General features: G+C 39.0%; 2 protein-coding genes and 1 long non-coding RNA gene across 6 annotated transcripts in view; 2 read left to right on the forward strand and 1 right to left on the reverse strand.

The window, feature by feature from the left end:
• Positions 1-10,531: 10,531 nt before the first annotated feature.
• Positions 10,532-48,499, reverse strand: Cul4b (cullin 4B). Of its 3 annotated transcripts, NM_001106951.1 has the most exons (23): positions 48,396-48,499; positions 45,841-45,915; positions 38,846-39,019; positions 37,575-38,123; positions 35,724-35,839; positions 29,250-29,353; positions 28,518-28,587; positions 27,819-27,892; positions 26,906-27,068; positions 26,652-26,741; positions 26,271-26,353; positions 25,494-25,561; positions 24,965-25,083; positions 24,134-24,326; positions 23,012-23,116; positions 22,303-22,413; positions 21,471-21,556; positions 20,189-20,296; positions 19,088-19,201; positions 18,173-18,278; positions 16,828-17,000; positions 14,502-14,654; positions 10,532-11,414 (listed from the first exon to the last, which is right to left on the reverse strand). In NM_001106951.1, the coding sequence occupies exons 2-23, from the start codon at positions 45,899-45,901 to the stop codon at positions 11,319-11,321; spliced, it is 2,916 nt and encodes a 971-aa protein (NP_001100421.1). In that variant the 5' UTR covers positions 45,902-45,915; positions 48,396-48,499; the 3' UTR covers positions 10,532-11,318. The 3 variants fall into 3 exon arrangements, with proteins under 3 accessions (NP_001100421.1, XP_006257551.1, XP_038955552.1); XM_006257489.5 differs by lacking the exons at positions 45,841-45,915; positions 48,396-48,499 and adding an exon at positions 42,837-43,045 and having other exon boundaries at positions 10,934-11,414; positions 38,788-39,019; XM_039099624.2 differs by lacking the exons at positions 38,846-39,019; positions 45,841-45,915; positions 48,396-48,499 and adding an exon at positions 38,284-38,574 and having other exon boundaries at positions 10,934-11,414.
• On the forward strand, positions 38,639-52,104 carry LOC134484034 (uncharacterized). Its single transcript, XR_010061347.1, has 2 exons — positions 38,639-38,818; positions 48,382-52,104. It is a non-coding gene; the product is annotated as an uncharacterized LOC134484034 (long non-coding RNA).
• A 19,697-nt stretch (positions 52,105-71,801) lies between these two features.
• Positions 71,802-72,089, forward strand: part of Mcts1 (MCTS1, re-initiation and release factor) — a 12,500-nt gene continuing 12,212 nt past the window's right edge. For both annotated transcript variants that reach the window (XM_006257488.5, XM_039099623.2), the window contains exon 1: positions 71,802-72,089. This exon is cut by the window's right edge and continues 725 nt beyond it. The gene's annotated coding sequence lies outside the window, so the exon portion shown is untranslated.

A 72,089-nucleotide genomic window follows, 5' to 3' on the forward strand; every position in this document is an offset into this window, starting at 1 on the left:
TATTAACAGGCACATAATATATAAAGTTTCTGACCAATAGGCTTGGTGGCATGCACCTGTAATTCCAGCACTTCTAAGGTTACAAAGTAAACTGTAAGGTAAGTGTGACCACAGGAGGCTAGCCTTGGCAACAGGTCAAGATAGTTTTAAAAAGTTTAATTTGTGGAAATAACTTTGAAGAGGAAGAATGTCTACCCACACAGCCATTGTTGGACTAGCTGAACCACAGACTGTAAGCCATTCTAATAAACCTCCTCTATATATTTTATATAGAATAAATTACAACAAATTCCCTTTATATAATCTATACGTAAAAAGAATGTTATGTTATGTTCCTCTAGGGAACCCTAATAGCCCCCTTGGATGCCATCTCTGAAAGTGATAACTACTTGACCCTCCACCTCCGAAGACTGTGGTAAGGATCCTTATCAGGAGCTCACTGAGCATCTTGTGAAAACCCACAGCAGTCTCAAGTTGGAGAACGCTGATTACGGCTGTGGCTACCACATGGGGTTTTTTAATAAGAAAAATAAAGTGAGTTAAGTCTTATTTTAAAGATAACTAGGAGATAGATACACGGGAATATGTGAATCAATGAGTATTCTAGAAATTAATCAAATAGTATTCTTGGAACAAATCAAGTGAACACAAAGGGAGGAGAAAATGCCCTGTCTTTCCCTGAGTCTGCAGCAGGCACACATACTCTTGCGAATCAACTGTTTATCATAGGGATCATGCGAGCTATGAAGAGTAAGCCCTGAATTCCCAGACAGAAAGGGGAAGGGGAAGATCACAAGTTGCAGTCCAGCTTGGTTTACATAGTGAGTTCATTTCAGGTTACAAGGAGTACACAGCAAGTCTATAGTTTTGGGTGATGACAATGGCATTTCTAGGACATCCCATTTACTCTACAGGTTGTCAGAGTCCTAGAAATACTGGCAGGTGTCAAAATTAACATCAAACACAGTCCACGTATATCTCTGCCTACTATGCTTCTTTAAAAAGGCAAAAGCAGGGGTTGGGGATTTAGCTCAGTGGTAGAGCGCTTGCCTAGCAAGCGCAAGGCCCTGGGTTCGGTCCCCAACTCCGAAAAAAAGAAAAAGAAAAAAAAAAAGGCTAAAGCAGCTAGGTTTAGTGGCACATATCATTAATCCCAGCACTTGGGATGGGTAGGCAAATGGATCTCTTGTGTGTTTGAGGCTAGCCTGGTCTACAGAGTTCCAGGACAGCCAGGGCTACAGCGAGACACCCCCCCCCCCGACCTTTTTTAAAGGCTGCAAAAACATTTTGCTTTATTCCCGAGTTTAGGGTAGCAGAAGAAAAAAAATAAGTTAATTCCTTGGTTTGGGAGGGAACATTAGATTGGTTGTTCCCTCCCAGAAACTATTTCTTTTCTCATTGTGTGCTGAGTTTATTTGGTTTTCGGGCAGGGCACACAGGCTTGTGTAAACATAGCTAACTGAAAGGCCAGTCAGAAATCTGCATCCTAGCCACTTTCAGCTAGCTATTGACAACAGTAAGTCTCAAAGCTTCTTTCCTTTGGCTATCTTTCGAAGTACCTTGAGAAGTTTTTGCACCCTCTGTGAAGATTCTTCTTGCATTCTGAAATACTGGTTGGTTTATAGTGAGTCAGTTGACAGGCATCTCTAGTTTTTAAAAGTTCACTATTAGTAGAAGTACTTTTGTTGGTGGTGTTGCTTTGAGACAGGGTCTCACTTTGCAGCTCAGGTTGGCTTTCACTCCTGAATCTTTGCCTCAATCACATCATTACAGGTGTGACCTACAATGCTTGGCAATTTTGTTCTTTGAGTGCCCCTCTCATAAAATATAGCAAATGAAACCTTCCTCCAGAGTAGGGATCAAGCTCAGGAGCTCATACTTACTACATAAGTACCAGGAAGCTCTGTGCAGCCCCAGCCTCCAAACATGGTTTGAACTACTATAGACCATATGTTCTGCCAACACCCTTTTTAAAAGTCTTGTGGGCACCCTTTTTTAAAGTTATGTCAGACATCAAATGACACCTTCAGGAAACTTGAACTCTCCCCAAATTCAAATTCCCAGGAGAGCTTTTCCTTTACCCTGCTTCTCTTTTTGTAACTTTGGGTCTTCAAATCATCGGAATATCCCTTCTCCATCCCCCTGGTTTCCTAGTCCCAAAACATTTTCCTCCCAGCTGTAACTCCCCAGTCACTTTAACTTTTGACTCTTTTGCTCACAAAAAACTTTGGCACCACTGGAAAGTAATTAACTGAAACTATAAAAAAAGCAAATTAGAACTAGACAACATGCTATCCACAACATGCTATCCACCTGACAGAATTTGAAGATATTCAGACAGCTGTTAGAGCTCCTTGGTCACCCCCCAAAACTCTAGTCTTCATCCTTCAATAAGACTTATGACTGGGGGCTGGAGAGATGGTTCAGTGACTATGAGCACTGACTGCTCTTCCAGAGGTCCTGAGTTCAATTCCCAGCAACCACATAGTGGCTCACAAATAGCTGTAATGAGATCTGATGCCTCTTCTGGTGTGTCTGGAGACAGGTACAGTGTACTCACATACATTAAATAAATCTTTAAAAAATTATGACTGGCAACACATACGACCTCAGATTCCAAACTCCTTGCAGGGAAGAAATAATACTTACCAGAAGGGCTTTAAAAAAAAAACTGAGAAAGTAATTTGTCTTTCTCACAAATGTAGATAAAAGGCATTAAGTATATGAGCTTCTGTATGCCAGAAACAATTTGAAATTCAGCTATTCTTTTCCCAAACTAGTGTGGCTTCTATTATATAGCACCTGACACCTGGCTAAAAGTTTTAGATGAAACCTGCCAGATCTCCACATCTGCATGGGTTGTATGTATATATCTTCTGCCTCTGGTTGGTATTTCCAAAATTAGTTTGTAAATGAATTCTACTTATTTTAAAGCAAAACAGATTAATTATTTTCTCTGAAAATATAGGAAGTAACCCAAAAGTTTTCCAAGTTCACATGGCTTTCTTTTGTAATCCTTATTAAAGGATAGTTAGTTTAACCCAAAAGCTCTAACACTGGCAGTTGGGCAGGCATGCCTTGGTAAATGGCTGTGTTGAGTTTCCCGTGTAAACTGGATTCAAGTTCAAATCTCTTGCCAGTTGTGACTGTGCATCAATCTGTTACCTAGCACACCTGCGCATATGTGCACACACTCACACATCACACTATCAATGGGAATGCCGTAAGAGTTGTCAGCATGAAAAGTGATGCAGATCTTTTCATTCTACCTGGGTTTATATGAGTATGAGTATAAGTCCTCTGAGAACAGAAACACTCATCCAGAAGATAGTCCTGCAGACAATGTTCCCTAATTACAACACTAGGACCATGGAGAGGCATAAGAAAACCATTGAGAACTAACATTATCTTGGATCACCTTCAATTCACAATGCATTGCACACATGCCCACATGCATGTGGAAGCCAGGTCAACCTTGGCTGTCTTTCTTCAGGTGCCACACACATTAATGAGACAGTTTCTCACTAGACTGGAGTTCATCAAATAGGTTAGGGTAGTTGGCCACCAAGTCCCTGGTACCTACCACTTTACCTTCCCAGTGCTGAGAGCACACCATCATACCCAGCTTTCTGAAAGAGTATTAGGGGTCGTGTTTGCAAGGTAAATGCTTTCCCGAGCCATCTCCCCAGCTCTTTTGCCCCTTTAATAGCCATTTACTATCAACCTCCACATCTGACTTAACCACCTGGTAACTAGGCAAGACTCTTGGAAAGTGTCATTAAGCATAGTGACCTCTCATTTCTACCAAGCCTAAAGTTTAAAAACCCGTGACGTCTGAAACCTATTAAAAAGCGACCTCCCCTACCGTATCTATGTAGTTCACCTACAGGATGCTCCACCTGTGCAACTGATTAAGCGGACTGACTTAATATTTTTTTGCTCAGTGACTATAAGGGGTCACATAACCACTCTCTTCCACAGTGGAAAAAGTTCCTTGAGTAACTTGAATTCATATTCCTGGGCCATGGTCATTTGTACTTTGCTAAGAATAAACAATATTCTCATATCCTTTACACGCTGCCTCTAGATGTTTTAAGATTTAAACTATACATTCACCTTAAAAACAGGATGTATAATGTAAAAATTCAGTACTGATTTCTTCATTACTCAGAATCTATTAAATGTCTAAATATGTACACACAGATACACAAACGGCACTACTAATGATGTTAACTAACAAAAGACAGAAAGTGGAAATGTGGCAGAAGTCCTCTTATCAGTAATTTTTTTACACACAAAAAAAGGAATTTAATTCCCTAACTTGAAAAAGTAGAGACTGGGAAACGGATTTTAAAAATATGATCGGGGCTGGAAAGATGGCTAAGTGGTTAAGAGCACCGACTGCTCTTCCTGAGGTCCTGAGTTCAATTCCCAGCAACCACATGATGGCCCACAACCATCTGTAAAGAGATCCGATGCCCTCTTCTGCTGTGTCTGAAGACAGCTACAGTGTACTTATATAAAATAAATGAATAAATCTTAAAAAAAATATGATCTAAGTATAGCCTGTCTATAGACACAAACATAATGAAAAGAGAGGATTGGTGCAGACATATATAAACTATAAAACGATGAGAGCTAGGATATTTGTAGCAACTTCAGATAAAAATATGTGAGCAAAATTCTATACATTATGTGATACAAGGAACAACAGTATTCTGTGGATTCAATCCATCAAAAGGATGGAACTCATGAAGCAAGAAGCACTAGAACTGAAGGCGGAGATGGTGTACAACTGCAGATGAAGCTTTCAAAGGACTTCAATGTACTAGGGATTGAAGATCAATAGGGAGACAGGAAATGTAAATGATTCGAATCTACTTGCCCTCCCAGAGGCAACAGAACTCTCCACCCGAATCAGCATGTATGCTCTCCCCAAGTCTCCTCAGAACATTCTCTAGGCTAGATCACTGGTTAGGCCATACAAGTTTTAAGTTTACAAAGAATGAAATAAAAACAACAACAACAAAACAATACAATACAAAAGAATGAAACCAAATATAATTTCCTTCCATTACAACAAAGTGAACTTAGGAATCAAGGCAAACAGGAGGGCTAAGAAGACAAAGGGGTTAGCCTGCCAAGACTGACAACAGAAGATAGATCCTCAGGATTCACTTGGTGGAGAGAACTGATTCCTGCAAGTCACCCTGTGACCTCCACACACACATGCCACCTATAGTACAAAAAAGAAGATTTCACATCAATAAGATAGCTTTATATAAAAACCAAAACAATCGGGGTGAGATGGGGAGATGATCCAGTCAGTAACCTGCTTAGTGGCCAGGCATGAGCAGCAGTGTTTGAATCCCCCAAACCAATGTAAAAAGCTCAATGTGGTAGAGAATGCATATAAATCCCAGGGCCATACAGTCAGAGTCAGGAGGAGCTCTGAAGCTTGCTGGCTGGCCAATATTGCTAAATTGATGAGCGCCAAGTACAGCAAGATGGAGATCAATAAAAGAAAATACCCAACACCAACTTCTTTTTTCCATGTGTGAGCATGCATGTGCACATGCACACACACACACACAAAAAAAAAAACACACATCACATACACATGTACATACACATAAACAACACATATAAACACACACTCACAAAATTGAATTAGAGCAAATTAAACTGATGACAAAGATATAAGAAAATAAATGAAAAATCAATACAATAGAAAATGCAAAGGCTCTTGGTATCAAAACAGATAACCTGAATTCCAGAATCTACATGCTGGAGAAAATTGACTTCCATAAGCTATCTACATGCAAAATGTTGCATGCACATCCATGTGCACACACATATCCAATGAATAAATTTAAAGGTTACTTGTAACTTTTTTTTTCTTTTCTATTTTTCGGAGTTGGGGACCGAACGCAGGGCCTTGCGCTTGCCTCTACCCACTGAGCTAAATCCCCAACCCCATAACTTTTTAATATAAAGATCCACAAGAAGTTGAAGCAAAGAAAAGTAACTCATTTATGTAACCTCACCACTCAGGAGGCAGGCTGAGGCTGGGCAGCCTCAAGTTTAAGATTAGGCTAGGCTACAGAGTGAGTTTCCTGTTAACTCTGTAGAGTCTGTGTAAAAAAAAAACAAACAAACAAAAAGAAAAAAAATGAATTGAATCACTAAGCAAAAGCCTTCACCAAAAGAAACATCCAGAATCAGACAACTTCACAATGAACTCTATTGCTATTTAAAGAGTAAGCCATATTATGAAGCTAGTATTACCTGGTAATAAAAATATAGAAAGCACACTAGAGGCTGGTTTGGCGGCTCAGCAGACAAAGGTGCAAAGCTGGTAGAGTTCAATCCCTCGGACCAACATGGTAGAAGAAAACTGACTCCTGCAAGTTGAGCTGTCATCTAAGTTCCACACATGCACCTTGGCATGGACCCACACACACATCCCAAATGTCATGAAATGCTTTAAAAAAGAATACTACAAATATTTCTTATGAACACTTATGTAGAAATCTCTAACACTAATAAGCAAATTTACAACATCAACAATTACATGCCTTATGTGACATTTTACTAAGATTAGAATTGTTCAAATTTATGTAAAGGAATCCAATGTAGTACACACTACAAAGTAGTGGGACAACTTAATATACCTAGACAAAAGAATAAAGAACACTTGTCTCATACCGCACAGAAAATTTAGCTCAAAGGACAACAAAACTAGATTAAATCCTTAAAGTAAATCTAAAACCCAAAGGAATGAGGATTTGCCAAGAATTTCTTCAAAAAACCAAAAGTATAAGCAACAAAAGAAAAAAAAGTTGATTAATTCTACCTGCTTAAATACTTCTGCACTGCTGAGACGGCTTAGCAGGTTAAAGTCACTTGCGAAGCCTGACTACTTGAATCCAATCCCTGGGATCTACAAGGTGAAAGGAGAGAACAAGGTGTCCTCTGACTTCCACATGTGTACAATGGCACATGTACATGCACAAATAAATATGACAAAAGATGAAATACTTTTGTGCAAAGGATACACAGGAAAGACAACTTTTAACTGGATAAATTATTAGCAGACTATTCCGTTGGTAAGACTGCATCTTATTTTCATCTGCATATTTAGAACTCTTATAATTCAGACAAGGAATCCTATGTGAAAATGGCCAGTGTGGAGACATCAAGGAAAAAAGCTACAAATGGCAAACAAGCAGATGATATACAAAATAATTAAGGAAACAAAATCCCAAACTGTCATGAACCTACTTCATACCCATTAGAATAGCCATAACAAAACATTACAAAACACCATACACTGACAAGGATGCAGAAAAACTGGAACTCTTAGATGCTACTGGCAGCAATGGAGTTTGAAGATTCCTTTGTAAGTTTAGCACAAAATCACCATGTAAGTCAGCAGTTTCATTCTGTGTATACTCAAAAGATTTTGAAACAGAAAAAGTGAAAACCATTATGTTTAAGGACTCCTTTGGGTAAACACACACTTATAACCAGTTATAAAAGAAAATGAGGACCTGACATGTACATGAATAAACCTTGAAAAAGATCATGCTAAAGAAAGAAATCCAACAGAAGTTATGGTTCCAGTGATATGAAATATCTAGGATAGGCAAATCCAGGCCAGTGGTTTCCAGGGGCTGGGCAGAGCAGGAACAGGAAATAACTGTTCAATAATAGGTGCTGGAAATGTTCTGAAACTACAAAATGATAACCACACAGCACTACGAACATACTAAAGGTCTCAATTGGACATTTTTACACGGTTAGAATGGTAAATTTTATGTGTATTTTACAATAGAAAATTAAAAATGGAAAGAGATATTATCATAGGAATTAGAGGGTGAAAAGATGATTTTGTAGCTTGTAAAACTAAGTTCTAATATGTCTAACAGTATTCATTCTTATATTCTATAGCACATAAGAATGTTTTATAAAATAATTTAGGCCTTTTACTGTGCTAGACAATACTTGTAAATATTAACTATAAAAGTGTGTATTATGTCCGTTCAAGAGAATACTTTATTCCAATAGCAGGAAGAAAATAATTGAACAAATATATGATTTGAACCAGAGATCACTATGTCAATGGTAAAACAGGTGTTTTGGGTTTTATTGATGTTTCTCAATAGGGTCTCATTACACAGTTCCTGGCTGGCCTGGAACTGACAGATCCAGGACTAGATTAGTGACATGAGCCACCAAATCTTGCTTGATCTACAGCAAGATTTTTATAAGCAACTGACAAAAAGAAAAAAAATTCCTTATTGAAGCATTATAAAAGGACACTCTAAAAAGTACAGTTATATAAAGTCCCAGTATCCTTCGGTCTTTCTTCTTAATAAATTATCTGTTTTGGTAATTTTATGTGAATGAAAAAATGAAATATGTAACTCTTTGTCATGTGTAACATAAACAGAGTGGTCATTAAAACAGACAAAAATCATATAATTAAATATGTGTAAGACAAGACATGGTGGTACGCAGCTGTAATGTAGAAAAATGATAAGAAATGGCTGCTCAGAAAGAACTGGGAAGTTAATTCTAAATACTGTAAATAGCCAAACAGTTTAAGTCCACAGCACTTCGAGCCCAAGGCACGAAGATCAAATTTACAGACACCTTAGGCTACACTGCAAGACTCTGTACCGAAGAGAAAAAAGACTTATGGATATTAGAAAATCAACTTGTCAATCCTTAGACATTGATGGCTATGTAGAAGAAACGGATTTCCTCTCCTATACAAACACACACATACACACATACACACATGCACACACGAAAGTAAAGATGTCAAGTATATGGCAGAGTCATCGTTCAGCAGACTCAGGAACTGAATTAGGAAAACATTGAGTAACATGGTTAACAGGATTCTGTTCAGAACAGAACTAACAGATATCAAGCACCACAGCGCAACAAGCATATAAGATCTTCTTTTCCTTCCAGCTTCAATCTAAACTATTTCTATAGTGACATGACATTGCTGACTTTGAAAGTTTGAATGAAAAACATTTGCACTTGTCCTTGATTTTTCTAAAGTAGAAATAATTATCTATTTTGAGAACACTGAAAAATTTACTATCGTTTTACCATAACCTCCACAGCATCTCAAAACTACCAGCAAAATAACAAAGTATAAAAATAATCACATATGAACTGTCAAATGTGAATTAAGGAAGTCATTAGGAAGATTTTATGTATTCTACTTTTATATTTTTTTCACGATATTTGGAGTTTAAATATCTTCCCCCGGAAACATTTTTTAAAATAAAAGTTTTATTGGAGAAAAATAGAACCACCACACATACACAGGAAAAAGAGCACAAAAATTCAACCGATACAGAACAACTGAAATCCATAATAACCCAATGTAGTTTGCCATTACTTTTCAGTTTCATAAAGTTTCCCTTAGTAGTCTGGCTAGTTTTTTCAGCTGAAACACCATCAAGTTTTCAAAGAGTTAAGAACTTCAGGACAGGGACCCACTTTCAAGATAACGAAGGTGGTATCAAGAGCATCCTAGTAGGAACGAATAATCTACCTAAAAATTATTTAAAGAGTAACTAGTGAGTGGTGTAATCGTCTCCATATCCCAGAGACCAACAGGGATGAATTAGAACACTGATGTTGATGGTCCAGTAAACATAACAGCCACATTCCTTGTCAGAAAAGCTCCTGTAAGGAAATCAGGGAGGAGCTGGAAAAAATATACGAAATAGCTGCTCAGAAAGAACTGGGAAGTTAATTCTAAATACTATACATAGTCAAACGGTGTGCAAGTTAATGCATTAGAAATAGGCAACTTAAAAAAATACAGATAGCTGGCCACAGGTCTTTGAGAATTCAAGAAAACAATAGTAGACATAAGAGCCCCCAAGTCTTCTAAGCTGAAGGTACCCCTTATTGCTCTGTAATATATGGATCAAATCAAGGATATATGCTAGTGGAGAAAGCCTTGAAGAAGTTCTAATTTAAAAGAAAACACACCAAAACAGTCTGCTTCTCTGCCATAATCAGTTTCCTTCATGGAAAGAGAAACCAGAAAGCAAAGCAAAACCCTCCGGTGATGAACAAAAGTCTTTTACTCACATTTTGAATTTGAAAAACAATACTTTTGTTATTTTCTGTGTGTGACCAATTTGAAGACACTTCGCTGAAAAGCAGGTGTCCAATGGCTATGAGAACTCTTAATTCAAGCAATTAAAAAAAAAGGAATATAGAACTTGAAGTTTTCAAATAGGGAGTGTGCAAGGAAGACAAGGGAGAATCATATGTTGAGTTTCTCCAAGTCAGGAGCATGATAGTAAAAAAACATTTAGTAGAAAAAACTGGAATGCAAATCCTAGGAAACCTCTGACAATCGACAACCCACCCAAATTAAAGACAAAATGATGCAAACATCTAAAGACTGACGCACGATGAAAAGCAGCTGCAAATTTTACTCCTGCAGTTCACAACTTATCTGTTGATTTTGGTCTCCTGTGGTCTTCATACTGTATTCAGTTCTAATAAAAAGAACTGAGTTTTCCCCCCTTACTATGTTCTTATAGTACAAGATCAGCAATTTTTCTATTTGATCTATTTTAGTAAGTTCCTGTTAATGAGCACAGTGAATTTGGAGCTGTCTTCTGTACACATCCCAGAGTCATAATGGGAAACCTTTAGGCTGTGAATATATAAGGTATGATGGAAGGAACTGTTACCCTACGTGAAAAACTTGTTTCCAAATAAGGTTTTTTTTCCCTCTTCAGTGTAACAGAATGCCAACAATGAAAACTTACTTTTCTTTTCAAGGGAAACCACAAAATGGGTGAACAACCAAGTCCAGGGTGGTTTTTCTATTTGATAAATACATCCAGAATTCTGTACAGTAAATAAAATTTGCATGCAGTTTAAGTATCTTTAAATGACTTTTAGGCAAATAAACCTTTTGCTTTATTGATGATGTATAAGAATCACCCTCCCCCTTTTAATGGCCATAGGGATCTCTTCCCCAGTTCCAAAAAGGAATCATGAAGACCCAGGTACTTTCTTAAAGAGTTTTCTGCACATCATACTAAATAACATGCATAGAGTTCAACGACATTCTTCTTAAAGGTTAAGTATTACTCTTTAAAATGGGTATGTTAACCACTGAGAAATGTCCACGCAACTATTCCCATTACACACTGCTTCATTTGGTCATCGGAAGTATAAAAGAAGTCAAATAACATGAGATTCAACAAGTTAGTTTATCCATTGGCTACGGCATGACAACAAATGTTCCAAGGCCAACCAACATTCTATGCAATATAGTTGTACTGATTTGGGTTTTCTTTATCTCTTTCCATGTAGTCCCGGTCAATTAGGGATTCTATTCTCTTCTTAAGATCAGCAGGCTGTAAGAGAAAGCATATTTTCAATACAAAACTCATAAGCATCAACCTAAGTCCATCTACCAACATCCCATTAAAAAAGAGAACAAAGGCCAAAAGTGACTGTACAGAGGCAGGGAGATCCCTAAGTTTGAGGCCAGTCTGGTCTATATAATGAGTTCCGGGACAGCAAGACTGCATGACAAGCCCTGTCTCTAAATTAAATAAACTTAAATTAAATGTAGCAAAAGCATTGTAGCATACTTCTAAAATCCCAGCAAGTAGGAGTCAGAGCCAAGAGGATTCAGAGTAAGACCTGCTTGGGGTACACAATAAAACTCTGTCGGGCTGGAGAGATGGCTCAGTGGTTAAGAGCACTGACTGCTCTTCCAGAGGTCCTGAGTTCAATTCCTGACAACCACATGGTGGCTCACAACCATCTGTAATGAGGTCTGATGTATCTGAAGACAGCTACAATGTTCTTATATACATAAAATAAGTAAATAAAATTAAAAAAGACTTTGTCACAAACTGGAAATTAAGTAAATAAACAATACATGAAATAAATATATGAGAAATTACTACATGAACTATATAAAATACTAGACCTACTAGCATAATCCTTGCTACTTGGGTAGCTTGAGGAATGGCAATAAGTGAGAGTTCAGGAAGTTGCCAAAAACCAAGGGGTTGGGGCAATTAAGGCTTTTACCAGGTGGTATAGTACTTGCCTAGTATATGAAAGGCGCCTAGGTTCTATTCCCCAATACCACACATTCACACAACTACAGGATATTTGAGAAAGTTATCACATTAACTCCCAGTATGTTTCTGGTTTACTATGAATTTTAACTATTTATGTAAGTGATTTGGATCTCTGTTAAATTTTCATTATGACAATTTAGAACTGGGCATGGTAGAGCATGCCTATATTCAGACTCAGCTACAAAGGGAATGAAGGCCAGCCTAAGATGTATTAGACCTTGTCACAAACAACAACAGTCTCAGTGCTGGAGAGAAGGTTCAGGGCTTCTTAGTGTATACTACTCTTGAAGAGGGTGAGTTCGGCTCCAGGTCTGACGCCAGGTGGTTGACAATTCAATGTACCTAAAGCTCCAGGTGAAACTGAATATAATAACTGTCCATATATGGAACGCCCCACAGAGACACAGCATTAGAAATATAATCTTTTATATAGTCTTGCATTAATAATTACACTTATGTCTTGAATTAAATGACCCTGACAAAAACAAGTATCTCCACGTCATTTATGATACCTGAGATAACAAGGAAAAGAAAATGAACATTCAATACAGATGCATTTTTTTGTTAAGATGAGAAGCTCAAGTAATATTGCTGCCTCAGGGGTTGGGGATTTAGCTCAGTGGTAGAGCGCTTGGGCCCTGGGTTCAGCCCCTAGCTCCAGAAAAAAAAAACAATATTGCTGCCTCAGCTGGTAGCTAGGAGTACATGCCCCTACACAGCTAATGCAGCTATTTGGAGTGTGTTTGGAGAGAGTATGTGTGAGTGTGAGAGACAAAGACAGAGAGAGACAGACAGAGAGACAGAGAGAAGGGGGGAGGGGGGCAGGCAGGCAGAGAGTGTGAATGAGTGTGTGTCTGTATCAAAGGTGTGTTTGAGAAAGGGTCTTTCTTTGTAGTCCTGGCTGTCCTGGAATTCACTATGCAGACCAGGTTGACCTACAATTCACAAGGGCTCTGCCTTCCTCTGCTTCCCAACCAGCTACTGCATTCTTTTTTTTTTTTTTTTTTACTAACTTGAGTATTTCTTATTTACATTTCGAGTGTTATTCCCTTTCCCGGTTTCCGGGCAAACATCCCCCTCCCCCTCCCCTTCTTTATGGGTGTTCCCCTCCCCATCCTCCCCCTATTGCCACCCTCCCCCCAACAATCACGTTCACTGGGGGTTCAGTCTTCAGCTACTGCATTCTTAAAGGATGTTTTTAACCTTTGGTTTGTTTGATAAAAATGAAGGACTGATTTTAAAGCCGGTCTTGGAACACAGACCCTATCCCAAAACAAAACTAAACCAAAACAAACCAGAAAAAAGGAAGTAAAATTCCATCTAATAACCCCAGGTTAAGTATCATAACTGGTTTCAGTTATGATCAAAGTTATAGTTATTTCCTATGTTCTAGCATTAGTAAGTAATCTTACTGTAGGTGAAATTATTAAGTGAGTAGGTGTGCATGTGTGGTCATGAGGAGGCAGCTACCTCAATATATATTAAACCTCAGTACATACTAAACTCAATATCAAGTGTTTTATACTTTTTATCTCAGTAAGTTTCAAAATAATACTAGGAGGGATGAATGTGGGGGTCTGTGAAGGGGAAACTGGAAAGGGGGATATCATTTAAAATGTAAATGAGTAAAATTATTAATAATAAAAAGTGATACTAGGAGGTTACATATATTTATCAATTCCAAACAAGCTCAGCAAAATTAAGTGACTTATCAAAATCCAAAGTTGCCAGGAATCCAAGAGTCTAGGCAACCTCTACCAAATGTTTATTACAGACTTTAAAAATATCTTAAAGTTTGAACAACAGTCTAGTACAACACCACATTGTCTAAGCACCTTTGCTAGTGGACATTTGTACTGGATCATGCCCATACAGTGACCAATTCAAGTTTACCAGAACCACTGCTAGACATTTTCAACAGACACAGAAAATGCTTGACCACTAGACTAGGATAAAGCCAGAAGCCTCTGTAACAGATTTAACAAATATTTATATAGGTAACCAAGCATAAGGTATAACTCAGTCTAATAACCAAATCTGTCAAATGCCAAGACATCTCCAGAAAAGTAAGATTCAAAAGATATATAGTAACTAACTTCAAAAATTTCAGTCACATTTACTCACTAAACGTTGAAGTACAGAGAGTGGCTTTTGTAAACTGGGTATTTGCTAAACAAAGTTCTTTTGTAAAACACATGTACAAATATAGGAAATGAATGTGTGTTATTCCAAATGACTTTAAGTCTTTGAATATAGAAAAATTATATTTGAAAATTAGTGTCTAAAAATTAAACATATTCCCTTTCACCTATAACACGTTCAGTATGGAGACAAAGAAAAACCTACTTTTACTGGAAATTTTAGCTGATTGTAGACTTCTGAAACAAGAAGGTTGTGGCTAAGTGTTTTTCTCATCTTCATAATTCGGACGATCGCAGCATCAATTTGGTACTGTCTATCTTGAAATACTCTTTCTGTAGTGCTTGCTTGTTCTTCAACCTAAAACAAGTTTTCAAATACAGTCAACTTAATTAGGAACACAAATTGTATATTAGGGACATAATGTTATTGTTCTAAAGAACCTGACTTATTTAAATGAGAGAAAAAAACTTGACATAGTTTTCTTTCTGTTGCCACTACTGCCCTGTACCAATAAATTAATGCAATACAGGAAAAGAGAAAAATACCACCCTTGAGCATTAGGAGGTAGGTTCAGTTGCTTTCCCTGCAAACATAAGGACCTATTTCTTACATTTAGATCTTTGTGAACTCATGTAAAAAGATTCCTAGTGCCTGATGGACAGCCTGCCAGCGTAGCTAATTTGTGAGTTCTAGGCAAGTAAGAAACAATGTCAAGAAACAAGGTAGATAGCTCCAAAGGAATAACTCTGGAGGTTGTCTACTGACCTTCCCTAAAATTTAAAATGTTTATACCAACTGATGCAAAAACTTACTTCCATAAGTTCATGTGCATTGGTCTTTTACTTGCATGCATGCATGTATGCATATATACAGATACATATATATATACAGATATGTGTGTGTGTGTGTGTGTGTGTGTGAGCATAATAGATCTTCTAGAACTGAAGTTACAGATAGTTGTGAACTGTCATGTGGGGACCAGGAACCTGGGTTCTCTGGAACAGGAGGCACTGCTCTTAATTTTGCTGAGCCATCTCTCCGTCCCCCATGAAGTCATTTTAAGGAAAAGATCATAGAGATGAAGATTTAGGTATTTCAAGATTATATAACTATTTGGCACTCTGTTGATTTTTTCATGTGTGTTGGGGTATTCCTGTTATATGGGTGTAGTTGGGGACATCAGAGGAAAACCTTGGGCATTAGAGCTCAGGTGCCTTTCATTTCTGTTTGAGACAGGGCTCTTTATCAGCTTGAAACTTTGCCCTATACCCTAAGCTACCTGGTCCATGAGCCTCCAAGGATGTACTTTACTTTGACTTCCATTTCCTATCACTGAGATATGAGACACTTATTTTAAAAAAAAAAGAGTAAAGAGACACAACCATTCTAGATATCCATCATCAGATGAATGATTAACACTATAGAAATTTATATAGCCATAAAGAATAAAATGATGTAATCTGTAGGATAATGAATGATAATGGAGATCCTGTTCAGCAAAATAAACCAGACTTAAGGAAAATACATTTTGTTTGACATGTGGAATCCAGATCTAAATACACACACACACACACACACACACACACACACACACACACACACACACACGACATTAAAGTAGACATGAGTATTGAAGGAAAAAGGAAAACTCTGGGTTTGATTATATATGCAGTGTGTATGCACTAAAAGATTATATATGCAGTGTGTGAACATGCATGCTCATGCAAAAGACGGACATGTTAAAGCAAAGCGAGACAACTATTTGGGAGAAAGGAGACCAGCAAGTGATGGTGGTCCAGGACAGTGAGGAACTGAATATGAACAAGGAACACTACACATAGGGAAATTAAAGTAATAAGGAGGGGGCTGGAGAGGTGGCTCAGCTGTTAAGAGCACTGACTGCTCTTCCAGAGGTCCTGAGTGCAATTCCCAGCAACCACATGGTGGCTCACAGTCATCTGTAAGGAGATCTGATGCCCTCTTCTGGTGCGTCTGAAGACAGCTATTATGCACTTACATAGAATAAATAAATCTTTCTTTAAAAAAAAAGTAACAAGGAAGAGAAACAAAACAAAATCACATTGATGGGATAAAGAAATAACTCAATGGAAGAACACAAATGGTCATGCATTCCTCATCCCTAGCAATGCAAACCCAAGCAAGCAAAACAAACAAACATATTATCAAATACTGAAATGTATTAGGCCAGATATAGGCACAGAAAATGTTACATGAAATGGTATTGAGAAAATAAACTGTAAATTTTGAAGCTGGAAAGATGGCTTAGCAGCTAAAGAGAACATGAGTTCGATTCCCAACATCCATGTGGCTGTTCACAAACATTTCTAATTTCAGCTCCAATGGATCCAATGTCCCCTTCTTACATGTGGGCCCCAGCCCTGATGCGGTACACAAATGTACATGCAGATAAAACACTCAAGCATATAATATAAATTCTTTAATCTGTAAATTTCTACTATAAACACATTTAATCCAATATACTAGGAGTAGGAGAAAGCAAAAGGTTTACCGTTTCTTTCATCTGGATTTGATTGATCTTTATCCTGAATAGTTTGTGTTTGAAATCATCATTACAAATAAACTTGTCACCATCTTCAATATCTTTGCCCTTTGGATTTTTAGCCAGAACTCTAGCTTTGCCACAGGCTAGTGACTGCAGTGTTCTTCTTAATTCTCCATCCTCTGAAGAAGAAATAATGATTAGTTATTTATTTGTACCTTATTAGCATGAGCACCACATTCAATGTCATTCTATCTCTGACATTCTCTAATAAACTGCTTTGGTTTCCCCACTGTCACCAACTCCTGCTCTTTGTGCTATCCAGTAAAATTTTGTTCTACTTGTCTTGTAAAAGCATCTATTTATCATCCATGCAGACAATTACCAAAACCTCTGATGCAACGTTTCCCTTCTCTCAAGTCAGTTACTAAAAGGACACTCAACTTGGCTGTTTTACTATCACTTGAGTGTGTTGATATTCTCCATTCACCCTCTGCTCCACTGCTAGTGATGGTAATACTAACCTAATCCTATGAAAAGTCTAGACTCACCTTTTAAGTCTTCATTCTCCTTCATTGTACTATAGCTCTAGTAATTCCATTGCTGTTGGAAACATCCTACTACAAGCCTCTTTTAGAACTTTGTCAGAATTATCTTCATAGCTTCTAGACTAGAATTTTCTCATATTCCAGGTGGCTAGTTCTATCAATGCCAAGTAAGTTGTCCAAATAGGTTATTTCTTTTATGTCAGTCAATCGATCTTACCTATTGAATTTTACAGCTCACCAGTGAAAGCTACAACCAAACATTTCATGCTTGCTACCCACACTAGCCCCTCCCATTTTCAAGTCTTTCCTCATACTATTTCCTTTATTTCATATGCCTTCTCTCCAATCAAAATTTTAAGGCCCAAATCAAGTCCTACTTCCTTCCACAATCATTATTCGCTTCACTTCACTCTCAACCACACTTCTTGTTAACACTACATACTGGTACTTACTAATTTGGAAATATTAAGAGCACAGAGGAGGGGGCTGGAGAGACATCTCACCACTGAAGAGTAGTGTCTTGTCTTTCACAGGACCAGAGGTCATTCCTAGAACCTAACAAGATGACTCACAAACAACTAACTCAAGTTCCAGGGGATACAATGCCCCCTTCTTTACCCCACATATTCCTGCACATTGTATGGTATACATATATACACAGGCAACAAACAAAAGAAATAAATGAATCTTTTTAAAAAATGTACAGAGGGGAAGATTATTTCCTTATATGTTTAGAGCTCTAATCACAGTGACTACACAGAATAGAGAACTACAATTTCTTGATACTGGACAGACACAATACAAACCTATTCCAGTGGCTTGCTTTATCTCCTCTAAACTGAACTCCTCTCCTTCATTAAACATTAGTAGCACCAGGGTTTGAAAAAGAGAGACCTGAAGTTCTTTTTTGCCCTGTTGGAGAAAAAGCAGAGGTTTTTTTTTTTTTTTTGCCTGTTTTTTTAAACATGAAAAATTAATCAAAAAGTAGTATCTTATAGGAAAACCATTAATTAGTGAGTTAAGCACAGACGAGTAACATTCTCCAAAGTGCTGCTTTACATGGCAATACGATGTGTACTGCAAGATTTAGGTGTGAGTCTACAGAAAACGGGGTGTAGGGTTAGTTAGCCTATTAGTATGTCTTCTATAGTCCTTATTAAAACAGGACAAAGTAATGAAAATAAGTCAGCCCTATGTGTCATTATAGACATTCACCATAAGCAGCAAGAAATTACTACCCTAAATGCATTTTTCAAGACAGGGTTTAGAAACCCAAGCTAGACTTCCTTTGTAGACAAATATGTACTTGAACTCCAATCTTCCTGCCTCTATCTCCCAAGTGGTAGGATTACAGTCCCATGTTACTATGCTCCACTTTCAAATATACTTTGACTTGATTCAGATCATTCATGAACAGATGCAGATTTTTCCCAATGGATATTGTTTACCTATATCACTCACTCGGTTCTCTAGCTTCTAGCCACATGATTTCTGATAAGACAGTATGAACTCTGAATCCACAGGGAAAAGAGAAAGGGGGGGTCAATTTTAGATGAGGGCTAAGTCAACTGCTGAAAAGGTAACCATCTTAAATACAAAGTTGCAATATGCTAAGCAGAGTCAAGGATACACTTATAAAACAGCAGCTTGACCCTGCAAACCAAGGGATAAGCCATATTAAAGATGAAGACAGAACTCAAGATTTAAAAATATCCACTTACCTCTTTAAATTCAGCTTTTAGCACACAGTGTCCCAAGGTTGATTGCCATTGAAGTTTCCTGCCACTGTGCTTGCCTAAGTAAAATGTCTTGAAAATTTCCTGAAGCTTCACCATCTAAAGCAAATGAATTGTTACTTTATGTTGCATATGCAATGCCACCCTTAGCACGGTTTTTTAAAAACTATTTGTTGAATGTATGAAGTGGTGTGTGCATGCCATTCTGGGCTAATAAAGGTCAGAGGACAATTTTTGGGAGTCAGTTACCTCTTTCCACTATGTGGGTTCAGGAAGTTAACTAGGAGGTTAAGCTTGGTGGCAGGTCCTTCACCCCTAGGCCACCTCAATGACCTCCCTTCTCAATACTTTAACATCATCTGGAATAGCTTTTGATAGTTTTCAGGACTATATTCAGTAGTTACCAATCCCTTTAATGTACGGTGAAAATCTAACTAGCCAATGCAACATCGCTTGGTGATCTTCACACTCATTGATCTTTTCTGCCCTGTTATTTAATCATCCCTTCACTCTGGTGATTTGGGTTTCTACACTATACTGACTCCTTTCTCTTACTGCTGCTTCTGCCCACATTTCTTTACAGGTTCCTCTTTTTACCATCTGCTAAATGTGAGCCTTTTCTAAAGTTGAAGCTTTGCCCTTTCTCTTCCTCTTCACCATATTCTTCCCTTATTGAGGGAAATCTACTTTCTGGGCACCCATGATTCTTTCCATAGACGCTTAGTACTTTTCTTTATTCAATATTCTAGGTTTTGGTCCTGAGTAGGACAGTTCCCAAGGCATGAAGGGATACTCATGTATCCATTACATCCACCAATCCTGCCTTCAGGTGGAATATATGGGCAAGATTTTTTAACAGCTGGCAAGACTAAGGGGTCATAAGCAATGAAACAGAATAATTGGGGAAAACAGCACTAAATTTAGAAATGTAGTTAAAAAATGAAGTAAAGAATAAAATATTAGCGCTCATACTTTGTTGCTATATTTGTTGACATAAACCTTTAAAAGTCACAGATTTTCAAATGAAAAGCAGAAAAAAATGTAATTTCTATGCATATAGCTTAGTTTTAAAATGGTTTATCTTACCTCTGGTGGCAAATGGACTTCCATAGGCACATATGTTGGCCAATAACCCATTGTCAGGATATTAACAGTTAATTCAATATTGCCAGGTACATTCTGGTTCTGCATATACTGTAAGATCAACACATACACCAAGATTATGAAAGTTTATATACCATACATAATACAAATTTCCTTTATATAAAAATATATGTAGATACTGACCATCCTGAAAATAAAAACAATTATTTAAACTTGAAATGAATACTACACAAAATGCAGTAGAAAAATACACAGGTGGCCATTTTGATAGTGGCATTCAAAAACCCCACGAAAATATCCTAGGTATTAAAAACTCAACTTCTCACACACAATTGGGCTGTTATAGCATCTCGTCTCCATTCTTTTCCCCCAATGCTACCTTTAATCCCCACCTTCAGAGACCCTACATGGATCGGAACATCTTGTAGCAACTCCCATTCCTCACCCCACTAGCCAGCCCAAGTCTCTGGTTTTTCAAAATGCTTCACTCCCTGTTTGAAGGTGGTGACCTGAAGTAGGAAAGGAAAAGGGGAAAGGGCAAGGCAAATAAATCCTATTCTGTGCCTACTGTAAGATCTATGATCCTACTAAGTCTGAACGTCGAGTCTTTTGGTTCTATTTACCACCTTCAATATAGTAGTCAAGAAGTCATTACTGAACCCTTGAGTAAAATCTAATTTGCCATCACTATTGCCTAGTTGGTATTGCTGCTGCTGTTTGAGACAGGATCTCACTATATTGCCCAAATATTATTTCAGCATCCTAAGCAGTTGAGGCCGCAGTTACACAAACTACATCTGGTTGTTTATGTTTTTACAATATTTTAAAACCTTCTATTTATGTCTTCAAAACTATAGATCCAATTCTCATCCCAAATGTCAACAGAGACAGCATATACCACCCTCATCCTTGATCGCCTCACCTCTATCCCCATGACAGGCTCTGAAATAAAAATCCTCCAACTGATTAGAAAATCCCTGCTCTTACCGTGTAAGTATAAGTCTTCTAATACTAACTTTAATCTAATACATTTTACTTATGCTTCTGTCTTATTCTGGATGTTAATTATGACTTAATCCTGAAGTAGGCCAAATATACTTAAAATTCATTGATGACCTTTTCCCTATACTGAACTGTTAATTTAAGTTGCCATGAAGTGTTTGTAAAAAAAATATGGGTTTCTATTTATCTTCTTCAATACAAACTGCCGCAAGGACATAAGTATCCTTAAGTTTAGGGAGTTAAGAGTTTAACCCACTTTTACCTGTTTGAACTGGATCATGATATCTTTAGAAAGCTCCATGTCTTTAAACATGCCTTCAAGCTTGCTGGTAAAAGCGGCTCCACATTCTGTTAAAGAGGTTTACAGATTTATATTCCAAGGTAGTACAACAAACAAAAATTAAAATCAGAAAATAAAATACAAAACTCAACTTGGGCATAAAATATGATCTGTATCCACTTGTAAGAATGAAAAGTCTTACCTCTCAGCGTGCCCTAGCAATTCAGAGGTAAACTCTTTAATCCAGGTATAGGATAGTTGGCAAATTTTATACAAATAAACAAAAGAATAATTCTTTATCTTTAAAACAATACAATAATTGTGGCTATCAGCAAGAGGCTAGGACTCTCATACCTCACTTTGTGTGTGTGTGTGTGTGTGTGTGTGTGTGTGTGTGTGTGTGTGTTGGGGTAAGTGTGTACAGGTATGGACAATATGCATGTCCAAGTCAGAGGTCATTGGCTGTACTCCTCTACCACAGTATACCTTATTCCTTTGAAATAGGGTCTATCTTTGAACCCAGAGCTAGTCTGGTGTCCAGGAATCCCCAAAGATCCTCCTGTTCTCTACTCCTACCCTACCCCTAGCTAGTGGACTTATACATATGATTTTTTACAAGGGTGTTATGGATTCAAACTCATGTCCTCATGTTTGTGCACAAAGACCTCTTACCCTCTGAATCATCCTCCCCATCCTGTCAATTTATATTTTCATCATGTGTATATAAAAGAAAGGAACATAATTAAGCCATTATTTACCTCAAATATTAAAAAAAGAAAAAGCTGATATTAAAAAAGAAGACTGAGAAACATACCGTGTTTCAGTTTGGACAGCATTGATTTTTCAGCATCCACTGATGCACTCTTGCCAACTAATAGGCGTTTGGCTAAGTCTTTCTTATAGAAGGCCTCAAAAACATCTTTGCCTGTATTAAATAGAAAAGATAACATTCATGATATGCCAAGTAAAGCTGTAAGAAAATGGCTTTAAAAAGCTTATTGTAACATGCCAAGTTATTTAATTTTATACATTTTATCCAAGTTTATTAAACTCAGGAACACTGGAGGTCCATGTCTGTGCCAGGTATTTCAAAAGTTTTTTATTATAAAAAATTAAGACTGTATTAACTATTTTTCTGGAAAAAAAACAACTTTAGTACATTGGTACTGTTAGCACCAAAACTCAGAGATTAAAACAAGCAGTAAAATCCCAGGTTCTTAATAGTGCAAAGGTCAAAACACAGGCAATTTAGTTACATTCCTCAACTCTTCTTAAGGATCCAAAATATGCAATAAGTAAAATATAACCTATAGGTCTCAAAGTCTCCCCGGGTTATATAAGAGTTTTTTAGTTCCTATAGGAGTGCCTTGCTATGTTGCCCTAGCTGGTCTGATTCTATGTGGCCTACACAGCAATAGTGCTTCAGCCTCCTGAATTGTGGATTGCAGGATTGTGGATCACTATGCCTGGCTCAGAGTGCTTTGTTTTAAAAGAAAAACATGAAAGCAGTAATCAACACTTACCATAGATAAATCTAAATATAATCATTATTTTATCCAACATTTTCTCAAGCTCTTCATCTGTAGCTTCTTTGTTGCCTGCACGAAGTTTTGAATCCACATACTTAGCTAAAATAGAGAAAAATTGTAGTTTAGCAACCATGGGTGTCTGAAAGGTACTGACCACTACACAAACCCAAACAGGACTATAAAATACTAACTCTCTTTCAGTATTTCTGCTATATGTACATGCATTTTATGGCCTACAACAAAAGGAAGATCAAGTTAACTTGTCAATGTCACAGGGCTAATAAATACCACAACCTAAATACATTAAATCGGACTCCAGACTGAATATACTTTCTAGTATAATACGGAAGGGCTACATATAGAGCACTGTGGTAGAGTCCCTGGGTTCAAGCCCTCACTTTCACAGTTTAAAAAAAAAGGAAAGAAAAGCAAAATTTAAAATGAGGTAGAGACAGCTCGTGGTGGAGGCTCCAAGTTGCCCTTTGTGGAGTCAAAGTCACCAGAAAACACGGGTACTCTCTAAAGTTTCTATTTTACACAGAGGGTCAGTATTCTTAAACATTACTTTTGTTATTTGAATAAACCAGAAACAGAGCAGAAGGCACAATTTATAAAATGTTTAAATTTAAATAAAATTAGAAAACAAACCAAACTCCATCCTTTCAGAGGACCTCGTTTTCTAGGGCACATATACTCCTAACAATGAGTGCATGTGTAGGAACCTTGCTTGAGAACACTGCAACACACTTGTATACTCAGTAAGCCTGTATCATTAGATTTATTTTCATCCTAGACTTTATTCATTTGCATTGGAATTTCATGCTACCCTTTTCCTGTAGCTATAACTGGAGACCTTTAGACAATATTACTCTGTCCCATGTCTCAATCACTATAGGCTTGCAAAGCACAGAATCATGCTTACTCAGTAAAAGTAAACAGGGTTCTACGTTCTACCTCACATAGAGTTTATATCCTGTTTGACATGAAGACTGAGATGCTGTTCAGCTTGACAGGCTAAGCGACATCAAACAAACCAGGAATGGGTACAATATGATTATCAATATGAGTTTATCAATAAAAGAACATTACACAACCACAAAAGAATATGAAACATACCTATCAGTTCAGCTGGCTTATTTGGTCTTTTATTAATGAAGGTTTCAAATGCTTCTTTCATGGCATTGATAAATTTTTCATTTTTCAGAAAGCAGGTATCAATTATATGGTCAACTTTATCTTTAAAGTCCAATAATTCTTGAACCATAGTTTTATCTTTTTCAGGATTAATAACAATGGTACTTCCAAAAGCCTGAAAATGGAGATGGTGTAATTTTATGGTAATTGATTTTTTTCTACAGTGAAAATATTCACCAAGTCATATTTAAAGTTGGCACATGTACTTAACAGTCACAAAAGGTACAGTTGTCTCTGAAGGAAATGGAAAATCTAAACAAATAATATTTACTTACAAACAAAAATAACAAGTTATTGTTGGGTATACAATATCCTATTAGGGCAGTTTTTCATTGTTAAAGAAGTCAGATCTGTACTTTAAAAAAAATAGCAATGTGGTCAGGGAGGGAGGTAGAGGGAGGGCGAAGAGGAAGAAGGATTTGTGGTTCAAACTTATAAGAACAGATCCTACACTTTACCTTAACCAAATGTCTTCAGAACTCAAACAATCCTTTAATTTCCCATATTTCCTGATTTGTCACACAGCTGCTATTCTCAGGCCACTGTTTTAATTTTTTTTTCTTTTTTTTCGGAGCTGGGGACCGAACCCAGGGCCTTACAAGCGTTCTACCACTGAGCTAAATCCCCAACCCCCACTGTTTCAATTTTTTTATTTAAAAAAAATTCCCATCTAACAAGAAATGATTTCTGATATTCTTGGTACGTAGATTACAGAACACTCAAGGGAAAAGTCAACAAGCAAACTATTAATACCTTGATATACTCAATCCAGTGCTGTAGGAGAACCTGAACTCCTCCCCGAACTCTACTGAAGAGCTGATACAGGAGAGACAGATCTTGAATTCGGTTTTCATCAAGGAGGCTATTTAAACCTGGTTAGAAATATTTTGGTATTAAAATATGAGAATCAAAAAGTAAGTAAAATTGCCGTGCATGTCAATAAAATGTTAATTTGAAATTACTATTGGTCTGAACTATTACTAGAATTTATGTGAGTAAAATTCAGAGTATCCTGTAACATCATTAATGTTTAGAAGTTCTTGGCTCTACATGCTAAGAATAAAACAACAACAACGTTGAGTGTATTTCCTGCATGTATGTATTGTGTGCATGCTTGGTGCACAGAGGAAGGAAGAAGAGAATTACATCCCCTGAAACTGCAATTCCTAATGGTTGTGAGTTGCCATGTGGGTGCTGGGAATTAAATAAGTCCTCTGCAAAAGCAACAAGTACCCTTAACTTCTCCAGCCCCACTAACCTCCTATTTAAAATTACAAGTTACCTTTCTGAAGAATTGCTGTTAAGTGTTCACCTAGAAGTTGTTTTTCAACAGAAGCAATCAGTGACTTCCTAAAAGGGGGAAAACAGACTTACTGAGACTTGACCTTGAAAATTTTAAGCTTCTAGAAAAAACAAAGCAAAAATGTCATTTTACATTAAGTTTGCCTTTTCTATGCCCTGTGTCAAAATATTTTATGTTATGCTTAAAGGAAGAAAAATAATGTATTTCAGAATTTGCTCAAAGTAATATCTCCATGGTCTTGCTGAGCCTAGCATTTTTTTCCAACTTTCTTTGCTTTTTACTAAGAAGGTAAAACAACAGTAGTCTATGCTGCTTAACTGAACCACTTGGTTGCTGAGATTTAGAAATACAGAAGCAGTTTCTCTCTGAACACCCACTCCCAGAATTTTAATCAGTCTAAGGATTTTAAAAGCCGGGCATGGTGATGCATGCCTATAATCCCAGAACTTGGGAGGCTGGCATGGAGGACGACGAGTGCCAAGGCAAGTTGGGTTTTAGTGAAACTCTGACTCAAAAACACCAAGTTTTAAAGATCCCATCAACCTCTAATACCATTTTAAAATTACACACTAAACACACACCAAACCAATAATCAAATCCTTGATTAAATCTAATTAGCCAGGAAAGATAACAACTTGAATTTCACATTATGAAAACAACTGTTAAAGACTAAATCATACCTGAAAATTGCTACAAGTTTAAGATGCCTAAAGTACTTATCAACCGTTTTAAGACTATCAGGCTGAGCATACTTACTGGGTGGTCTGATCTAAGTAAGTAATAAGTCTGTCTGCTTCTTCTTCTAGGCGTTTATTAACATGATGAAGATACTCAGGAACCTACAAAAATAGTTTTTTATATTATTGTTTTCCTCCCCTTAAATCATTCAGAAAATGTCATGTCCAAAAGATCCAAGGAAGAGCCCCATCAAATGTGACAGGGTAGAATCATATGTAAAATTAGAGGTAGAGTTTATGATCCAGAATTCTGGCCTTTAAGGAGAGAGAAGAAAAAGGAGCACCTAAGTGAGAAAAGAGCATTCCAATGTTGGGAATATAAATATAAAGGGAAGTTTTGTGTTCTACAACGTAATGTCAATTGTAAGAGCCGTTGGGTTCATCGATCATTTTAAAATACCTCTCTTTCTTGCATTAACTTCTGACCTTCGGCCGCATAAAGCCGATTAGTTTCTTGCAAAAATCGTTGTTCAAAAGAGTCTTGGTAAATCTAGGAAGAGGGAAGAAAAACCAAAAGTATTTGCTTATTCACTAACAATTTACTGAATGACTTCCATCAGAACTCTATTTGAATAACACTCTGGATTCCAGACATCAAACTGCGAACAGTAATCTGATTTGTAGGTAGCACAGTGAGTGTTAAGTGCAACTTACTTGCAAGTCAGACAGCATATTTAAAAGGCTTCGAAGTAAACTTCTATCAATTGCTTCACCATTCCGCTCTCTCTCAATCAAGAGAAGGATGCCATCGATTGTTTTTGTCTGGACTTTTTGATCACTTATAATATGAGCCCTAAATAACTCTAATCCCATGTCCCTAAAATTAAAAACAAAAAAATCATCAGAACTGGTAATACCATATGAACAGGCTGAGTTATGCTTATCATAATGCTTACTGGGGTCTCAGAATTTAAAGCAGTAATTATAAAGAGGATAAAATCCACATTTAATTTTGAATAACATTTTTAGATTAAAGCATATAGGAAACCCATTTTGTCTTAAATGAGAACTGAAGCTGAATTCCTGGCTTCCTCCATAACTAGGTTTTAGTGTCCTATTTCCTCTGATGATAATCTTAGTGAAGTCAGAAATAAAATTAGTTCAAAGACAAAAATACTTTCCACTATACTGGTATTGACTAGCTTATTTGGTCATTCATAAATGGCTTCAAAATCGTAAAATCAGTACATTTCAATCATTACTGTAGGTATATGCTAAGCATCTGCTGAAGGATCAAGACATTATGCTATCTTATTTTCATAAACAACACTTTTTAGTATAAAGTCACAAGAAAAATAAAAGAGCAAAACATTAATGATCAGCAGCAATAATATTCAGGCACAGAAATTCTAGATTAAACTTTAATCTTCACACCTAACATTAAGAAATACTATGAGAGAAAGTTAGCTGTCTGCTGTATTAGCATAGACAAAACAAAAACCCTCAAAATGCTAGAATCCAAACGTGAATTTTTAGGAGAATATTCTGAGTACAGCTTGTTCTCTTAGAATAATTAAGACTATGATATATAACAAAATTTTTCATAATAATCTTCTGGCATCCTTACCAAATAGAGGGCAGCATTGAATTCTGAAGAACATAAGTTCTATCCAGAAACAAAAAAATGCTCCTGATCATTATCTGTCAAATAAAAAGAAAAAAAAAATCAAGCAATTTTTGTAAATTTGAAACTACAATATTAGCTCTTAATGAGAATTTGGAAAATTTTATATTAAATAGGCTAATAGGATCCAACTTGCAAACAAATATATCTAGCTGAGAATATGTCCCATATATTTATTTTTAAACTAATCTATTAATCCTTCTTGTGGTTTCTAGAGAACACAGAATTAAGATGGTCCTCTGAGATCTTTGCTACTTAAATAACTAAAAAGAAAAACTGGAGGTAGGCATGGGACATATGCCTATAATCCCAGCAACTCAAGAGCCTAAGACAGAAAGATCTTGAAATTTCGGGCCAGTCTGTACTACACAATGAGATCTTGTCTCAGAAAAAAAAAAGAGGGAATCTAAGGTACACTTAGTCTTTCTTAGCAGCAGTGCTAGGGGGTAAAACTCTCTTAAACTTGTACCCATGGTGTTTAGGAGGTGGGAAGTGGGTTTCAAGATTTCTATTTGCATTAATATAAAGAATAAACACCAGACTTTCCCACCAGCTGTATCCCAATACGTCCAACAAGATATCCAAACATTCTAGCACCTAAATGTTTTTGCAATGAAATAATCAGTCTTGTTTCCAACTCACCATTTGCCTACAATGATTTTGCCAGCATCTATCAATCTTTTTTAGAAAAAGAACACTATCCAATGAATCCATGAGACAGATGTTAAGAATATTTTAAAATGTATCATATAAGTAATATGTGTAATATAAAACGTATTTGTCTTAAAATATAGACTACCCCATAAACTGATAATACAAATTATAAAACACAATTCTAATTTTTAAACTGCAGAAACAAATTTGATCCCCCTTAACGTATCTTTAAAACCAGTCTTAAACCTAACTGAGCATGTTTTTTATTTATGATTTCCCTCAAATAGAAATTTGTCAGGACAGAGGCTAATGACAGGAAATTTTTACTTAAAAACTGTAAGTATAGATCTTAACTATAATTGACACTGAAATGTTTTAAAACTTTGTTCTTTCCTTCAGAGATAAGAGGACAAAAATAAATCTTTCAGCACAGGCATTCCATTTCAAACTGAGCCAAGCAGTGAGAGGTAATGAGTAATGAAAAAACTTAAGATACTTTGTTTTGAGGGGCTCAAGAGATGGCTCAGCAGTTAAGAGTACTGGCTGTTCTTCCAGAGGTCCTTACATTTCTAACAACCACATGGCTGCTTCCATGTACAATAGAGTCTACTACCCTCTTCTCTCTGATGCCCTCTTCTGTCATACAGGCATACATGTTAAGTAGAACATACATAAAATACATACATAAATAAATGTGACATTTTGTTTTAAAAAGGATATTCTCTGAACTGATGAATCTGTGCTTTGATGTGATCTTCACAGATCTGCCTCAGCTGCTTATACAAATTGGCAGAAATCTTGTAAGAACAAAGATTTTCTACAGCCTGTAAGATAAAACAGGTAATTTTGTAGGACAGGAGAGAGTTGGGGTAGGGGTCTCAATTATCACATGAAGTCATGATTTTTTATACATTGTATCAGCTCATTGAAAATAAAGTATTTGTCAATTTTAAAAAGCAAAAGAATGGAATCAACCCAGAATGCCGAAGCGGGAGTATTAGGAGTTTTGTGCTAGCCTAGAAAACTTTACTTACACAGACACACTCAGGATTAAACAAGAAAATTGACCAATGTGGGTGAAAACCAAGATAAGTCCACATTTGTATGTTTATGAGGGCTATACTAAAAGTAAAGGCTGAAGAGAATCATGCAAAGTTTTGTACTACATACAAAAGCATTCTTGTTACAAATAATTTTCATAAGCAGAATGCATTAAATTTAAAAATAATTTTGCCTGTTTTGTATGTATGAGATGGGCCAGAAATGACTACTATAACTCAAGTAAAACTAATAGTTCCTTGGATATTCCTGAATACAATAAAGTGGAAATTATTGCTAGCAGTGTTTAAACCAGTGTGATATAATTAAACACTATGACATTTTCTCCAATTTTCAGTTTATAAATAATTGAAAATAGGGACTGCAAATTGGGCTTAGTGGTAGAATATTTGCCTAACCAGCTTGAATCCCCAGAATTCATACTCTTAACAACAGAATGAATATATTTTTACTTCATTAGAATACTTGAATTTATCCTCAAATCTTAACAAGTTCAGATTTTGTGTTTATTATGTGTATCAAAAGTCTTTCAAAGGGCTGGAGAGATGGCTCAGTGGTTAAGAGCACTCAGTGCTCTTCCAGAGGTCCTGAGTTCAATCCCCAGCCACCATATGGTGACTCAAAACCATCTGGAATGAGATCAGATGCCCTCTTCTGGTGTATCTGAAGACAGCTACAGTGTACTCATATATAATAAATAAATAAACCTTTTAACAAAAAAGTCAAGTTTAAAACAACAGGTGTGGTCACTCTAATGTTAACCACAATTGGTAATGGCTTAAGTGTAACACCAAGATTCCTCTCATGCCACAATGGAAGACAAAAACCCCATTCCATTAAAAAGGACTGGGGAAGTCCAAACTCTGTTGGTCTGAGTGGAATTTTGTAAACAGTGTAGCTAGAAGTCACATTGCTAGAATGCAAGTTCAGTGATCCCATTTTTTTTTAAAAATAAAGCTTAAAAAGGAACTTCCTTATTCCACTGGAGGAAAACCATCAATCCTCAACAGGAGAGAATAGACCCATCAGCTTTAACAGCTATGAACAAATAGGAAAAAGACAGATTCAGTTACAATCCATGTAACCTGGGGTTAGGAAACAAATATCTAAGAGTGAACTTGTTTATTTCATGTGCTCCTCTATTCATACTGATCCTAGATGGGGTGTCCTCCTCCCTTTATGGCACTTTTTACTGTATCTTGTTTTTTGAATGGCTGACTCATTTTCTCAAGCATTTCTCATTTCCTACTTACGTTGTCAATGACATAATACACACTTCATTTTTTACTTTCCCTATTTTTTATTCTTCAATACATTCTATTTATCCTACTTCCTTCTGAGTTCTCCTTTATCTCATAAAACAGTTCTTGACACATCTATTATCTTTTCCCACAAGATACACATTTTCTATTTCTATTAAACTGGGTACCACTTCTTCCAAATAAGGTAACTCCTTTCACTGTCACAGATTTGCCTAATGCTCCCACCACCCACCACACCTCAGTAAATCAATACTCTTGCTTTTTATATGTATATCCTGTCTCCTTGATTTTGCTTAATGGCAGTGATCACACAGTCCTAAGCTATTTTTTAACACTTTGACTTTTACAGTATATGTATGTCAATAATGAATTATACCCTGCATACTAGAATGAAAACCATGATCAGAATACTATAGTGTAAGCTAAGTATGTTTATAGTCAAAGATAAAGCTCCCTATTACAGCCTTTAGGAGAAGGAAGTTAGGAAAAGTATCCAAGTCTACCAAAGACCCAGAGAGAAATATATAGAATACTAATGAGAATAATAAAAAACCAAAAACAAAGCTGAGCTTTACATTCAAAGTGACTAATGATTCATTCAACGAAAAGGAAATATGCAACAGAATAAGTTGGGTAAGTCAGGTGTGGTGGTCATGCCTGTAGTCCTACATTGAAATAAGAATTAAATAAAGTTCTATGTCAGCCTGAGTATCTAAAAAAAAATCAAATTTCAAAAATCAAAACAGGGCTGGAGAGATGTACTTCTTGTTCTTGCAGAGGACCCAGGTTCCATTTGAAGCACTCAGAAGACAGTTAACTACTATCTGTAATTGCAGTTCCAAGGGAATCTAATGCCTGCTTCTGGAGTCTAAGAACGTTGTACACATGTAGTATACAGATAAACATGCAGACAAATACCCAAATAAATTATTTTATAAATATAATTATACATTATATAAATATAAATTTAATATAATTTATATAAATTATAATTAAAACAAAGCTTAAAACAACAAAAACACAAACAGGTGACAACAGTTAAATTTTGAGACACTAATAGCTGGGTATCAAAACTGCTAAGAATTTTAACTGTTCTGATATAACCAGACTGCTTAAGTAATTGCATTTTACAATTGATCATCTATGTACTGAGAGAGATGCACAGCCTCACTCTAAAAGATTTCAAGGTTCTTAAGAAGGGAAAATTTAAAACTGAGGAATAATTGTCATTTAAAGTACTGTTTTAAAAAGATGATAGGATAGGCACATGTTAATCCCAGTACTTGGAAGGCAGAGGCAGGTAGAGCTCAGTGACGCCATTCTGGTCAACATGAGTTCGAGGACAACTAGATATATAAAATGAGACCCTATCTCAGAAATAAAATAAAACTAAACTTAAAAAATGAAAAGACAGCTGAGTGTTTTGGTACATACATACCTTTAATACCAGCACTGGGAAGGCAAAAACAGACAAATGTCTGTGAATTTGAGGACAACCTACTCTAATTAATTATAATAGTGAATTCCAGGACAGCCAGGGCTATATACAGGAACCCTGTCTCAAAAAAAATCAAATTAATAAATAAAAACCATATGTGCTTACTGAAAACACAATGGCAACAGTGTGTTCTTTTTTAGAAATTAAACTTATCTCAAAATAATCTTTTTGAGATCAAGAAATATTTAAAAAACAAATTAAAAAACAAAACAACTTTAAAATGTGCTTACAAATTTAATGTAACAAAAGCTCTAAGGTACTATAAAAAACATAGGCACTTTTGGCTTTATCTTTTTGATAGATATATGTTCTTTAAACATGAAAGGCAGTAACACAATCAACAGATCAAGGAAGATATCTTCTAATCAAAAACTCTTAAGGTAAATAGGGCTCCTTAATACCTACAATCAGTATGTTATGAATTTGAAATACACAAATACTGCAATTACACAGGCTGTGCACCAGCACACCCAAATAAAGACTAAACATGCAAATGGAAACACGGAGCAGCTGTTCCCATATTTTTTCCCTAAAGACAGACAATTTAGCTGCTTTGAACACTGCTGTACAATGGGTATTTAAGGTGCTGTGGTGTTATTAATGAAGCAGAATAGCAATGGAAAATCTACTTAAGTAAGAATCAAACATCTTAGTTTGACCTTCCCTGTTCAACCAATAATTTTGGGTGGGTTATTTAAATTCTGAGACTCCCTCTCCTAGTTAGGAGTGGAGATAAGAAACAAATATTTTATAAGAGTTTCAACAGTGGTTAAACGTACTAGAAAATGGATCTGCTTTATAGGTTATCTATCATACACAGCATGCAGACCTCATGGACTCTTTTAAGCCTTTTTTTACTCCAATTTCTTCTTTCTACTTTTGTTATTTTACAATTCAAGAAGTACACCTATACTGTGCCCAAAGAGCAAAATGAGGTGGGCTGACCCAGAACTAACAGCTCAGTATTACTCCCAGCTGACATTTATCCTGCATCACCACCTGAATACTGTTGTGTGCTGCCTACTCTGACTCACGTCATTTTCACAGCAACAGAAACAAGTGATCTCATTTCATGTATTACAGATAAAAAGAACTATACTATGGTTTGTAAAAAAATGTGACTAATGCTAAAATTAGCTTAATTTATGTATTGTAGTGCTTCACTGAGGTGTTTGTTTTGTTTTTACAAACATCTTATTCCATTCTTTATTAGCAACCTAGCAAGGAAGAAATACAGATACTAGTTTGCCTGTTTTACAGGAAACTAAAGCTGTTTATTGTTTGCCAAAAATTAGAATAGCAGCAGTAGACAAAAGTAAATCCCAAATGTATCCTCTAACTCCGATTCCAGAGTTTGGTCATAAACATACCGTACTCACTATACAACTAAAAACACAAAAACTACAAATGCTGATATATCGAACCAACATAATTTCTAATGAGAAGGATTTTTAAATGCCAAATGGCTAATTCTGTAACGAAAACAACTTCTTGAATCAGCTCTGTTAAAACCACAGTGAGGAAACTTGTTAACTATAAGTCTAAACAAGTAACTGCTCTTGGCATTACCCTTAACATTTCAACAGAACACTTTTTTCAATCAGGAAAAACAAACATGAACCTCAGACTAAGGAGTTGGCCCAGAGCTACTGCTTACTTCTGGAGTAAGGTGTATCTTGTAGACCAGGAGACAGAAGCTCAAGAAAAAAGTGAAAAACCTACTATTGAAAATGAGCAGGCTGGAGAGATGACTCAGTGATTAAGAGCACTGACTGCTCTTTCAAAGGTCCTGAGTTCAATCCCCAGCAACCACATGGTGGCTCACAACCATCTGTAGTGGGATCCAATGCCTTCCTCTGGTTGTGTTTGAAGACAGCGACAGTGTACTAATATACATAATTAAATAAATCTTTTTTTTTAAAAAAAGCTTCCTTTGTACTGACACTTTAAATTTAAAAAAAAAATCTGTCAGGTGCAGGGCAGTGGAGCACATCTTTAATATCAGCACTTTGGTGGCACATACAGTAAGCTATCTGTTACTTCAAAGCCAGCCTGGTCTACATAGTATGTTCCAGGACAGCCATGACTATACACAGAAACCATATCTCAAGAGGAAAAAGGAAACAAAAAGGAATGAGGCAAGGGCCAACAAGATGACTCATCAGGAAAAAAAATGCTTGGTGCGCACATGTGCGCGTGCGCACGCGCACGTTCTCTCTCACACGTGCTTGCTCTCACACGTGCTCGCTCGCTCACTTGCGCGCTCTCTCTCTCTCGAACGCGAGCGCTCTCACATGTGCGCACTCTCACACGTGTGCTCTCTCACACACGTGCTCTCTCTCTCTCTTCTCTTTCATAACCACACGTGCAATTTTTAACAATTAATTTATTTAAAGGAAGGAGATGGTGGTGAGATGAATCAGCACGTAAAGGCACTTACCATGAAGCCTAATAACTTGTGTTCAATCCCTGGGACCCATAAGGTGGAAGGAAAGAACTGACTCCCATGAGCTGTCCTCTGACCTCCACACATGGCTTGCCCACACATATACACACAGAACAAATAAATGTAATTTTTACAAAAATAAGGCAGAAAAAAAGGATGTAAGAATGTAATGAGCTGCATGTCTTGAAGCCTTTCATATAGGTGGGTAACAAGAATTGACACAACAGAAATGACATCCCACAGAAAAAAATTCTAGGAGTTATGATATAGGTCTAGGTCTACCTCTACTATACCAAAATATTAATAAGGCCTTATCAGAACTGTCCAGTTATGTATCCCCAGTTCAAGTAATACCATTATGTGTTATGCTCATAAATAGAAGGCACTATTTAACTAGTAAGTGACCAAAAAGTCTGCTAAAGAATGTATTTCAGGGGTTGCAGAGATAGATCGATTAGCGGTTAAGAGCACTGATTTCTTCCAGAGGTCCTCAGTTCAACTCCCAGCAACCACGTGGTGGCTCACAACCATCTGTAATGGGATGTGATGCCCTCTTCTGGTGTTTCTGAAGACAGCAACAATGTGCTCATACATTAAATGAATAAATAAATCTTTTAAAAAAAGAATATTTTCTGAAAGTTAAAATACAGGGGGTGGAGAAATGGATAAGCAGTTAAGAGAACTCTTTCATGACCCAAATTTGATTCCCAGTACCCATGTCAGACAGCTCACAACTGCCCAGAATTTCAGCTCTTGAGGGAACCTATGGCCTCCAAGGGCACTTGCAGTCACAAACATGTACAAGTGTGTGCATGCATGCAGGCACACAGACAGATACACACAAAATAAATCTGTAAAGAAGGGAAAATAGAAATGCATTCCATCTCGATTTATGTTAGTAAAATGTGGTTTTACATACTAATACATACCTGGTAGAGTTCTTCTAAATTGTACTTAATTGAAGTACTATTCTGAATGGCTTCCACTGCTTCTTTTAGCTTTTGCCATGTCTCATCTGTATAGTTTTCTGGTAATTTAGGCTTATCTAAACAATACGTAAAAATATTAGAAAAACATTAAGTAATAAAATACTGTGAGGAAGATTTAAAATACTGAGTATACACTATGTGAAAAGTATTTTAAAAATTTCATAGAAATTGTCTCAACGATAAAATACCCACAGGAAATATTAGCACCCCTACTTTACAATTGAAGAAACTGAGCCTGGAACTCATTTGGTAAGCTTGCCCAAGGTCACCGTAACTAGTCAATGGCAAAGCTGGGATTCAAATTCAGGTCTGTTTGACTCCCTAATGTATGGAGTAATCACAGAAACAGAGAACCTTCTTAGTTTTAAAGGAACAGAATAAAATTTAAAACAAGACAAAACAAAAATGAACACCTAAATGACTCCAGACCCTATGCAGTATTTTCAGAATGGAAAAAAAATATTAATCTAGACTTCAAACTTCATTGATTAGCGATAAGTTAAACAAATTAAAGATTTCAAAGGCCTTAATGCCTTCAGGAGAAAGAAAAATAAAGTCTCTGAAATCAATTTGCAAATGAAATTAGGATCACAGCTCATTCCTTGAAAAACCCTTCCCTATTACATTGGTTATCTTTAAATGAAACATTGAATGAACGAATCTGTAAATACAGTTCATCTTCAATTAGAAAGCTCTACTAATAAATCAGAAAGAATACAACACTCTTGAGAGCATGAGGATGGAAAGAGGGTCATATAAAAAAACGGTTAAAAATAAACAATACTATAAACCCCTGCTTGAGACTAGTAACACATAGCTTTTTTTCACGCCAGCATTTCAATTGCAAGCACAGAGTAACCAATTCTCCACATGCTAATACTTAGCTAACAAGGCACTTATATGGTAAGCCTGCCTTAAGTTCATTCATATACTTCCCCATCTTAAATAAAATTCTAGCATCTAATTACCTGCACAAGCTGCGGGTGGAAAAAAATTAATCAGAAAAAAACAAACACATTCAACAGATAAGAACTTAAAATACATTTTAAATGTTAGGATTCTATTTTCACTGATGCATAGGTCAAACTCACAATCAGAAGTCTCAAACACAACAGTATGCACAAATTTTCTAGTATCTGTAGGTCAATACTTAAGACCCATTTTAGTGAGGAGAGATGGAGTTACCTGCTTCTATCTTTGGACTGGTGATAGTCACTACTCCTGTGTATATACACAGTTTTCATTTTCAGACCTTACCTTTGGGAATTGAAGAAACCCAAAAGACGTTTCACCAAACAGCTAGTTTCACAAATACAATACTCTACACTAAGAACTTAACCATAAATCTCATTTAAACATAGAAGGAAATGTCACCCTTGCTACCTGGAATTTTAGCGACTGGAGTATGTGGCCTATAAAAATCTCAGTAGTGCCAAGACTCACTATGCACCTGAAACGGACCTCCTTAGAAGACAAGTTTCTCACCAGTAAAATCTCTATCAACCACGCTGTCAATGTGGTAAGGAACAGATCAGATAGAATGATGGGTCGAGACAGACATCAAAAACATTGCATGGAAACACTCAAAGAGTATGCTTCACAGCAAGGACACAAACACCTCAGGAAATAAAAGAACCTTCCACCAAAAATAGGACCTCCCTTCCACTCATTGATTACACATAAAATATTAGGCGACCTCTATACTGTTCAATATATTAACATAAATAGCATACACGTGACTGCTCAAGTGTCAAAATCTTAGTAGGTGATTATGGATTTGGCCTTGGTTACCTTTAAAGTTCTTGATCACTAACTTCTTAGCTGAGCCAGGCTTGCTGTTAGCAAAGCTAGAGACCGTGGTAGAAGATTTAGCCAGGCCGTTTGCATGGTGCACTGAAGCCACCGAAGAAATTAATATACTCTTATTTTTAAGTTGCTGCTGTTGCTGCTGTGAGGTTGCAGCAGTTGGTGAAGATGAGGAAGATGAGGAGGAAGATTCCTCAGCCATTTTCGTATCAAACCCTACAAACTCCAGGGTGTCTTCAAAACGCAGCTTCTTCTGTATAGGTACGTGGCTGGAAGTGGCCACTGGAACCCCGAGGCAGAAGGATGAGGTTGAAGGGGACGCCGAATCTCTGGGTTGTGGAGGGGTGGAGGAGGAAGAGGTGGAATCAAAGTCTTCTCTCTCGTTACTACTGTTACTGCTGCTACTGCTGCTGCTGCTGTTTAACTTTCTCTTCTTGGCAGAGGTGGGCGGAGTGGTGCTGGTATTACCATCAGTGGCAGATCTGACCTCCTGAGCAGCAGCAGAAGCAGCAGAGGGATTGGGGGAAGAAAAACCTGTTGGAAACATGAAAATAGCGGGGTCAACAGGCAGAGGAGCATCAAAAGCCTACGTTTATGTACCTGCGTGCTTGTAGGAGAGGTGGCAATGCTGGAGGGGGAAGGGAAGAAAGAGGAGAAACACAGAGGACGAGAAGGAAAGTGAGGGGGGGCACACCGGGGAAATGGGAGGGCTTGAGAAGGCGGATAGGCTGACACCGGCAGTGAACAGAACCGGGCGAGGGGGCGAAGGAGGCAGACAGGTAAACAGCCCTGCCGTCCCCCCTCCCCTGTTTTCCGTCCTCTCTTCCCCACTTTCTGCTGGAGCCCACAGGGAGAGGAGCCAGTGAAGCTTGCAGCTCCTCCTCCTTTTCTCCCTCTCTCTCAGGGAGGGGAGCTGCAGGGCTGGAGGGGGAGGGGGAGCGAGCCAAAGCTTGTTATTGTCAATAGCACAAGAGGCGAAAGATGGCGCCACTTCCGGTCACGCGGCGCCCGTGGAGAGGCGGCGTCACCCTCGCGGAGTGGGGGGTGGAGAGGAGGACCCGAGCGGCCTGGGAGGCGGGGGCGCCGACTCACCGTGGGGCGGCTTGAAGTGCCCGGAACGCTCGCTCAGGGCTGCTTGCTAGGGCTCCCGTTCCCGCACCCCTTCCCTGCCGGCACCCTCCCCACCGGGCTCCCTCACCATCAGCCACCCGTTCCTTAAGGGTCCCGCGGTGAGCTTCGCGCCACATCGCTCTTACCGGAAGTGCCTGGGCAGACACTTTTCATAGCTCCCAGATCCTGAAGCCCCCGGGTCCGCCGGACTTGAGGTGGGGGGGTTGGGGGAGGGAACACCGGGGGTAAAAGAGGTGGATAGGGAGGACGGGGCGGGCCTTGGAGACACCTTCGGCGCTCTTGATTGGAGGTTTCTGAACCTGCGGAGGGCGGGCAGATAGGGTTGGGGGGGCGGGAGAAGAAGCGGGAAGCCTCCGGTGAGGCAGAGTAGGTGGTGCGGACTAGGGGCGGGGTAAGCTATCTGGGAAAAGAAGAGGGTGGGAAGAAAAAGTAAGTGGAAGGGAAACTTTTAAAGAGATGAAGGACTAATGAGGCCACGGGAGGAATCCTAAATAAGAGGAAAACCTAGGGATGCCAACTGCTAGAGAGGACTATCACTATGTTCAGGGGGCGGAGAAAGCTTAGCTAGGAGGAAAGTTTTTTACTCAGTGAAGCAATACAATCTCTTAGTTTTGTCTGTAACACAACATCCCACAGGGCCCGCTTTTTTATTTCCTCAATAATAACAGCTATAAATTGTTACCTTTCTACCAAAAGCATTTTTGAGATTACTAGCAAGAGTAGGGGTACATTCGAAGGCCAAGTAGCCTCATCCAGCACAATTTCAGGGCCCACCCCTCCTCCCACCGTATCAGTCAGTAATCTGTAAAACAAACAAAGCTCAGACCCACTTCATTTACCAACTCAGTAGTTTACACACACTATTAGCAAAAGTGTATTTCCTTACAAAAGTGTGTTCCATGAGACCAAGTTGTACATACGATTATTGATAAGAAAAAAATAACTCGGGATTTAGTTAAATTACCAGCAATAAACTCTGTAAAGTCTCGGGTTGCTTTTTTTTTTTTAATTAACCTGAGGGACGTTTTTTGTGCAGTGGCAAATACCTGTCATTCCAAAGCTCTGGAGGCTAAAGCTGGAGTAGAGCTAGTTTGAGGCTAGGCTGCACACACTCAAAAACAACAAAATTAATCTTAGGGTATTCTCAGCAGGAAAAGACAAACTCAAAACTACTGTGCCAACATTGCTCATCTTAACTGCAGACTAGGTAAGCAGCTTGGGTGGAAAGAGTACACATGCTGGGTGGGATCTACCCCAGATAACCACCTCTGAAAAGTCATCGAGGGATTAAAAACCCTCAACACAAACTTCCCTAATCTTCTTGTTTAAGCCTATAAATGACTGTGGAGAAAAGCACAAATGAGGAAGTCAGGGCAAGAAAAACACAATATATATCCTCAAAACCCAGGAAGAGAGAGTGATGCGAAAGTATAATCCTCAGCTCTGAGAGGTAATTATGTAAAGTGCAATGAACCGGGGTTGGGGATTTAGCTCAGTGGTAGAGCGCTTGCCTAGCAAGCACAAGGCCCTGGGTTCGGTCCCCAGCTCCAAAAAAAAGAAAAAAAATGAACCAAGAAGATGGGATGTCAAGTTGGAAATATGGAAAATAAAGCTTCACAAGTACCTCGGACTTCAGTGTGGTTCTACATGTTTGCAATCCCAGTATTTCGAAAGGAGAGACAGAAGGATTGCCAGTTTGAGTCAAGACCAGCCTAAGCTATATAACAAGACCCTCTAAAAATGTTTGTTACCCCAAACTTTTAAGTCTAGCATGTAGGAAATGGTAGAGAGCAAGGCTAAGCAAGCTAGGCTTTCATACTCAGAGAACTGACAGGACTGTGGAGAGAATAAGAGCAGTTTTGGATGGTAAATAAGTAAGAACATTGCAAATCACATTTCTAAGGAATACTCCTTTGTGTCCTGAAAAGTCTTTAACATGCAAATTTTCCTGGAAAGTTGCCAGGTTAAACTGGGCACATTGGCTCACACTTGTAATCCCAGCACTTAAGTAGCTGAGTCAGGAGGATTGCCTTCAGTTAAAAGCCAGAGACCCTATCTCAAAAAACAAAAGCGGTTCTGCACCTTTGTGCTAGTTGTTGATGGCATGCCAAAAAGCTCTAAGGAATTTAGGCTGCAGGGCCAGGAAGAAGAAAAACAACCATGAAAGAAGAAAAACTGTAGGCCTGAGAGGTGAAGGAGGGAAAGAATTTGTGTTTCAATACATCCTGCAGTGTTTGTTAAAGGTCACCCTTTCCCCTAGAAAGGATAAACTGCAAGCAGGACCTCCAGGGAGGTGAGGAATCCCGCAAGCCCCACCCCCAGCAGCTGTGGACAGGTCTGAGTAAGTCTCTCAAGGCAGATTTGAACTTATTTGGTAGCTCAGGTAGACTGTATTTCAATTCTGCCTCGGGCTTCCAAGCCAGCTTCCGTGTTGAATGACGTACTTGTGGAAATTCTCCAAGAATGATTCCTGAGTTATATGGAAAAAATAACCTTTTCCTTAAGATGCCTAATAATTATCTTTCTTTTGACATCTTATAAACCTAATTTTGTGCCAGGTTAACCCTCATATATTTAGCATATTTTGATAAGGATATGGAATTTTAATAATTCTCCTTAAATGTACATTTTGTCCAACAACTTAAATAGCATTGTGTCATGAGAGGACTGAATTTTGTTCTTAGACCCTCAGGCCAAAAAGAGAAAAAATATGCTTTATGAAATGTCTCTTGTATCAAAAGTCACTAACTGGGTTAGCTAAAAATATTTTTACACACTCAGAACATTTGCCAACCAGAATTAAACACTTTCTCAACATTAAAATACATTTTTCACTAAGGCACACTCTCAGGAGGCAGAGGCAGTTAGATCTCTATGAAATCAAGATCAGCCTTGTCTACACTGCAAATTCTAGGCTAGCCAGGGAAGTATATATAGAAGGCATTAAAATGAAATCCTACATTTTGTTTTTAGTTATGAGAAGACTAGGAAAATCTACCCTGTGGCCCTCTACAGTCCCTCCCTATTCTCAGGACTCTGAATAACATGGTTTGATACACCCCAAATATGTTTTAAAAGAATATTTATTAGTATGTATGGGCACCTGAGTATGTATGTGTACCACATGTGTGCAAGAGCCTGCTGATACTAGAAGAGGGCATCAAATCCCCTGGGACTGTAGTTACATAGAGCCTTCATATAGGTGCTAGGAATCTAACTTAGGTGCTCTTAATTCTCTAGGACAGCTCTCCATCTCTCTAAAATACATTTTAAGGTTGAATTCACTGAACTCACAGTAGTCAAGATGTGTAACATAGAAAAACATACAAATGCTGGGTGGTGGCAGTGCACTCGTTTAGGCCCAGCACTCAGGAGGCAGAGGCAGGCAATCCCTGAGTTTGAAACCAGCCTGGTTTACAGAGCAAGTTCTAAAAAGACAAACAGAGAGAGGGGGGAGAGAGAGGGGGAGAGGAAGAGGAAGAGGAAGGGGAGGAGGAGAAAAACACAAGTATGGCCAATAATATCAAACAAACCAGATTGGGTACTTGAAAACATGTTCTACATATAGAACCCTGCATCCTGTGAGCTCAACTCATTACCTGAGGAATATCCACTATACTTTACAGTGTTGTCAGATGAGGTGCAGTTATTATTGGTAGTCTTTTAAGCAACCTTCATTTGTAAAAACAAATATATGAATACAGGAAAAATATAAAGAACTAGTTTTTTTCTATCGTTCAATCCGTTATTTCTGTATTAGGTTTGTTGATTTGTTTTTGTGAAATGAGACCGTCTCACTTTGTAACCCAGGCTAGTCTTGAATTCACAGCCATTAGCCAGCCTCAGTCTTCTCAAACTGGGATTATAGATGGGAGCCGCCACACCTGGCTGTCTCCCTTTTTTGACTTTAGAGGTTCTCCAGGGTACTTTCTTTTAGGCCCTCTTCAGACAAATCATAGCAGATTTTGCTATCAGACAGACAGTTCTAGTTTTGTACACAGCATGTTGGAGGTTATGTGTTCTGGAGAAAGCTGAATGTCCCTGAAGCAGGCATTAAGAATATGTGAGATACAGTAAAGTGTTTAAAGTTAGGGATTACTATGGTGAGTTGCGTACCTTATCTTATCCTGTACTTCCAGTTTCAGGCTTAAGAAATCAAGAGTCAAGCTGAATTATAGGGATTGTAACCAAGGTCTCATGCCAAATGTTTATATGCTGTTCCATTGGGTTAGCCAGCTTGATAGACACCTTGTTATCCTACAACATTCAAGGGCTTGTGTGGCAACAACAGACATGCAGCTAACTCCTTCTGTAAGACAGCTGCATAGAAACTCTGTGAGATAGAAGAGGATACATCTTAAAGTTGATGTTTTGCAGTTATAAACATTCAAATACAAATTTCTACCCCAAATCGCAGGAGGATCTTGCAATAAGGCCTGTTTAGGCTAAACAGGCCTCCAGGTCAAGAAACAGAGTGTAGAGATGGAGGAACACTTGGAGATCTAGCATTTGGAAACCAGAGCAGAAGGATCAGGGAGTCCACAGCCAGCCTCAGCAATATAGAAAATTCTAAGCCAGCTTAGACCTTGTGATACCCTGTCCTAGAATAAACCTAGAACCATAAGAATCAAAAGGACAAAGCCAATCATGGTGGTGCATGACTTTCGTTCCAACTCCGGAGGCAGAGGCAGGTGGATCTCTGAGAGTTAGAGGCCAGTCTGGTCTACAAAATGAGTTCTGGAACAGATAAGGCTATTACACAGAGAAACCTTGTCTCAAAAAAAAATGATTAAGAATAAATAAATAAAAATAACAGATAATTAACAACCACAATCCACTGTTTCGGATAAGCTCTTGGAAAGATAAATGTAATACATAAAATAATAAAACATGCACTTCAAACATTTGAACCCTTAGACACTCAACTCAGAGACTTCATCAGTCATGACTGAAGACCACTGCAAAAGGTAGATTCATGAACTGAAAGAACCAGGCCATTCTCATTGCGGATTAGATGTCAGGGATAAAGCCACAGATTAATTCTCCCTGTGGTAATGCCAAATACGTGTTTACTATGGAGTTGTTGGGTCCCATTTATACTTCTGATCATTTCATCAATGATTCTCACAATTCCCCATCCCCTGCTTTAATAGAACACTTGCCTAGCATGTATGAAGCCCTAGGTTTTGTCCCTAGTAGCACAAAAGAAATACTCTGGCATGATGGACTATACCTCAGACTGAAGCAAGCTGCTGCTTTTTGTCTGTCTGTCTGTCTGTCTGTCTGTCTGTCTGTCTGTCTCTCTCTGTGTGTGTGTGTGTGTGTGTGTGTGTGTGTGTGTGTGTGTGTGTGTGTGTTTGCAGCAATGAGAACAGTAACTACTATAAAGACCAAGCTTTCAGGCAGCTCAAGCCCCTGGGAAGAAGAGTCAAATATAGCTAGAAATGGACATAACAGCTATTTGGTTCTAGACAATCACCTGATTCCCTGGCTGGACCTTCAACAGAGGGGGATAGAAATCAGCTCCGGCTCCTCTTCTACCTCCTGGAAAAATCTAGGTAAATGCTAAACAAACAAACCTTGCCTGAGAACCCATTAGGATATGGTCACAGAGTACACAAAACCAACCCTTGCTCTCAAACTGTTCTCCATTGGCCTAGTGGGTGAGGGAGCCAATCACTTCCAGGTAGTCATGAAAGTTGCTGTGCTAGACACAACCCTCCATGTCTGACACAGACATGGAGACTGGTGAGAGGAAGTGGAGAAAGGAGTCAAAGACAGAAATTGAAAGCCTACCAGCTAGACAGCAAGAATGAAAAGAAGCCAAAACTGTCAAGGAATAATATAGGGAACACATTTAAATCCTGCAGAACACAGGATATGGCAGGGCCAAAATGACAGGAGAACTTACTGGGACACAGTTATCCAACCTAACTAGATTCTGGAGAGCTAAAGAGGAGGGGAAGCAAGGCATGATCTCTGTCACCAGTCTGCTAAGCAATTCGTGGGCCCATCAGCACTAACTCTTAGTCATAAATCCTACTTGCTGATGAAGCTGTAGCCTTACCCGAGTCCAGTGGTTTAGGAATCAAGCTAAGATCCACAAAGCAGGAAAAGGATAAAACATCGAAAATAAGAGCAATGGTGGACCTGGTAAAACTAGAACGCTGTGCTATTAATGTATCAGGAATTCAGATCAACAAAACCAACTTTTGGAAAACTATGACCAATAGGCCCATTCCAGCTCTTTGCCTGTCTGTGTAAATAAAATTTTGTAGGATCATGGCCATACTCATTCCTTTACATATTCTCTGTGGCTGTATTTGTGCTAAAACAGGGTTCAGAGTTGTGACAGAGTCCATATGGCATAGAGAGCCTAAATTATATCTAGTAACTTGAGATTAAAAATACTGATCCTTGCACTTGAATATACTAACGGCTAAAAATAGATTTGAAAACTATTTGGTTGTACTACAAAAAAAGGTGATTTGAAGCATGCTGAGGATTTTTTTCCATTAAGGAGGATCAGTTTAAGGGTTGCGTATATCCACAATAAACACCTAAATCTTTAGGAGAGTAAACACAGTATTTGAGAAGCGGAGGTAGGAAGATAATGAGTGTTGAGGCCAGCCTGAGATGTAGTGCAAGCCCCTGTCTCAAAACAAATGTTATACTGTATTTAACCTAGAGAAGAGCAGAGCTTATCTAAGCACATATTGTTTTCAACATTTCATAACAACTAAAACAGTCTATAATGAACATTCCACAGGATATATTTGCAGTTATATCTGGTCAAGTGAAAGGTATATTTGAATTTGTGAAATATTATCATATAACCCTTCAGATTTATGTTGGTCTAGGACTCCATCTTCTGAGAACTGCTGATTTGCCCACACCTTTACCAATGCAAAATTTCATTGAATTTGAAAGTTCCAAAATGTGAGTTAGTTCTCAGTATAAAATAACTAGGGCAGAAGTGCCCTCCCATGATCCCAGGTCCCGCTGGGAAAATGCTCTTTTGTTTGCTTAATCATTCACTCACTGTTTAGACACATGGGTACGTAGGTGGCTATGACTGGGTACATAGGTAGCTATGACTAGGTTTTGCTAGTTCACTCACTGTTATCTTCTGAGTTGGCATCATTCTCTCTTCTTTCTCTAGACTTAGTTGAACGTGACATCCTCTTTTTGCCGGCTGTAAAAAAATAGAAAACTCACTTGTAAGTCAGTTTTAAGAAAATCCTCAAAGTTTGGATGGACTAATCGCATCCTCCCTTTTATTGCCTTTACTTAAATGTTGGGGATGAACCCCAGGGGCTCCTATATTACTATTCATATATTTAAATTTCTTTGTCCATTTAAAGCTAATTTGAAGAATAAAACATGCTTGATTTTTAGCTATCTGAAATTGGAAGTTCAAATCTAGCATGTAATCTTAAATTGCAGCGTTTTGAACACCTCCTGACTGGAATGCTAAAAATAAATAAACTAACTTAAATTAAATGACACCCCTCAAATCATCTATCTCTAGGATCTTCATACTTGACAGTCTGATCATTATGTTTCCCTGTGATAGAATGAGGAACAAGGATAGGAAGGAGATGAAGAGAAGAAGGGGAAGATATAGTGAAAATATAGAGGATATGGGACTACTGAGAAGACAAGGGACAGAGGAGGGGACACAGAGTAGGAAGAAGAGGGATGAGTAAGGAAGAAGAAACCTATGGGAGAGAGGGAGGAGGGAAACTAAGGAGGGAAAGGAAAGGGAGACGGAAAAAAAGAAGGCTGGGAGAAAGGAGGGGGAAGTGAGTGAGGGAGGATGATAAGAGGAGAGGGAAGGGTATGGAAAGAGTGAGGGAGGGTGAGGAACAATGATGATAGGAGTGTGAGGAAAGGAGGAGGGAAGGAAGGATGGGGACTAGGGAGGAGGGGATTGAGGGAGGGTGGGGAGGAGGGTAAAGGAGAAGGGAGACTGAGGGAGGAAGGGAATTAAGGAGGAGGGTGATGAAGGAGGGAATATTGAGGGAGAAGGGTAGGGATGAGAAGTATTAAGAAGTGTGACAAAAGAGGGAGATTTAGGGTGGAAGGAGGTGTATTAGGAAAGGAGATGGGGAGGAGGGTAAATGAGGAGATGGACTTGGGGGAGTAAAAAGAGAGGGTGTTGAGGGAGGAGGTGGATAAGAGAAGGGCAGGCCGGAAAATAAGGATGAGCATAATGGAGCCCGAGGATTGAGGAATAGGCAGAGAGGATAATGGGCAGTGGAAGAGGATGACAATAAAGGAGGGGCAAGGAGGGCTGGAGAGACGGCTCAGCAGTTAGGAGCACTGACTGCTCTTCCGGAGGTCCTGGGTTCAAATCCCAGCCACCACCATCTGTAATGGGATCTGATGCCCTCTTCTGGTGTGTCTGAAGATAGCTGCAGTGTACTCATATACATAAATAAATCTTTTTTAAAAAGGAAGGGCAAGGAGAAAGTTGGGAGGAGGCGATTGAGGGTAGGGAGTAAGAAGATGGGGGTGAAGGTTGGCAGTGGGGATGAAGGGAGAACAGGGAGGAGGGTATGGAGATGAGAGTGAGGGGGATGGAGGATTGAGGTAGGGGTAGGGAAAAGGGCTATGGGAGGAGGATTGAAGGAGGGGATTGGAAGGAATAGTAAGGGATAAGATAAAGAGGGGAAAGAGAGATGAAAAAAGGAGGAGGGAGGAAAGGGAAGGAAGAGATAGAGAGTAGCAGTGTGACAGGGGAGTAGACAGAGAGGAGGGGCCACGACAGGGATGGGCAGTGGGTAAGAAGCATTGATGAGGGAATATGAAGAGAGGAGAGGAGGAAGTTTAAACCAGGGGCCGGTGTAGGTGTGCAGGTGATGAGGTAGAGGGGTCAAAAGACGGTGAGGGAGGGAAAGGGTTGAGGTGGAAGGGTGGGGAGGATGAAGTTCTAAGAAATGGTGGGAGAAATGAGGGAAGGGGAGGAGGCCATGGAAATTAGGGTGGGTTGGGATTAAATGGAGAGCACTGAGAGAAATTCAGGGAGGCCCCAGTGTATTCTTCTCTACTATTCTAACAGGGTCTCTCACAAGCAGCTGGCTAGGAAGCTCCAGGTATCCTCTTGTCTCCACCTTCCCAAAGGAGAGTTTGGGGAATGAGAATCCAAACTCAAGATCCTCCCATTTGAGTTTATGGAAACTGAAACCAAAACTACTTTCCAGATGGTGGCCTTTTCCCAGTCCCTCAAGATTCCTTTGACTGTACCAAGACACTGCTGTACTTGAGGGTCTTTTGTGTTAATCAATAAGTTTTGCCCTAACTTCTCCACATCATCGATCGATAAGACTATGACTTCTAACATACCCCTTTTAAACATTTGATGGCATTTAGTACAAAGTGAGAATAAAGAGTTACCTCAAAATAAGGATCGGCTTAAGAGGCCCTAAATCTGGCCCACCTTTCTAAAGAGGCCCTAAATCTGGCCCACCTTTCTAAAGAGGCCCTAAATCTGGCCCACCATTCTAAAGAGGCCTGAAACCTGGCCCTCCTTTCTAAAGAGGCTCTAAATCTGGCCCACCTTTCTAAAGAGGCCTGAAATCTGGCCCACCTTTCTAAAGAGACCCTAAACCTGGCCCACCTTCCTAATTTCTAAAGGAAATATTTTTCACTCTTTTAGGTTTTTTAACTTACAGTCACTGGAGGATCAACAAAAGTTTTGTTCTAATATTCATGCGACGAAGCTCTCAAACCTCGAGGATCACAAAGACCTTCTCGAAGATGTCTGCCATCAACTGTAACCAGGACCTCACTGATAACACCAGAGTCTCTATTTCTAACTCCACCCACCAACTGCAATGACTTTGAAATAACTGACATCAGATCTGACCAATCCTACAGGACCACATTGCTGAACCACAAAGGGCTTGGGTGATGTCACAGCCAATCAAAGTGAAGCTGGTCGCCTTGCTGAATGCTCTAGGCTTTATCCCAGCACTCATGGGGAAGCTGATGCCCAAGGCAGTCTCCTGAGGCTGTCACCCAGGCTGTTGAGTTTGAGGCCAGACTATATATATTACATCAGCTACATATACTCCTTGTCTCAAACACCAAACCAAACCAAGAAAAAAAAAACTAGCAAACATAAACACTCTCAGCACAATGTGATAATTTGAGATATTCCCCAAATCACTCCAACAGGAGAGGTCACTAAGCTGTTCTGTGATTTTGCAAAGTTCCTAAACTGACAGATGAGAGGAGGGGTGACCTTTGTTACCTTTGGAAGAGTAATGGAAGTTTTTACTTCCTGCTAGGTCTCTATTGAGACAGCACTAGGCCAGAGGTTGGAACTGGAAATCAGACTCCTTACGGGGTCTACAAAGAGAAGTAAAATGGAGGAAGACATAGTTGAGAGTCTCAGACTTCTACAAATGGGAGTCTAGGGACCGCCAGCTCATTTACTACTGGAGCATGTAAAAATTTCCCATGGCATTTGGCTAGAGTATATCAGCTCTGAATTTCTCAGTGTTACTAGCATACTTCTTGTCTAGTCCTTTGTCTACAAAAAGTAGAATTTTCTCAAAGTTTTATCTGTGCCTTTAGAAGTTCATAACCACCCTTTTAATGCTTGAGAATGTGATACATGATCTCATTGCTTGAATAATGGAAACCAATTGCAATACAGTAACAGAATTGTAAGCAGAAGTGGTGGTGGTTATATCAATGTGCTCACCCTAATTGAATCTTTTCAGCATGTTTGAAATGCTTTATAATAAATGTTAGAAGAGAAAACAAAAGGAAGATTAATGCCTTAACATTGTCAGGCATCAGACTTGATACCTCAACTTGAACCATAGTAAAGAACAAAAAATAAGGCTGGGCATGTTGGTGCATCTTTAATCCCAGCACCCAGGAGGAAGAGGCAGGTAGATCTCTGAGTCTGAGGCCAGCCTGCTCTACAGAGCAAGTTCCAGGACAGCCAAGGCTATACAGAGAATCCTGTCTTGAAAATCCAAAAAATAAAAAGCATAAATGTTTTCCTTATAACTTAAAAAATAAAGTGGAGGGGGATAAGGAAAGGATTGCGGGAGGGGGTGACGGGGGGGGCAGTGAGTGGGATGTAAAGTGAATGAGTAAAAAATAAAATAAAAATTTAAAAATGGGAGATATTTTATAAAAGTCAAACATACACACACACACGATTTATATTTATTTATTTTATACTTTAAAGTGGGGGGGAGAAAGTCATGAGAGCCTGTTGATCTCATGTCTAACTTGTAGCTCACATCTAACTTGTTGAGACTTTTTCAAGTGTCAGGGCCCCAATTTGAATAAGCTTAAGTAAAAAATGAAGTTGACTGGTTTCTATATCAGACAGGGCAAACCTCAATCCCAGCTAGAGCCAGGAACTCAAGTACTGTCTTATTTCTCACCTTCTCTCTTTCTCTCATCTCAGTTTCTTTCTCTACAGCTTTATTCTCTAGGAGTCCTTTATGGTAGCTGCAACTGAGTTTCTAGCAGCCTTTAAGTCTCAACTTTACAGATCAGAAGCTGAAGAAAAAAGCTGGTGCGGTTATGTATGCCGGAGTGTGGGGAGCAAACAAAGGAGGAGCTGCAGTTCAAGGACAGCCTTGGCTACACAGGGGAACTACACAATACCTCCTTTCAAAAACGAACAAAAGAAAATCAAACACGGGAAAAGGACTTCTCTGTTCTGATTTAGAAAAATACAAAGTTGTATCTCTAGTCTGGGTCTCATCTCCATCCCTTGAAGTTGCTACTAGATCTAACAGCATTTTGTTTGTTCATTTTTTGGTTTGGTTTGGTTTGGTTAGGTTTGGTTTTTGGTTTTTAGAGACTCAGTTTCTCTGTGTGGCCCTGGATGTCCTGCAACTAGCTCCGTAGACCAGGCTAGTCTCAAACTCGGAGATCTACCTACCTCTGCCTCCGGTGTACTGGGACTAATGGTATGTACCGCCATGCCATTACAGCCCAGCGTGCCTAGCAGCATTTAATATTGTGTTTAATACTGTGCCTAGTCCATCCTGGGATAGCTGCCTTGCTGTGAGGTGTAGGGTGAGGAAATTAACTACCTGACCAGATTTTGAACTATAACTTTAAAAAAAATTAAAATGCACTTATTAAGATTTTGAATGCAGACTGGAGAGATGGCTCAGTGGTTAAGAGCACTGACTGCTCTTCCAGAGGTCCTGAGTTCAAATCCCAGCAACCACATGGTGGCTCACAACCATCTGTAATGGGATCTGATGCCCTCTTCTGGTGTGTCTGAAGACAGCTACAGTGTATTTAAAAAAGATTATGAATGCATATAATATCACTGCAAATAAGTACCTGTTCCTTTCTTATCCTTTTATTATTATTGTTGCTGTTTATTTATAGACCTGTTCTATGTAGCTTTAGCTGTCCTGGACTGTGAATCATAGGACCAGGCTGGATTTGAATTCACATGGATTTACCTGCCTCTGCCTTCTGAGTGCTGGCATCAAAGTGTGCACCACTGTGCCTGGATTCTTCATTTTTTTTTTAAAGATTTATTTATTTATTATATATAAGTACACTGTAACTCACTCTATAGACCAAGCTGGCCTCAAACTCACTGAGATCTACTGGGCTCTACATCCCAAGTTCTAGGCCCCCTGAGTATTTTATGTATATTTTTCCAGCAAAAGAAGTTTATTACTTATAAAAACTGAGCCAGAGACATTTGAATGCTCATCATACAGCTGGTCTTGTTCAAATTAATTGAACAGTATTATCATTTGTTCATTTCTTCGTGTTATTTATCAAAAGTTTGAAAATAGACTAAAAAACAAATAAGTGAATATTAGAGAAGGGTTCATGAAGTTTCTTTCATCTTTCCCTGTGTAGCCATTGACATTCAATGTGTACTGGAAGGGAGATGTTCTTCAGTGCTATAGCCATTTGGAAGTAGCTCATGCTCCTGTGAATAACCTATCACCCATGCCCTTGTAAGCAATCCTAATTAAACTTCTTAGGTCTGAGTCATAAAAAAGACATAAGGCTGGGCATAGTTGCACATATCTTTAATCCCACCATCTAGGAGAAAGAGGACAAGTCAGGCAGATCTCTCTGAGTTTGAGGACACCCTGATCTATATTGTGAGTTCCAGGACAGCCAAAGCTACATAGTGAGATCCTGTCTCAAAAACAAAACAAAACAAAGCCAACCAGCCAAACAAACAAAAAAAAGACATGAATATGGAAGAGGGAATGGTTAGTTGAAAAGACAAAGGGGATCAGTAGGAATGGGAAGGAAAGAAGAGATAAGGAAGTGAACACAAAGTAATATATATATATATATATATTATTAATGTATGAAGATACCATAGAAACTATTAATATTTTATTATCAATTACTTTTCATTCTTGTGGTAGAATACCATGAATAAAAGTGCCTATGGGCAGGGTGATGGTGGTGTAGGCCTTTAATCCCAATAGAATTTCTATTGCTGTGATGAAGACTATGACCAAAAGTGACTTGGGGAATAAAGTGTTTATTTCACCTTACACTTGCAGGTAACAGTCTGTCACTGAGGGAAGTCAGAGCAGGAACTCAAGGCAGGAACCTGAAGTGGGAACTAAAGCAGAAGCCATGAAGGAGTGCTGCTTACTGGCTTGCTCCTCAATGGCTTGCTTAACTTGCTCAGCTTGCTTTTTTATACAACCCAGGATCAAGTACAAGTGGTACTGAGTTGCAGCACCCCTAACCACTCCCCTGGAATGGGCCAACCAACATCAATCATTAATCAAGAAAATGCCCTGCAGACTTTACTATGGGAAGTCTGGATGGAGGCATTTTCCCACTTAAGGTTCCTTTTTACAGATAACTCTGGCTCATGCCATGTTGACAGAAAACTAGACAGCATATAGACTCTTGGCTTATACATGCACACACATGTGTACCTACATACATACACACGAATACACACAGATACACACACTAAATATTTTCCCTGAATTACAGCACTATTTCAGAAAAACAACTACTGATAACTAAATTAAAAAAAAAAAACTTGGGGTTGGGGATTTAGCTTAGCGGTAGAGCGCTTGCCTAGCGAGCGCAAGGCCCTGGGTTCGGTCCCCAGCTCTGAAAAAAAGAAAAAAGAAAAAAAAAACTTGCCCATGCCCATGGTTGAACTAGTAGCACAGTTGTTATGACAATAACCAAGTCCTTTCTGATTGGACTTAAGAGCACTCCATAAGGAAACACATTTGTGGTACTGTAAATCTAGTCAAGAATCCATGATTAGGAAGCTCACAAGATCCTGGAGGAGAACTTACTATTATTATTCTGCAAAATGGACATAGTTTTAAACTTTCTCTAAATTCCTATGTATCTACCTATAGATTAATTTTCCTCTCAGATTTCAATGAGAAACACTCTGTTCATAAAGCATGAAACACTTCCATAAAGTCACAACACTGTTAAATTTCAGGATTAATAGAGTTAAATAACAGACCTTAAAATGCTTCTAAAGGGGTAAAGGGGTAAGACGTTTCATAGAAAAGATCAGGTGGGAGTAAGATCAGCATTGAAGTTGTACAAAACAAAAGTCAGTAAAGAGGAAAGACAATGGATCCATAATAACTAATTTCCAACATAGAATTCTGTATTCAGCCAATATATCAATTGAATGTTAGGGTAGAATAAACTAATGTTTTCTCTAACACACATTCTCAGGAAGTAACCAGAGGACATACTCTACTAAACTTAGAGACTAAAACAAGAAAGAGGAAGATATGCAATCCAGGAAGCAGACAATCTGACTCAGTGTATGCAAGTAGAAGGACAGAGGGCTCTAGGGGAAAGAACAGTAACATCTAATTAGTTTAACTGTGTGAAAATGATGACGGTGGCACACACCTTTACTTCGGAGCAGAGGTAGGTTGATCTCTGTGAGTTTGAGTCCAGCCTGGGCTACATACTAAGTTCTAGGAAGCCTGGGGTAAAGGATACTTTGTTTTAATGATTTGAGGAGAGAGAAAGAGAGAGAGAGAGAGAGAGAGAGAGAGAGAGAGACAGAGACAGAGACAGAGACAGAGAGACAGAGAGAGAAAACTCAGAAATATCAGTAACATTGATAAGAGAGAATGAAGAACCCAATCTAAAACTGGAAAGAAGACTGGAAAATCCAGTACTAGAGAAGTAGAGGCAGGTGAATCTGTATGAGTTCAAGGCCAGCCTGGTCTACATATTGAGTTCCAGGACAAGTAGAGTTACATCATGAGATTCTGTTTCAAAAACCCAATAAGTAAATAAAAACCTACCAGAGGAGATTACTTGAATAATTTGAGATAAAATAAAATCTTGGAATGAAAAACCACAAAGAGTAAAAGATGCTTGCATGTAATTAAGTAATTTCTTTTACTAAATGAGACAGCTATTCTGTCCTCCAAGGCTTTAGAACTATCTCAGAAGGAAGAAACAATTTAAGAACCAGAAAGAGAAAGGGCTGGGAAGCTGTGGATCTCTACCTTCTGCCTAGGACATGACCACCACACTCTTTATCTCTAAGCCAATATGATGACCTGAATAAGACCTACATAAGATTGGATCTGTCACCGTTCCTTTATGGGGGTGGGGAACTCATAAAGCTCCATCCCTTTCTAAGGATTTATAGATAGTTAACAGTTGCCTGTGGGAGGGGCTCACTAGGCCCAATCCTCCCTGAGGATCTATAAGCAGTTAATAGTTGCTCAAGAATAGGGAGAGACTGTCTTTACTGGGTAAGAACACCTTACCCATGGTCTTGATCTTATAAATAAGATTATTTAAAGTCATTGGTTCACCAAACAGAAAAGTAAAAACCAAACCTGGAAGTAGAGGGATCAGCTGAGAAGAGGATGGGGTTCAGCAGAAGTGGAAGAAGAGAGGTTAGTGGAGGATAAATATGCTCAAAATACATTGTATACCCAAATAAAAATAGTATAATGGTATCTATTATTATGCATACAGAACGTTAAAAAACCGAATTCCATTCAGACAAGAAAGTCAGTTGGTGACCTATGTCATCACCTGACCTGTCCTTCTTCCCCTCAAGCTTCTCTAAAGTTAAAACCTAAAGTTAACAGTAACAAAAGGGAAGTGCTTGCTTCCAAATGTGGCTAGTATGAGTATAGCAGCCTAGAAGGACAAAAACAGGGGCTAGTCAGTCAGCTCAGTTGATAAGGTGGTTGCCTTCACATACATGAATTCTGGAGTTTGAACCTCAGAACTGACCTAAGAATGCTTATGTGTGTGGCGATGCATGAGCCCATAATCTCAGTGCCAGGAGTGGAGACAGGAGGATCCTTGGACTCTCTGGCCATCGACTTGAGCAGAATTGGTAAGCTTCAGTTCAATGAAAGGACTGGTCTCAAAGGAGGTGAATGATATTTTTGAGGATGACATTTAAAGTTGTCCTTTGGCCTCCAGACACATATGCATACATGTGTACATGCCACCCATACCCCAATACCAACATGTGAGCACATGCATTAAAAACCAAAAGCAAAAAAACAAAAACAGAACTATGGGCATGAAAGGTAGTACATGTCTTGAATTCCAGTGCTCCAGAAGCTGAGGCAGGCAGACCTCTGTGAATTCAGCATAGGGAGTCCCGGGATGGTCAGAGTAAGTCCCAGGCTGCACAGTAAGGCTTTTTTAAAAAATGCATTTAAAAAAATAGAACTTGTAGGCTGAGGGTCCTAACTCATTATTGATAAGTTCCCAGTGACTTAGTGATCTTTATAGGAATTTTGTTCCTGGCTCTTTCCCTTTTGTGGTCTGATCCGGATCGTCCTTGGGAACAGCCTCCACTACACGTTTCTGCCACCATAACTGAGCTGCTCACTCATTCTGTAATAGGCAGCCAAAATAGAGACTTCTTCCCTTTAAGAACAGCAATAAAGGGGGAGGGAGTAAAAAAAAAAAAAAAAAAAGAACGGCAATAAAGAATCTGTTAATACAGAGGGAAGACCAGGAAGTAGGCCAGAAAGGGGAGTTCAGGTGTCCTTCAGAGCTTGGGACCCAGCAACCCCTGTCCTGGAGCCTTTGACTTTTACCATGCTGAGATGATCTAGAAGAAACTTCAGGGAGAAGCGGTGAAATGCCAACAGCTACAGGATGACTTGAGTAAAGCAGTATCAGGGAGGCCGAAGCTTGAGACACAGTTAATAGAAAAGAATATCATGAAGGAGGAAGTGGCCTTGCTACATGGATCCCACGTGTTCTTTAAACTTCTGGGCCCCATGCTCGTCAAGGAGGAGCCAGGGGAGATTCCAGTCATGTGGGGAAAGGGCTAGGCAATATCACAGCACAAATTAAGTGCTATGAATCCCAGCTGTGGTACATCAAATGACAGTTAGAGCAATGGAGGGAACACAGTTCTCCATTGCAGTAGGACCTCTGGGTGGTCCAGGCAGTAAAGGCAGTGGCTTCTGGGCAGCTTTGACCCCATGATAGGAGGAAGGGAGGGGAGGGAATGAGGCAGTTCCAGGATCTATAATATAGTAGCTAATAAAATGTAAAGAAAATTAGGGGGGGTAGGGTGCACAAAACAAAACAGAACTCTATAATATGGTCCTAAAAAGGTGTAGGACAAAATATTTTGATCAGACAGAAGAAAAATACATCAAAGTACTCTACAGTTGGTGTCCAAAAAATAAAGGAAAGGCCCACCTAGACTTTCTGTCTCTTCTGTGCTTACTCACCTTAACCTAAGGTGAAGCCAGACAGGTCAGTAAATGAGTAAAGGCTGACTGGAATAGTACAGGTTAGATGATGGTGGGTTTTGACAGTTTTACTGAGTCTGCTGAGGTATTTGTAGAACTTGCTTTTGTCTATATGTTTCCATAAAGAGAAAGGGGTGGCCAGCAAAGTGTGTATCTGTGTGAGGCAAGAAGGAAGCACGACTCAGCAGCTGATGTTGCTTCAGACCTGAGAGTCTGATACCTGGCATTTTATTTCAGACATTTTTAAGCACAGCCCATTTTGGAAACAAGTTTCCTGGTGATAATGAGCTCAATCCCATGTGTACAACAAAGCTTAAGGCATGATTACATATTTCTGTTTTGTTTTGTTTTGTTTTTGAGACAGGGTTTCTTTGTGTATCCCTGGCTATCCTGGAATTCAAATTCACACTGTAGACCAGGCTGGCCTCGAAATCAGAGATCCTCCTGCCTCTGCCTGTCAAGTGCTGGAATTAAAGGTGTGCACCACTAGCGCCCAGCTCCATCAAAAGTCTTGAAAAGTACAAGGGATATCCTCCTGAAAGGTAGATTCTATAAAGTAACTAAGGAAGCAGGTTTAAGGCAAACAGTGTTCATAAGGGTCTTGAGTAGAATAGCACTATAGACTGACGGAGACAAATGTTAAGGGTCTGGGGAAACCAGTGTGGCCTGGATGTATAGATAGCACAGAGGTCACCAGGCTATTAACCGCCTCTGTCCCCAGACTTCTGGGCAGAAAACCGGTTATACTTCTTTCCTTCTGTAGAGAGAACCCTGGTGCATGTTTAACATTCCTAGTTTCCCTAGGTATCTGTGAGCACGAGACCCTCCGTGTATCCTACAAGATGGTTCATCCCTATAAATGTCAGCACTTGGGAGGTTGAGACAGGAGGACAGTAACCTGGGCTACAAGGGGAGACTGTCTCTTGTCATGTGATAACCTACAGTACTTTGGCCTTCACCAGACACATCCTATTGTCCTTGGACATTTAAGACTGTGAATCAGATTAAGCCTCTTTTCTTTAAAACTTACCAGTTTGTGGAATTATTAGCTCAAACAAATGGACTTCCACTTACTAACAATAAACAAACCATCAATGATAAATACAAGAGAAGTGAGTTCCTCTCATGCAAAAACTATCATGCCTCAGATATTAGGTTATAATAGTACAAATGGACAAAGACAGATATCAGCCTTATGGATATTCTGTGATCCTCAGATCACACATTGAGAACCACTGATGTGTGTGTGTCTACATACATACATATGATACTCATACACACACATATATCAACAAGAGAATAAACAGAGCTTATGGGTACAAATGCTTGTCTAGGATACATTGTCTAATCACATTGCCACTAGCCACATGTGACTTTAAGCTTGAAATGTGGCTAATATTACTAAGAAATTAATTTCAAAGATCCATTTAATTGTTTGAATGTAAATATAAGTAGTTTTATTTTCTCATGGCTACTGTTTTGGGTGGTGCAAATTATAGAACATTTCCATCACTGCAGAAATTGATATTGGATAGCACTAGTCTAGTGATATATAATACCATTGCCAGGAAGCATTAGGAGACCACTTAAGATTTGCATTTATGAATTTAAAATGAAGTAAGTCGGCATGGTTCTGTTTTTCTCTAGGCACTTTGTGCTACTTGGACCTAAACAAAATGGGTAGATATTAAGTTTGGATATGTCTTAGTCCATTGTCTCTTGCCATAACTAAATACCATAAACTGTGTACTTTATGACAAAAGGAGGTTTATTTATTAGCCCATGGTCCAGGAAGTGCAAGAGGAGGATGCAAGCATCTGGTGTGAGACTTTCTGTTGGGAGATGATCTGGCAGAAAGCATTTCACTGTGAGACACTAACCTTGCTACCTTGGCTCTTCCTTTCCTGTTTATGTAAAGCCACTAATACATCATGAGGGACCAACTCTAAAGACCACAGCTGACCCTTAATATCTTCTAAGTGTCCCATATCCAAATGCCATTAGCATATGTGACACCGAGGGATGTTATGTAAGTTTTAGTAAGGAACAGGGTGAAACCTATGCCGCAAGTCCTATCCCCAGAGAGAGAAAAAAACAACCATAATTTGAAAGCTGCAGGGAAAGCCTTGACTTCAGGAAGGATGCAGGGGCTTTGAAGACTAAGATGAAGGGGGTTCAGGGAAAGGAAACTGAGAATATGGGTTTTGTACATGATGGATATGAATTCCAGAAGATATGTTGAAATAATTTCAGCTATTAGGGAATCATGGGAGATGGGGACTGAGTGGAGGATGTATAGAGCCAAATGGAAATGACTGTGGGTTACATGTTGGGTTGATTTGCAGTCTGGCGCTTCTTATGGTGACTAACTTAAATGGAGCCAGCTATTCTTTTTACTCATTCTTTATTTACTCTCTACTTCTTTTATTCAGTGTATAAAGGGACGGGTTCCTGATGACATCTTGTATATGTATAACACAGCCCTCATGCTCACTCCACATTACCCTCTCCTGTTCCCATCCCTCTCTGGCTGCCTCCTTTCTCTCTACAAATAGTCCCTCTTCCACTTCCATAAGACTGATGTTCTAAGGAGAATGGTCCCTGACAGAGTCAAGGCAGACAGTGATAGTGAGGCTACAGGGAGCAGAGAATGTTTGGGACGACACCCTGACTCCTGTTGTTCAGGGGGAAAATGGTTGATGAGGTTGTTCTGCTCTGACACAATACTTGAGCTGCATGGGTCCCCTCTTGGCTGATGTTAACACAAAGGAGAACTTCAGGGAAGTGTGGGGATTTTTTTCTTTGAGAATTTCACATATGTGTGTATACCAAAGCATTCGGATCATGTTTGACTCCCATTATCTCTTTCTCTCCCCCCAGACTGTCCCCTATGTGTTTCCATCCCAACTCGATGTCTTCTTTCTTTGAAATCTCCCAGTGAATCCAATTAGTGCTTCTCCACCATGGGTGCTAAATATTTATGTTTACACTCATGGACCTAGGCTGCTTTCAAACTTGATCAGCAAAGCTTCTTTTTAAAAGAAATATTTAATATTCATATGTGCATATAATATTTTTGGATCTCATCCATTCCCCCTCCTTTCTTCACCCTACCCCAACTGTCCCCTCTGAAACTTATGAGCTCTCTCTCTCTCTCTCTCTCTCTCTCTCTCTCTCTCTCTCTCATTCTCTCTCTCTCTTTTTAAAGGCCTGAGAGTAAGTGACGATGTATGCTCAGTCTTTTTTTTTTTTTTTTTTTTTTGAGCTGGGGACCGAACCCAGGGCTTTGCGCTTCCTAGGTAAGCGCTCTACCACTGAGCTAAATCCCCAGCCCCTATGCTCAGTCTTAATGAGAAGACTTTATCATCATTGTCATCCCTTCTCCATAAGGCTCAGAAGAAATCCTGGAAGAAGGAGCAAGAACAATCTAAGAGTTGGAGAATGGAGAAAACTGCTGTGAAACAAGTCTACTTTTGGCTTCCACACACAAGTTTCTTCTTGACTTTCCCTTTCTATGGATAGGATTGGCTGTGCTGTATACACTGATGATGCTCCAGATGATATAGCTGAAGACTTATAAAGTAATGTGGGTGTCAGCATAAGGCTATGACCCCAGAACTTGAAAGGCTAATCCAGGAGTGCTAGAGTTGTGTGGCTTCATTGCACCTACCAGTCTTGGAGGGACTTGAACAACTGCTTATATAAGGGCACTGGGTATGGTTGGGGGTTGGCACAGTTGGCAGAGTGCTCAACCAGCTCCAAACCTTTGGCTCAATCTCTAACTGCCTATAAACTGAGTATGGCAGTACATGCCCACCATCTCAGCAGTGGGAATGTGGAGGCAAGAAGATATCAAGAGCTCAAGGTCTTCATTGGCAACATTGTAAATTCAAGGCCAGCCTGAGATACATTAGACCCTATCTCAAAACAACCAAGCAAATAAATCAAAATAAGATAAGGAAGAGGGGGAGGAGGGGGAAGAAGAAGGAGGGGTGAAATGGGAGGAGGAGGAGGAATAAGAGGAGGAGGATGGGGAGACAACAGTGAAGGTGGGAGAACTGGTTAAATAGTGTCTCACATATATTATGGAATGCTTTCTAGCCACCCAAAGCAATGAAATCTTATCCATTTATATTCTCTATCTTTCTCTTATCTGACATGAAAAGAAATCTCTAAGATGAATTTTACCTATGGAGTGAAAAAAGCAAAATAACAATAACCTATAATGTTTAGGAAGTCTGACAACCCTGACCAACAACTCAAAAGAAGCCTTCTCATACCTGCTGTTGGGGTTTTTGTTAGAAGGTCTTTATTTAAGCTACATATGCATATTTATACACAGATTCATGTGTATTGTGTTTTTTAAGGTAGACAGTTTTTGGGTTTGTTTTTCCTTCAACTTTGCCTTTTATTTAGTGCATTCTTTTTTTTATTATTGGATATTTTTCATTTACATTTCAAATGTTATTCCCTTTCCCGGTTTCCTGGCCATAAGCCCCCTATCCCATCCCCTTCCCATTCTTCTATAAGGGCATTCCCTTCCCCATTCACCCCACTAGCCCCCTCCACATTCCCCTACACTGGGGGTCCAGCCTTGACAGGACCAAGGGCTTCTCCATCCATGGGTGCCCAACAAGGTTATCGTCTGCTACATATGCAGCTGGAGCCATGGGTCAGTCCATGTATAGTCTTTGGGTAGTGGTTTAGTCCCTGGGAGCTCTGGTTGGTTGGCATTGTTGTTCTTATGGTTGCAAGCCCCTTCAGCTTTAAGGTAGATAGTTAATTATATGGTTCCTTACGGCTTTTTTTATCACCTTTCTTCTGTGTTTATTTTCCTCTTCCTCCTTAATTAGCACCTCCCATACTCCATTTCCCCTATTCAAATCACTTGCATCCTGCTATTTCCCTCTCTACTGCCACCACCCTCACGATCCCATTTTACTTTCCTGTTTCCTGCAGGTTCGTTTTTTAATTTGTACAGGCTGTATCCTCACATCTGACGATTAGGAGCTAGGAACCTGAGAGGAGAGAAAACAAATAATGTTTGTTTTTCTAGGTCTGGGTTACCTCACTCAGTGATCTTTTCTAGTTTCTTCATTTACCTGAAAACTTCATTTTTTTTAATGAGTTGTAGAATCCAATCCCAGCTGATAAATCTATAACATAACTCCTACACCTAAGGCTCAGGAATCACTGGGGAAGAGGGGAAAGAAAGATTCTAAGAGCCAGAGGAGCAGAGAGTTTGCTGTGAGATTGTGTTTCTTACAGTTATCAGAAGCTACACTCATGAAGTCTTAACAAAATGGCTGCTTAAACCTGAGCTGGACAAGGACAACAAAGGACATGCTAATGTGGATGGGAATAAATCTTATGAGGTCAAAACCCTATACAAAGGATAACAGGCAACTAAGGAATGCTGAGACCAGAAGTAGTCTCCAGGACCAAGGGCACCTATTAGTTAACCAATACTAAATGGCCAGCCCTGAAAACACATACATACAAGTGATCTTATACAGCCTGAGCAGTTTGTACATTATATATTTAGGAAAAATATATACAAAGACATATGTGTAATTAAAGCAAAAGAAAGGGTACATGGGAGAATTTGGAAGGAGTAAATAAATGTAAGGGGGAATGGTATAATTATATTATAATCTCAAAACTTGAAAGAAAATTTCAAAGAAGGAAAATAACATGTATGACATGATATCATTTATGTGTTTTTGTCTGTTTCTCTTTCTTTTTGAGACAGTGTCTCATTATATAAGCCAGTTTGGCCTTGAATTTACAACCCTCCTGCTTCAGCCTCTGGACTGGTAGGATTATAGCCATGGTTTACAACTCAGGGCATGGGTAGAATGGAGACATGCTTCAATATGATTTAGATAGGATTGAGTTATAACTACTTGTGTTCAAAGCCAGGTTCTGGAAATTCCTTGCTGGAGAAAATTGAGCTAAGCCTGTTAACTGCCATTTCTTCTTTTCTTTACCCACAAAGTGAAAATGATAATACACGAAATAACTTGGAACAAATATTGCCTCACTTAGGGCAGCTCCTACAAAAATACTACCTCTTTGGTTTGGTTTGTTTCTTGGTTTGGAGCATGGAGCCTACAGCTCAGGGCTTTGTATGTTGTAAGCAAGTGCTGTATTACCAAGTCACATCTCCAGCCAGAGATATGAGCTATTATTATTGTCATTATACCTTCCTGTCTGTAATGTAGAAATAGCTACAATTTTCTTTGAAAAATGCAAAAGAAAAAATCCAGTAGACGGATTTAAAAACAAACAATCGGTATAGCCAGTCTGATGGCTCAGTCTGTAAAGGTGCCTGTGGCCTAGCCTGGTCACCTGAGTGAGTCTGATCCCAGGGCCTCATGTGTAGGAAGAAATGACTCCTACATGTCCTCTGAGCCCCACTCACACACCATGGCAGTGTGTGCCCACAGACATACACTTCCACATATCCATACACCCACAAAAGAATAGTTTTAGAGTATAAAATAATGAAAAAAGGAAGAAAATACGAAAGAGAGACAGGGTGCAGTGGCACATGTATAGTGGTAGTTGCATGTAACCCAGTTCTTGGAAGATAGAGGCAGGAGGATTTCTGTGAGTTTGAAGTCGGCCAGGGTTATAAGGACAGACCCTACTTCAAAAAGGGCAAAGAAAAATCAAATCCGAAAGAGAGCTGAAGAATGCTACTGGGGAGACCGGACCCTGACTGGTATTTGGAATGCAGATAGTCAACCCAGTCGGCAAGGGGGATAGTTTTCAATTCAGCAGTAGGGGCAGGTGGCTGTGCGTATATGTATATTTCTAGCTTTATAGAAGAAATTGAATTTTCCATCTCAGTTTCAAGGCATAAGTTATTTGGGGCAGTTGAAGAGGCAGAGTCTTGGAGAGTAAGGAGAAGTATAGGGCAAGAACCATTAGGGAGGAGAGAAATGGGGGTGTGTTGAAGTGTATGTCTGTGGGCACACACTGCCATGGTGTGTGAGTGGGGCTCAGAGGACAACTTCTAGGAGTCAGATCTTCCTTCCCTGAGGCCCTGGGATCAAACTGGGCTCACATTTTGTTTGTTTGTTTGTTTGTTTTGAAACCAGGTTTCATATAGCCTAGGCTGGCCTAGAACTTGTATAGTTGAGAATGTGTGATTTTTTTTTTAAGTTCATGAGGTAACCAAGTTTTAGAATTCATTTAAAGGAGATTGGCAAATAAAAATGCCATTAGTTTGGGCTGGAGAGATGGCTCAGCGGTTAAGAGCACCCGACTGCTCTTCCAGAGATCATGAGTTCAATTCCCAGCAACCACATGGTGGCTCACAACCATCTGTAAAGAGATCCGATGCACTCTTCTGGTGTATCTGAAGACAGCTACAGTGTACTTATATATAATAAATAAATAAATCCTTAAAAAAAATGCCATTAGTTCTTGAGGCAGTCTCTTTTTTTCAGTTATAAAGGTTTGATGGGATTTTGTTGTTTTGGGGTATATATGTATGCATGTATGTATGTATTTTGTATTTGGAACACTAGTGACATCTTTTTGTTGGCATCAATCCTGTAATTCCCCTGCCTCTACGTCTCAAGTGCTAATACATTACAGGAATACATCAGCATGTACCTTTAAAAATAATGTACTGAACATTGAACATGGGACTTTCTGTGTGCTAGCCAAATGCTCTAATACGGAATTTCCTTTGCAGTCTAACAGAAGCTTCTGGCAGTAAAGTTAGAAGTGGGAGTCAAGTACAAGAAAGGGAAGCACGGAGCGATGAAGTAATGGGGAAGAGAGAACAAGAAAGAAGAGGGAAAAATAAAATGTCTTAACTAACACGGCATCATATTGAAGTGTCTTCTTTAGTCCTCTAGAGGCATGGAGGTCCTTTTGCTCACAGACCACTAGGGAACCAGGAATGTTAAGCACGCAGGGTCATCTCTTCAGAGAGAGCTGTAAAACCTGTTTTCTTCCCAGAAGCCTGGTGACCTTTTCGCTATCTGTGTGGCCAGGCCTCATTGGATCCCCAGGGCCTTTATCTCGAGTTTGTTTGTCTCAGTCAATCTAAAGCAGTAGCCTCCCCCAGACCCTAATCATGTGCTTGTTTATCTTGAGCCTGCTTTCTCGGTTAATCTGTGGAACCAATCTTTATGAAATATGTCACATGTACTTTACTAAGAGTTTCAAGGTAGTCTTGTTTTAAGCTTTGTTGTGCACATGGGATTGAGTTAATTATCACTGTGCTTAAATATTCCTAAAATAACAGGGTAGTAGTGGTACATGCTTTTAATCCCAGCTTTCCACAGGCAGAGGAAGGCAGATCTCTGTAAGTTTGAGAAAGGCCAGCCTGGTCTACAGAATGAATTCCAGGACAGCTAGGACTACACAGAAAAACCCTGTCTTGAAAAAATACCTAAAATGAACTACTCGTGGTCAGACTCTTGAAGTCTGAATTAACATCAGCTACTGTCATGTTGAACCAAATTTCCTTCTTTTTTTAAATTATTTTCATTTTATGTGCATTGGTGGTTTACCTGAATGTGAGTCTATGTGAGGGTGTCAGGTCCCCTGGAACTGAAGTTACAGACAGTTGTGAGCTGCCATATGGGTGGTGAGAATTGAACCCAAGTCCTCTGGGAGTAGCCATGGCTCTTAACCACTTGAGCCATCTTTGAGTTGCATTCAATTGAATTATTGACTGGCGGGGGTCAGGGCGGGGTGGGGGTGCCTACATAGAACATTCACTCCTATGTTCTAGTGTCTTTGGTGCAGGCTACCAAAAAAGAAACGTAAACAGCAACCCAGCCCAAAACTTTTGACCTATAATCTGTCCTGACTGCAAGATATGCTAGAGAAATGATGGCAGAACTTGTGGGAGAAACCAAGCAATAACTGACTTCACCTAAGGCACATGAGATGGAACCCAATCCTGACACTTGAGTGACCAAGAACCTGAGACTAGATAGCCAGAGACCTGGGGGAAAACCAAATAATTCTGCTCTAAAAAGGAGAAAAAGATGTGATAAAGTGACTCCTAATGATATTCTGCTATACTCACAGACCAGTGCCTTATTCAGTCATCCTCAAAGAAGCTTCCTCCTGCAGCAGATGGAAATAGATACGGAGACCCAGAGCCAGACGTGGAGGGTGTTTACCTTATCTGATGTGCTGGCTAGTTTTACGTCAATGTGACATAAGCTACAGTCATGTGAGAGGAGAGACTCTCAACTGAGAAAATACCTCATTGAGACTGACCGACCATAGGCAAGCCTATGGGGCATTTTCTTGACTAGTGACTGATGTGGGAGAGGCTACCCCATTGTGGGGACACCGCAAGGCTGGTGGTCCTGGGTACTGTAAGAAAGCAGGCTGCATCTGGCTTTGAAGGTTATCCCACCCTCTCCCCTTAGGAGATTAAAGCTATTCCCACTTCTCAGATTTCTAGATGTCACTCTCTTCCAGTGGCCCTTCTCCAATTGTCCCTTCACTTTCCTGCCTAAGTAAATCTTCTTTCCAGGACATACAATTCTTTGTTCATTCCATAGGTCGAACTTCCCTGTGCCTGTAGATAATCACCCCCATCACTCAAGACACAACAGTTGGAAACTCACAAGCCCCAGAAATGAACCTGCTAAATGGACAGAGTATCAAACTGCTCCCTAAATTCATTTTTTTACCTCTTAGATCTCATCCATGATGTTTCTTTGTGTATTGAACAGTGGTTAACACAGAAACTCATAACTGGTCTGTGTACAGAATGGGTATCAGTGGCGTCCTCAGCTACAAATGGGATATATATATATATATATATATATATATATATATATATATATATATATACACACACACACACACACACACACACACACACACACATATATATATATATATATATATATATATGACTCTTTTCTAGAAGACTCAGTGAACACAATGAAAGAATGAAAGAGGGGTCAGAAAGATTATAAGAACTAGAAGTTGCGGGGGTTGGGGATTTAGCTCAGTGGCAGAGTGCTTGCCTAGCAGGCGCAAGGCCCTGGGTTCGGTCCCCAGCTCCGAAAAAAAAAAAAAAAAAGAAAGAAAAGGAAAAAAAAGAACTAGAAGTTGGGGAGGAGGACTGGAGCAAAAAACCATGTCTCCTGGATCTGACAGAACTACTGAATTCAGGAACTCACAGCATCTGTAATTGATTCATCCCTGAGGCCTATTAACAGTTAATAGCTTCTGGGTGAGAAAGAGCCAGTGTTCTTTATGGGTGTGACGTCTGATATATCAACCATGCTCCAGTGGATGGCCCCGCACCCACAAGAGTACAGGCAGCACAAATTAGAGTTAACTAATTATTAAAAACAAATAAAAGAGGACTGGAATGTGGTGGGGTGGGTGGAAAGGGAGGGAATTATGAATCTGGGAAGAGTGTGGGGAGAGGACTTGGGAGTGAATATGATCAAAATGCACTGTATGAAATCCTCTAAGTAAAAGAGGCAGGGGAGCAGCATGCTTACAGTCACAAGTCAAACTGGGTGCCTTCAGTTTGGCAAGGATAGAAGACAGCAGGGGTGTGAATGAGGCACTGCAAGTTTAGCTTATCACCAGTCTGGCTGTTTGGTGAGTCCTGATAGTCTTCTGATAGATAGGCACTCTTTCAGGTATTTGAGACTGTAGGTGGGAATTCTTTATCTCATTTACATTGCATTCATTGCTTGGCATAGGAAAATCTGGATAAGATATACTAATGCACTTTCTCCCTTAAGCTTTTCAGAGCTGGCGGGGGGGGGGGGGGGGGGGGGCGGGGGTAGAGGGGGAATGTTGGAATTCTTAGGTTTGTTTTGATCTAGTAGGGGATAGAAAGGCAGGCTGCAGCTGCCTCAAAATTAGAAGGCTGGGAAGCAGTTTGTAGGAAATATGAGCTTAAGAGGAGTCTTCACAGGCTATAGATTTGAGAGACAGGAGGCCCAGCAAGGGTCTGGCAGTTGCCCAATTCTCCCTTCTCCCTTGTAGTAAAAGCAGCTTCTCCAATGCCCTATCACCTAATAAAACTTTTCTTTCCTAGACTCCATAAAGGGTTAGGGTGCTGTTCTCATCACTTGGGAAGTGCTTCCCTGGGTTGCACTTTAGAGTCTAGCATCATGATGACTTTGTAAAAAACACTTTGAAAATTCTAAGTGGGCAAACACAAACTGTGACATGTTTAATGCTTATTACAGCTTTTAGCAAAATACATTATTGGCTTTGGAATTATGTCCTGCCCATGTGGACACTTGGATTCTTGTAAAACAAGATGCAGGAATATTTATCAATAAATTGTAGGACAGAGATCATGTATGTTAAAAGCATAAAATACTTTTTAATTGCTTATGACATGAATGAATGAAACCTACTTTTATTCTTGGTTAAGGTCCCTTCACTATATGGAACTTGAAAGGCTTCATCTTCTGAGTGCTTGAGATTACAGACCTACACCACCCAATCTGGCCTGGGCCCTCCTGTTTCATTTTTATTTTTTGTATTTTTGAGACAGTCTCATTTACCTTAGCTCTCTGACACTCCTCCTTCTACTTTTCCAGTGTTGAGCTTACAGGGATGAGTCATCATTACTTAAATTTTTCCAAGACAGGGTTTCTCTGTGTAACCTTGGCTGTCCTGGAACTCCCTCTGTAGACCAGGCTGGCCTCAAACTCAGAGAGTGAGCCGCCTGTCTCTGCCTCCAGAGTCCTGAGATTAAAAGTATGAGCCGCCACCACCACCTGGTGGCTTTTGATGAGGATAACTTTGAACTATATCTTCTGTGGCATTGGGTCATAATAACAATGATTTATTTAAAAACGAGTCCTGGGCCAGCAAGATGGTGCAACAAAGATGCTTAAGATAAGCCTAACCATATGAATTTGACTCCAAGGTCCCAATGGTAGAAGGGGAGATCTCATTGCTATAAGCTGCCCTCTGCCCACATGTGTACTGTGGTGTGTGTGCTCCTGGGCACAAACACACCCACAGTGAAAAATAGAATTTAATTATTATACTGTATATAACACTGTAATAACATTATCATTCTATATATTTAATATTAACTTACGTATTATTTTATATAATTATACATATATGTCTTATATTTACTTTGCCTGCATGCCTACCTAGTGCTCGTGGAGGCCAGAATAGGGGATTGGAGCTCCCAGGACTGGAGTTATTTTTATTTTCTGTGATAATACACAGAAACCCCTATCTATATCAGACAGAGGGAGCAAGGGCAGAACAAAGAAAGCAACAAATTTTTCAAGTCCAATTTGGTAATTAACAATACACTCTGTGTGTGTGTGTGTGTGTGTGTGTGTGTGTGTGTGTGTGTGTGAGAGAGAGAGAGAGAGAGAGAGAGAGAGAGAGAGAGAGAGAGAGAGAGGAGGGAGAAGCGCATAACACATACTAGGTATGTGATATACCACTAAATTGTGTGGTGGTTGATGATGTCTGGTTACTTGAAGACTGAGCAGAAGGACTGTCATGTTTGGGGTCAGCCTGAGCTTAATAAATTCTCAGGTCGGCCTATGGAGTAAGGATCTGCCTCAAACAAATAAACAAACCAACAACAACAACAACAACAACAACAACAACAACAAAATCCATGAAAGAACAATAAAAAATAAAAACTATAAGTAATCAAGCAACAACTAGTACTTCAGTCTAATACCATAGGCTTATAAACCCAGATACTCTGGAAGTTGACTGAAAGTTCAAGGCTAGCCTGGGCAATTTAGTGAGACTCTATCTCAAAATTAAAAAAAAAAAAAAACAACCTAGGAAAAGAGGAATGAGAACGTAGCTCCATGTAGAGTGCTTTTCCTAGCATGCACAATGACTTGGATTCCATTCCCAGTCCCAGCACCAGTCACATACATAAAGTTCCAAAAGTACAAATTCAAAACAAAGCAAAAATCCATCAATTGGGCATTGGCAATACATGTTATCAGCTCCAGCAAGAGATTGACTTCATAAGGAGAGAAAAGTTTTTATTTTTTTTAAAAGTTACTATTTTTAGTAATAGGAATTTTTGGTATAATACTTTTAAATAAGTATATGTAATAGTTTAAATTATTATTTTATATATTTAATATCAAATCATGTATTATTTTATATAATTGTACATATATATATGTTAAATGTATGGGTATTTTGCCTTGATGCATACCTGGTACTCATGGAGGCCAGAATAGGGGATTGGAGCTCCCAGGACTGGAGTTATATATGATTGTGAGCTGCTATGTGGGTTCTGTGAATCAAACCCAGGTCCTTTGGAAAAGCAGCCAGTCATCTTAACTGGGGAAACATCTCTCCAGATCCATTAATAGATTTTTCAAACAAAAAGTTCAAAACAGGGTTTTGTCTACATAGCCCTGGCTGTCTTGGAACTTGCTTTGTAGACCAGGCTGGCCTCAAACTCAGGTATCTATCTGCCTGCCTCTCTCCCAAGTGCTAGAATTAAAGGTATATGTCACCACATCTGGATAATTTATTACTAATTTCTTTGCCCAGTAAATTAACTCTGATTTGATTCTAGAACATATATTTACTATATACAATGTTGCCAGATACAGACTACCCTGATGGTTGGATGGTGGATGCAAAAATAATAGGCATTCAGTAGAAACAATGAATTTTGATCTTTTCCTGGTTTAGTGACATGTAGTGTATTGTTTTGCTGGACTGGGGAGTGACAGTAAAGCCTATGTCTTTCTATCAGTCAGTGATGGTGAATGGAAACAACTAATTCTCTCTCAATAGTGTTCTGCATTGCTAAGTTATGCTGCTTTTTAGGGTAGGTGTATTAAACATGCTTTCAACTTATTGATAGTTTCAGTTTATAGAATGGGTTTATGGCTTGGTAATCCCATCTTAAATTAAAGAGCATCTGTATAACTTCTAGCGAATTATCTATTTTCACTAACATCAAACTACTTAGCAATGATTGTTTATAATGTACTTGTTATTAAATGGTAGGCTCTTAGAGCACTGTGAGAATTGTTAGGAGAGGAATAATACTTGGCAAGAAACTCATCGACTTTTTTCCTGAGTCAGTTTCATTTTGTAGCCAAGTTGCCATTGAACTCTACCCTTTCTTGCCTTGACCTCCATGCTTTGCTACTGCTAGGGTTATACCTCAGGGCTACCATGGCTGGTTTAGCTTCAGTTTTGCAAGTTTATAAACTCAATATTTCAAATGCTTCAGTGTTGATTGATGTTAGTAATGCAGATACATGTTAAAAATGTTCACAAAAGACTGAAGTGTAAACTGGGATACCAAATTGTTAATTTATAAAATATAACTGTTCATGCAGATTTGATTTGAAAATATTGTTGATTATTGATACCATAGAATCGAGACAAGGTAGGCAATGGTAACCACCAATTATTTACAAACAATTGAATAATATAAAAGCATAGTACTTTTGTTTGGAATATTTTAAAGGTTCATCTCCCCATTGAGGACTAGAATATTTGCCCCTAAAGAGCCTGTGGTATTTGTCTTATAGATCCAGTGTTTCTGTGTCTCACATATTGAGTAATGCTTTAATCTCCCTCACTGCCATATTTTCTTTTTTTACCTTTCTGATTTAAAAAAAAACCCTCAAGAAGCATAATTTTGTTTCCTAAAATATGTTTTAAAAAGTATCCAGGGCTGGAGAGATGGCTCAGCAGTTAAGAGCACTGACTGCATTTCCAGAGGTCCTGAGTTCAATTCCCAGCAACCACATGGTGGCTTACATGTGGATCTGTAATGGGATCGGATGCCCTCTTCTGGTGTGTCTGAAGACAACAGCAGTGTACTCATATACATAAAACAAATAAATCTTTTTTTAAAAAAAAAGGTATCCAAAGCTGAATGTGGTGGTACACATCTTTAATCCCAATACTAGCAAGGCAGAAGCAGGTGGGTATTTGAATTAGAGGCCAGCCTGATCAACATAAAGAGTTCCAGGCCAGCTATACTATTTAGTGAAACTGTCTCAAAGGAAAACAATACAAACAACCCCTCCCACTCAACCAAACTAAAATGTATTCCTTTATGTTTTCATCTAAAAGAATTGTGGGGATGGAGAGATGGCTCAGAGGTTAAAAGCACTGTCTACTCTTCCAGAGGACCTGAGTTCAATTCCCAGAGGCCATATGATGGCTCACAACCATCCTTATTGAGATCCAATGCCCTCTTCTGGCCTACAGGCATACATGCAGGCAGAAAGCTGTATGATGTATACATAGTAAATAAATATTTTTTAAAAAAAAGAATTGTGACTACTATTACTGGACCAGTGGTCTTTTTATTCTGTAAGGAAATTACCTTATTTTGCTTTTTTGGTTTGTTTTCTTTTTGATATAGGGTCTCGAGCGTTCTCCAACCCTTCAAGTGCTGTGATTAGGACATGAGGAAATTACACTTTTGTTTGTGTTCAAAAAATTAATTTTATTTGTTTTGTTTCTTTTTCAAAACAGGATCTCTATGTAGTTCTAGCTGTCTTGGTATTAAAGGCTTGTGCCAACATGCCATTACACTCTTGATTTATAGTTCAGCTTTTAACTATCAGAGTGAAGCAGGGGACAGCAACCTGATGACTTATTTGATAATTCTAAGAGAGCACTTCAC

Source organism: Rattus norvegicus, chromosome X, assembly GCF_036323735.1.
Source record: "Rattus norvegicus strain BN/NHsdMcwi chromosome X, GRCr8, whole genome shotgun sequence".
NCBI classification, from domain to species: Eukaryota; Metazoa; Chordata; class Mammalia; order Rodentia; family Muridae; genus Rattus; species Rattus norvegicus.

Excerpts from the sequence above, each read along its gene's own strand:
- Cul4b (NM_001106951.1), bottom strand. The coding sequence starts at position 45,901 with ATGTCACGTTCAACTAAGTCTAGAGAAAGAAGAGAGAATGATGCCAAC. Across the intron at positions 26,354-26,651 it reads AGTTAATGCAAGAAAGAGAG|GTTCCTGAGTATCTTCATCA; the intron begins GTATTTTAAAAT and ends CTATTTTTGTAG. Across the intron at positions 20,297-21,470 it reads TCATGATCCAGTTCAAACAG|TATATGCAGAACCAGAATGT; the intron begins GTAAAAGTGGGT and ends TTGATCTTACAG.